Raw genomic sequence first — 72089 nt, forward strand, 5'->3', positions numbered from 1 at the left:
TTATTGCTATAATTTCAAGCACTATATTGGAGAGATATGGAGAGAGTGGACAGCCTTGTCTTCTTCCTGATTTTAGTGGAATCACTTTGAGTTTCTCTCCATTTAATTTGATGTTAGCTGTTGGCTTGCTGTATATTGCTTTTATTATATTTAGATATGATCCTTGTATCCCTAATCTCTTCAATAACTTTATCCTGAAAGGGTGTTGAATTTTGCCAAATGCTTTTTTGGCATCTAATGAGATGATCATATGTTTTATTTCAGTTTATTTATATGATGGATTACATTGATAGATTTTCATATCTTGAATCAGCCCTGCATCTCTGAGATGACGCCTACTTGATCATAATGGATGATATTTTTAAATGTGTTCTTGGATTCGGTTTGCCAGTATTTTATTGAGAATTTTTGCATCGATGAGTTCATGAGTGAGATTGGTCTGTAATTCTCTTTCTTAGTTGAGTCTTTGTGTGGTTTTGGTATCAGGGTAACTGTAGCTCCATAAAAAGAGTTTGGCCATGACCCTTCTCTTTCTATTATGTAGAACACATCGAGGAGTATAGGTATTAGCTCTTCTTGTAAGGTCTGGTAGAATTCTACACTAAAACCCATCTGGCCCTGGGCTTTTTTTGGTTGGGAGGTTTTCAATGAGAGCTTCTATTTCCTCATGAATTATAGGTCTATTTAAATTGCTCACCCAGGCTTGATTTAATTTTGGTATATGGTATCTATTAAAAATTGTCCATTTCTTTTACATTTTCCAATTTTTTGGAGTACATGTTTTTGTAGTAAGACCTATGATTCTCTGAATTTCCTCAGTGTCTGTTTTTATGTCCTGTTGTCTGAGGTACTGTCCTGCCCAGTTCCCGCAGTTGTTAAGTCTCAAAGAAAATCACACAGAGTTCTACATTAGGTATAAACTGATTGACCCATTAGCTCAGACTTCTTATTAACTCTTACAACTTATATTAGCCCATTATTCTTCTCTATGTTAGCCACATGGCTTGGTACCTTATTCAACAAGGCAGTCACATCTTGCTTCTGTGGCTGGGTCACAACTGCAGACCAAGCTTTCCTCTTTCCAGAATTCTCCTGTTTTGTCATCCCTCCTCTACTTCCTGTCTGGTTTTCCCACCTATACTTCTTGCTTGGCTACTGGCCAGCCAGTGTTTTATTAAAATATAATTGACAGGGTACAAACCATGGTCTCACAGCACTTTCCCTCTTTTAAAATAAAAAACCCAAAACTCTGCATCTAATATCCTTTGTTTAGCTTTTCTCCTGACCATTATTCATAACAACTTGTAACTAACATTCTAAACAAAGGAAAATATTCATAGTCCATTTTTTTGGAATTTTTTTGGAATATTTTTCAGGCTACTTCCTGCTTGTTGGGGCACTGATAATCTTATGGGGACCTAAAGAAAATTTATAATTATAATTAAGTCATGACTGGAGTAAGTATCCTGTGAGACTTGATCATCTCAGGCAGCAGTCTTGAATCTGTTATGGATATAGAACTTTGACATCTGGACCATCTTTTCCTACTAGAGATTTCTCAGGTGGTCTTCCTAATCAAACCTGGTTTTTCTTAACTCAGAATAAATCTACAGCCTCTCATTCCTGTGGAAACAAAAGCAAAACCTCTTCTTCAAAGTAACATAGCTTTTGACTTCAATTTTGAAGTCAAGGTATTTTCAAAATAGTTATGTCTTATTAATCCTGCAGAATTTATATTCAAATGTCTTTTAACAGCTGTTGCTCTTCCTCAGTTGTCAAGCAATTCAAAGACAACATAATAATATACAGTATCCAGACTCTGTGTATTTTCCATCTTTACATGGCTTTAAGTTCTATTTGTTTTATTTTTACTTTTATTTTTTGACTTTTTGAGACAGGGTTTCTCTGTGTATCTTTGGCTGCCCTGGAACTTCCTTTGTAGACCAGGCTGTCCTTTAACTCACAGAGGTCTGTCTACCTCTGCCTCCCAAGTATTGGGATTAAAGGTGTGTGCCACCACACCTAAATATTCTCCTTTTTTTTTTTAAAAAAAAGGACTTTAACCTTTGTTTTTTTCTCTCCCAAGCCTGCATATATTTCTAAACACAATGTAAACCATTTAGAGGTTTTCTATTTCTTTGAATCTATCTTTACTGTATATCTCTGTTTTTCTGACCACATGAGTCTTTAATTTGCTAAGCAATATGAAGAGGATTTAAGCCATGGCTTTGACAGCTGAGTCCAGCCCATTATTTAGCTTTCTGAGTTTTCAGCTTCATGGAGGAGGTTCTGGCCAGAGCCATGTTTATTGCCACAACTCTATGGTGTTTCAAGGTCCCTGCCACCACCAAAAAGCATTAGATCAGCTTTTCATCAACACCATTCAAGTATTTCATGGCAGGACCTCTTAAAAGAGCTGCAAAGTTTTTGCAGCTAAAGCTGAGTCAGGAAGCCTCTCTTAAATGAGAGTGCTTGCTTGCCTCAAGCAAGCAAAACAGACCCAAGAAATTGCTGCTACCAAGAAACCATGTGTAATACTGTTATTTTGTGTCTAGAATTACCTCCTAAGCTCTCTCAGGCTTTATGTGGATGCAGTTGCCCCACATTGGGCACCATTCTGTTGTCTGAGGTTTCTGTCCTGCCTGGTTCCTGCAGTCATTAAGTCCCAAAGAAATCATACAGAGCTTTACATTAGTTATAAACTGATTGGCCCATTAGCTCAGACTTCTTATTAACTCTTATAATTTATATTAGTCCATTATTATTGTCTATTTTAGCCATATGGCTTGGTACCTTATTCGACAAGGCAGTCACATCATGCTTCTTCTTGTCACAATTGCAGACCAAGCTTTCCTCTTTCCAGACTTCTCCTGTTCTTATCGCCCTGCCTCTACTTCCTGCCTGGTTGTACTGCCTATACTTCCTGCCTGGCTACTGGCCAATCTGTGTTTTACTAAAATACAATTGACTGGGTACAAAGCATTGTCCCACAGAAATGTCCTCCTTTTCATTTCTGATTTTGTTAATTTGTGTGTTCTCTCTCCACCTTTCGATTAGTTTGGATAAGGGTTTGTTAATCTTGTTGATTTTCTCAAAGAACCAGCTCTTTGTTTCAATGATTCTTTGGATTGTTTTCTGTGTTTCTATTTTGTTGATTTCAACCCTCAGTTTGATTATTTACAGCCTTCTACTCCTCCTGGGTAAGTCTGCTTCTTTTTTTTCTAGAGCTTTCAGGTGTGCTGTTAAGTCACTAATGTGAGCTTTCTCTATTTTCTTTATGTGGGCATTTAGTGCTATAAACATTCCTCTTAGCACTGCTTTCATAGTGTCCCAAAGGTTTAAATATGTTGTGCCTTCATTTTCATTGAATTCAAGGAAAACTTTAATTTCTTTTTTTATTTCTTGCTTGACCCAGGGCCGGTTCAGTAGCTGATTGTTCAGTTTCCATGAGTTTTTAGGCTTTCTGGGGGTAGTACTGTCATTAAATTCTAACTTTACTCCATGGTGATCTAATAAGACAGAGGTGGTTATTCTAATTTTTTTGTATCTGGGGATGTTTGCTTTGTTACCAAGTATGTGATCAGTTTTCAAGAGGGTTCCATGAGGTGCTGAGAAGAAGGTATATTCTTTTCTCTTTGGATGGAATGTTCTATAGATGTCTGTTAAGTCCATTTGATTCATTACATCTGTTAGTTCTCTTATTTCTCTGTCTGGTTGACCTGTCCTCTGGCAAGAGAGGAGTGCTGAAATCTCCTACTGTTAGTGTGTGAGATTTGATGTGCAATTTAAGCTTTAGTAATGTTTCTTTTACATATGTGGGTACTCTTATATTAGGGGCATAGATATTCAGGATTGAGACTTCATCTTGATGAATTGTTCCTGTTATGAGTATAAAGTGTCCTTCTTCATCTCTTCTGATTGATTTTAGATTGAAAGCAATTTTGTTAGATATTAGAATAGCCACACCCGCTTGTATCTTAGGTCCATTTGGTTAGAAAACCTTTTCCCAACCCCTTACTCTGAGGTAGTGTCTGTCTTTGAGGTTGAGGTGTGTTTTTTGTAAACAGCAGAATGTTGGACCATGGTTTTGTATCCACTCTCTTAATCTGTGCCTTTTTATAGGTGAATTGAGTCCATTGATATTAAGTGATATTAATGATCAGTAACCAATAACTCTGGTTATGTTTGGTGGTAGTGTTTTTGTGTTTACCTTTTTTGGGTTGTGTTGGTGGAGGGTTATTAGATGTCTGTGTTATTGTGGGTGTTGTTAGCTTTCTTGGGTTGAGGTTTTCCTTCTAGTACTTTCTGTAAGGCTGGGTTTGTGGATACCTATTGTTTAAATCTGTTTTTGTCATAGAATGGTGTAGGAGGTCCTTCTGTTTATGTGTTGCTTTCATTAGTTGAATAAAGAAACTGCCTTGGCCTTTTGATAGGGCAGAACTTAGGTAGGCAGAGAAGAGAGAACTGAATGCTGAAAAGAAGGGCAGAGTGGCAGACGCCATGGTTCTCCTACCTGAGATGGATGCTTGGTTAGAATCTTGCCATTAAGCCACAGTCACGTGGTGATACACATTAATGGAGATGGGTTAAACTAATATGTAAGAGTTAGTCAATAAGAAGTTAGAGCTAATGGGCCAGGCAGTGTTTAAATGAATATAGTTTTTGTGTGATTATTTCAGGTGTAAGTTAGCTGGGCAGCCAGAAAGAAATAAAGGGACCCTCTCTCCCAACAATGGAATATCTTGTTTTCTCCATCAATGGTGAAAGAAAACTTTGCTGGGTATAGTAGTCTGGGCTTGCATCCATGGTCTCTTAGTGTCTGCAGCAATCTATCCAAGACCTTCTGGCTTTCATGGTTTCCATTGAGAAGTCAGGGATAATTCTGATATGTCTACCTTTATATATTACTTGACTTTTTTCCTTTGCAGCTCTTAATATTCTTTCTTTATTTTGTATGGTTTACATTTTGATTATTATATGCCAAAGGACTTTTTTTGATCCAGTCCATTTGGTGTTCTGTAAGCTTCATGTACCTTCATAGGGATAGCCTTCTTTAGGTTGGGAAAGTTTTCTTTTATAATTTTGTTGAATATATTTTCTTTGCCTTTGAGCTGGAGTTCTTCTCCTTCTTCTACTCCTATTATTCTTAGGTTTGGTCTTTTCATCATGTCCCAGATTTCCTGGATATTTTGTGTTACGAATTTGTTGGATTTAATGTTTACTTTGACCAAAGAGTCTATTTCCTCTATAGTATTTTCAGTGCCTGAGATTCTTTCTTCTATCTCTTTTATTCTGTTGGTTATACTTGTCTCTGTAGTTCCTGTTTGTTTACCTAGATTTTCCATATCCAGCCTTCCCTTGGTTTGTATTATTACCTCTATTTCAGTCTTCAAGTCTTGAACTGTTCCTTCACCCGTTTGATTGCTTTTTTCTTGGTTTTCTCAGGTACCTTTGAATGATTTATTAATTTCTTCTAACTTGTAGTTTGTATTCTCTTCCATTTCTTTGAGGGAGTTCTTTACATTTTCTCTTTAAAAGTCTCCAACATTTTTATTAAGTTATGTTTAAAGTCATTTTCTTCTACTTTTTCTTGATAAGGATGATCAAGTCTTCCTGTTCTGTGTCTGATGGATTCTGGTGTTACCATGCTACTTTTTAGGATGTTGGAGGAATTCTTGCATTGGTGCCTATCCATCTCTTCCTTCAAACGAGGCCAGCAATGTCTCGGCATCTTGGTCCAATCTTTGCTATGGCTGTCTGAGTATTTGGGAGTTTTTCTTGACTTGCCCTCTCTTAGGTCCCCTCAGCACTGGCGCAGGCTATGTTGCAGGATTCCAAGGACCTCACAGGTGAAAAGGCAGGCTTGAGGGCAGGATTGGTTGGGGGAAAGAAAGCCCAGTATCAGGAACACTCCCAGGCTGGCTGGCCAGAAAAGCTTAGGGAGTTGGGGAGGGGCCCCTGGGTTCTGTCTCACTGGGAAGGTCCCAGAGAGTGGTGCTTCCAGTTGTCTGGCTGTGTGGCAGCTGACTCACCTCTCCAGTGCCCTCAGCACTGGAGCAAGCTATGTTGCAGTGTTCCAAGGATCTTTCAGGTGAAAAGGCGAGCTTGGGGGCAGGATGGGCTGGGAGAAAGAAAGCCCAGCTGCAGGAACACTACCTGGTGGCTCTCCAGTCCCCTCAACACTGGAGCAGGCTGTATTGTAGGGTTCCAAGGACCTTGCAGGTGAAAAGGCAAGCTTGGGGGCAGGATAGGTTGGGGTAAAGAAAGCCCAGCAGCAGGAACATACCCCCTGGATGGCCAGAAAAGCTTAGGGAGTTGGGGAGTGAGTCATACCTTTAAAGACAATGGACATTTTCTCTCCCAGAAGCTATCGATTAGCTATCATTAGCTAGAGATTGTATGGTTTAAATGGAGTTACCTTTTTTCTTTTTTTCTTATCTCACGCATTACATCCTGATCACGGTTTGCCCTCTTTCCATTCTTCCCCACCCTTCCCCTTTCTCCTCCCCCAGATCCACTCCTCCTACATTTTCCTTTTTTAAAAAAAGCAGGTCTCTCAGGGAGATCAACCAAACATGGCATAACAAGTTACAATAAGACTAGCCGCAAACCCTCATATCAAGGTTGGATGAGGCAACCAGTAGGAAGAAAAGGGTTCCAAGAGAAGACAAAAGACTCATAGACCCATACTCTCACTCCCATTGTTAGTAGTCCCACAAGAACACCCAACTACACAACCATAATATATGCAAAGTACCTAACTCAGACCTGTACAGCGTCCTTGACTGCTGCTTGAGTTTCTGCGGTACCCTGTTGTAGGTGCAGGCTGTTCATTGGTTTCCTTGCCACCCAGGACCAAAATAATCTCACAGAAACTATATTAATTAAAACACTGCTTGGGTCAAATAGCTTATGCATATTTCTAGCTAACTCTTACATATTAAATTAACCCATTTCTATTAATCTGTGAGTCACCATGAGGCTGTGGCCTACTGGTAAGTTTTTCTGGCAGTTAGCTTCTTTCTTCTTTAGCAGCTACATGGGGTCTCTCTGACTCCACCTTCTTTCTCTTCTATCTCTGCTTGGTACCTGTCTTGCTCTATTCTTGGCTGCCATAGGCCCAAGGTAGTTTCTTTATTAACCAGTGGTAATAAAACATATTCACAGCATACAGAGGGAAATCTCACATCACCTCCCCTTGAATCCCACATTAACCTATGAGCCCTACTTAGTTGCTTCTGTGGATTGTGTCCTCATGGTGTTCTGCAGTCTTCTGCAGGGTTCTCCTGGCTTCAACTAATGTTTGGCTGTGGGTCTCTCCATATGTTCCAATCAGATGCTAAATGATGCCTCTCTGATGATACCCATCTATGTGTATAAAAGAATATCATTAGTAATCATTTCATTGATTTTTTTTCAGTTGTGTTTCCTTCTACCCTGGATATCTGCACTCTTCAATCTCTGATTCCTGGCATTCCAGACAGTGTCAGGTGTGGGCTCCCTCTTATGGCATGGGTGACAAGTTGGGCTAGTTATTGGTTGGCTGCTCTCACAAGTTCTTCACTATTATTCCATCACATCTTGCAGGAAGGACAGATTGTAGGTTGAAGGTTTTGTCTCTAGGTTGGTGTCCTAGACCCACTGTTAGAAGCCTTGCCTGATTATAGAAGATATTCAGTTCAGACTCCATATCTCCCATTACTAGGAGTCTTCACTGGGGTCACCCTCCAAGATTCCACTGCACTAGCTTTCTACACCACACTCTGAATTCACCCTAATTCCAGTTGTCTCTCTCAGTACTCTCTCCTTCTATGCTCCCCCACCTGATTCCCCCCTTTCTTATCCCCACCTGGCCCTAGTACTCTCAAAAAATGTATTCAATTTCCCCTTCCCAGGGAGATCCTTGAGCCCTTCTTGTTACTTAGCTACTCTGGGTCTGTGGATTATATGTTTATCCTTTGCTTCAGAGCTAATGTCCACTTATAAGTGAGTACATTCCATCTTTGTCTTTCTGGGTCTGGGTTATCTCATTCAGGATGATTTTTTATAGTTCTGTCCATTCACCTGCAAATTTCTTGATGTCACTGTCTTTAATAGCTGAATGATAGTTCACTGTGTAAATGTACATTTTTTAAATTCATTGTTTTGGTTAAGGGTTATTTAGGTTGTTTCCAATTTCTGGCTATTTTGAATAATGGTGCTATGAGCATTAATGAGCATATGTCCTTGTGATAGGATGGTGTGTCCTATGGGAATATGCCCAAGAGTAGTATAACTTTATCTTAAGGTAGATCAATTGCTAATGTTCTGAGGAACCATCATAATGATTTCCATAGTAGTTGTACATGTTTGCACTCCCACCAGCAATGGAAGTGTTCTCCCTTGCTCCACATCCTCTCCAGCATGCTGTTACTTGTGTCTTTTATCTTAGTCATTATGACAGGTGTAAGATGGAATTTTAGAGTTGTTTTGATTTGCATTTCCCTGATGGCTAAGGATGTTAAATATTTCCTTAAGTATTTTTTAGCCATTTGAGATTCCTCAGTTGAGAATACTCTGTTTACATTTGTACCCCATTTTTAATTTGATTATTTGGTTTGTTGATGTTTAGTCTCTTGGGGTCTTTATATATTTTGGAGATCAGCCCTCTGTTGGATGTGGGATTGGTGAAGAATTTTCCCATTCTGTAGGTTGCTGTTTTGTTCTATTGATGGTATTCTTTGCCTTCCAGAAGCTTTTCAGTTTCCTGAGGTTCCATTTGTTTATTGTTGTTCTTAGTTCCTGCACTAGTGGTGTTCTGAACAGGAAGTTGTCTCCTGTGTTAATGCATTTAAGTCTATTCCCCACTTTTTCTACTTTTGGGTTTTATGTTTATGCCTTTGAACCACTCGGACTTGAGTTTTGTGCAGAATGATAGATATAATAGATATAGATCTACTTGTGTTTATCTACAGCCAGTTAGACCAGCACCATTTGTTGAAGAAGCATTTTCTCTCTCCCATTGTGTATTTCTGATTTCTTTATCAAAAATCAGGTATCCATAGGTGTGCTGATTTATATCTGTGTCATTGATTCGATTCCATTGATCACCCTGTGTGATTTTATGTCAATATCATGCATTTCGTCATTACTATAGCTCTGTAGTACAGTTTGAAATCAGGGATGATGATTCCTCTTGAAGTTCTTTTATTATAGGATTGTTTAGCCATAAAATATCAGCTATATTATTTGGCTTTCCATATGATGGTGAGTATTGTTATTTCAAGATCTGTTACTAGATGCCTCTGAGTGCCAGCCTCAGTGCCCTCTCAGTCTTCAAACAGTATACTTACAACATGTGGGCCTGGCTAAAGGGTGAATGAATTAGCTCATATGCATCTTCTTCATATGTCTCTTTATCCTTCAAAAGTTTTCTCTCAATCCCACAAGGTTTCCAGTTACAATTAGCAATTCTCTGGCAATAGAAGGATACCAAGCATGCATTTTTCATGGCCAAGAATATAGATAAGACTGAAAAAGTGGGTGCCTGTTATCTTTCTTATGTCTCAGAGGGGGCATGGTTGTGAAGCACCCAGGAATATCTGAAAGAGGTGAACAGAGGAAGAAGCTATGTAGTATAAAGTCCAGAGGTGGCCAATTATAGCCTGGGCAAAGTGGGGCACACATACCCGCTGATGCCTGAGAAAGAAGGAATTCCTTTCTCTGGAATTGGTTAAGCAATCCAAAGCTTTTCTTTGTATCTCTGGGGGTAAAGGCATAAACAGTTACTTTCCTAGACTAAGATCTTGTATCAATGAAACTGAGGTGAAGGTAAGTACAGAATATTAATAGCTTGTTAGGAAGATCAGGGACCAGTGGGTTGCACTCTCTAAGACAACTGTGGGAGAAGTAAGGGTGCCCAGTCCTCCTTCTCAGTGCCTATCTTTTGAGGCTCCGAATTTGTTTTGTTCATAGGCTCCTCTCCTTGTAGGATATCCTGCCATAAAAGATCATTGTGGAGGCCTAGCTTCATGCAGATTTGATTATGAGAACAAAGGTTTCTTTGACTGAATGAACATCTTTACACCAGGACCCCATAAAGTGGGGGAAAGGTCATTCAGTTACCAGTACAGAAGGGAGTTATGCCCAATAATTGATAAATGCACTGCTAAGATTTTGGGGGGAAAAACACTATGGAAAAGGGAATATTATGGCTTTACAAGGGTTTTACAGAAATGACAGCAACTATTCAAAACGCAGATAGCCCCAAAGCTCTGTAAGTTGGGTTTTCTCCACTAGAATGTGATCCCTGTGAGTTGGCCTAGTGATTTCGTCAGCTGCATTCTCACTGTATAATCCTGTGGACCAGAGCAATCTGTGCTGGGATTTTGATGGGGATTGCATTGAATCTATAGATTGCTTATGGTAGAATAACCATTTTTACCATGCTGATCCTACTAATTCCTGAACGTGGGAGATCATTCTTTCTTCTGCTATCTCCTTCATTTTCTTTCTTCAATGACTTTAAGTCTTTATTGTACATGTATTTCACTTGCTTGGTGTGGTGGTTTGAAAAAAATGGCCTCCCAAAATAGAGTGGCACTATTAGAGGGTGTGACCTTATTGGAGCAAGTATGTCATAGTGGGGAGAAGTTTTGAGGTCTCTTTTGTTCAAGCTTACCACAGTGTGACATCAGTTGACTTTCTTCAGCCTTCTGGTTAAGAGGTAGTTGGCACCATGTCTGCTTGCATGCCACCACGCTCCCTGTTCATGATGATAATGGACTGAACCTCTGAAACTTCAAGCTGCCACCTCAATGAAATGTTTATTTCTCTGACTTGCCATGGTCATGGTGTCTCATCACAACAATTAAAAACCCAAACTAAGACACTTGGTTATAGGTACACCTAGATATGTTATATTATTTATGGCTATTATGAAGGGTGTTGTTTCTCTGATTTCTTCCTCGGTATGTTTGTCATTTGTATATAGTAGGGCTACTGCTTTTTTTTCTGACTAAATCTTCTATCTAGCCACTTTGCATAAGGTATGAATAAGCTGTACGAATTCCCTGCTTGAACTTTGGTGTCATACATGTATACTACCATATCATCTACAATAGCAATATTTGACTTTTTCCTTTTCTATTTCTATCCCCTTGATCTCTTTTAGTTGTCTTATTGCTTCTGCTAGAACTTCAAGCACTATGTTGCATAGATAAGGAAAGAGTGGACAGCCTTGCCTTGTTCCTGACTTTAGTGGAATTGCTTTGAGTTTTTCTCCATTTAATTTGATGTTGGCTATAGGGTTGCTGTAAATTGCCTTTATTATGTTTAGGAGAGATCCCTGATCTCTCCAAAACTTTTATCATGAAGGACAAGACCTTTATCGTGTCCCCCCTTTCATTTATTTTTTAATTTGGTTTTGCCAAAAGCTTTTTCAACATCCAATGAGAAGATTATGTGTATTTTTTTCTTTCAGTTTGCTTATATATTGGATTACACTGAAAGATTTTCATATGTTGAACCATCCCTGCATCTCTGGGATGAAGTCTACTTGATAGTGGTGGATGATTTTTTGATGTGTTACTGGATTTTGCTTGTGAGTATTTTTTGAGTATTTTTGCATCTGTGTTTATGAGTGAAATTCATCTATAATTCTTTTTCTTTGTTCAGTCTTTATGTGGTTTGAATTTCATGATGACTGTGGCCTTATAAAATGATTTTGGCTATGTTCCTTTGTTTCTATTTTTGAAATAATTTGAGGAGTATTTGTGTTATCTCTTCTTTGAAATTATGGTAGAATTCTGTGCTAAAACCATCTGGCCCTGACCCTTTTTGGTTGTGAGACTTTTAATGGCTGCTTCTATTTCCTTAGGGATTATAGGTCTTTTAAAATTATGTATTTGATCTTGATAGAACTTTGGTAAGTGTTATGTATGGAGAAAATTATCCATTTCTTTTAGATTTTAAATTATTGTGGAGTACTAGAATGACCAAATAATTTTCTAGATTTCCTCAGTGTCTGTTGTTATGTTCCCTTTTCATTTCTGAGTTTTTAATTTGGATATTCTCTCTGTGTCTCTTAGTTTAGATAAGAGTTTTCTCAATGATCTAACTCTGTTTCACTGATTCTTTAAATTGTTATCTTTGTTTACATTTTATTGATTTCAAGCCTTAGCTTGATTTTTTTTCTTAGCCTGAGTCAGCTATTAGAGGCAAAAGCTCAAAGATCAGAGAAGCAGAGCAGCCAGCCATTGGAGTGCTCTTACTTCTACCCATGCTCAGACCAAACTGGGGAGATCATATCTCTATGAATCCTCAGACTGCATGCTGTCCTTCAAAACCTCAGATTGCATTCCAGACTGAATCCTCAGGCTGCATCTCAGTTACTGTCTCCTTCCTCCTTAAATTTCTCTCTCTGCCTAGCCATATCACTCCTGTCTCCACCTCCTTAGTGCTGAGATTAAAGGCATGGGATTCTAAGTGCTGGGATCACCTTTGTGTGTGTTTTGTTTCTCTTCTAGACAGATTTCAATCTCATGTAGCCCAGGGTAGCTTTGAATTCCCAGAGATCTGTCTGCTCTGTCTTCTAAGTGCTGGGACTAAAGGTGTGTGCCAGCACTGCCTGGGCTCTATAGCTAACAAGTGGCTTAGTGGTGCACTCTGATCTTCAGGTAAACTTTATTTGTTAGATTAAAAACAAGATATCAGTACACACACTTGCAGAGAGCCTAGTTTTGTCCCTTACAGGCTCCCTAGTTGTCGCTCTAGAGTCTGTGAATTCCCACAGCTCAGGTAATTTGTCTCTGTGGATTTCCCCTCCTTGATCTTGACCTCCCCTTGCTCATATAATTCCTCTTCCCTCTCTTTCACTGGACTCCTGGAGCTTGGCCTGGTGTTTGGCTTTGGATCTCTGCATCTGCTTCCATCTGTTACTGGGTAAAAGTTTGATGGTGCCAGTTGGGATAGGAGAAGTTTAGGCACCCTCTCCACTATTGCTAGGATTCTTGGCTGGGGTCATTCTTGTGGATTTCTGGGAATTTCCCTAGCAACAGGTTTCTCCCTAGCCCCATAATGGATCTACCTATAAAGATATCTTTCATTGCTCTCCCACTCAATCCCATCCCCAACACAACCATCCTGTTCCCTCACGTTCTCATCCCCCATCTCATCCCCTTTATCTCTCTCCTGCCACAGATTACCCAGGAGATTTCATTTCCCCTTTCCATCACAATCCACGCATTCCTCTTAAGGTCCTCCTTGTTGCATAGCTTCTCTGGAGCTGTGGATTGTAGTCTGATTATCCTTTGCTTTACATCAAGTATCCACTTATAAGTGAGTACATGCTGTGTTTGTCTTTCTGATGTTACTTCACTCAGGATGATTTTTTTCTACTTCCATCCATTTGCATGCATATTTTATGACATTTTATGATGTCATTATTTTTTTTACTACCAAGTAATACTCCATTGTATAAATGTACCACATTTTCTTTATCCATTTTTTTTTTGATTGAGGGGCACCTAGGTTGTTTCCATGTTCTGGCTGGTATGAATAATGCTGCTATGAACATAGTTGAGCAGATGTCCTTGTGGTGTGATTGAATGACCTTTGAGTATGTGCCCACAAGTAGTAATGCTGGGTCTTGAGGTAGATTGATTCCCAATTTTCTGAGAAACTGGCATAATAATTTCCAAAATGGCTGTACAAGCTTGTACTACCACCAACAGTAGAGGAGTCTTCCCTTTATTCTACATCCTCTCTAACATAATCTATCTTTGAAAAAAGAAATTTAAGAAGATATCAGAAAATGGAAAGATCTCCCATGCTCTTGGATAGGTAAGATCAACAGAATAAAAATGGCAGTATTACAAAAAGCTCTACAGATTCAATGAAATCCCCATCAAAATCCCAATACAGCTTTATATAGAAAAACAAAATACCAGGTTAGCTAAAACAATCCTGAACACTAAAGGAACTTCTGCAGGCATCACTATCTATGACTTAAAGTTCTACTATAGCACTGTAGTAATAAAAAACACCTTGGTATTGGCATAAAAACAGACATGTACATCAAGGGAATTGAATTGAAGACCCTGATACTAATTCACACACCTATGAACACCTGATTTTTGACAACAAAGCCAAAACTGCACAATGGAAAAAAGGAAAGCATCTTCAGTAAATGGTGCTGGCATAAATAGATGTCAACATATAGAAGATTGCAACTAGATCCATATTTATCACCTTGCACAAAACTCAAGTCCAAGTAGATCAAAAACCTCAACATAAATTCAGTCACAATGAACATAACAGAAGAGAAAGTGGCAAGTAGCCTTAAATGCATTGGCACAGGAGACCACTTCCTAAATATAACTCCAGTAGCACAGACACTAAGGATAACAATCAATAAATGGGGCCTCCTGAAAATAATTTCAGTATTTCTCTGTTTTCTTTGTGTCTGGGTGATCTGTCCACTAGTGACAGTGGAATATTGAAGCCTCCCACTATCATTATGTGAAGCTCAATGTGTGATTTAAGCTTTAGAAATGTTTTCTTTAAAGCAGTTGTGGTGCTCCTTGAATTTGGGGCATAGATGCTAAGAATTGAAAGATGATCTTGGTAGATTTTCCCTTTGATGAGTATGAAATGTCATTCACCATCTCTTTTGATTAATTTTGTTTGGAAGTATATTTTGCTAGATACTAGAATGGCTACACCAGCTTGTTTTTTGGCTCCATTTTCTTGGAAAAATCTTTTCCATCCCTTCACTGTGAGGTAATGTCTATCTTTCCTATTAAAGCATGTTAGTGTGTTTCTTCTATTCAACAGAAGGATGGATCCTGTTTTCACATCCACTCTATCAGTCTATGTCTTTTTATTGGGGAATTGAGTTCACTTATAGTGAAAGATATCAATGACCAATGATTCTTAATTACTATTATTTTTGTTGCTGGTAGTCGTAGCGGTGGTGTGTTTGTGTGTGTGTGTGTGTGTGTGTGTGTGTGTGTGTGTGTATGTGTGTTCCTTCTTTTGATTTTGCTGCTGTGAGATTATTTATTTCTTGTGTTTTTGGGTGGTGGTGGCATGCACCTTTAATCCTAGAACTCAGAAGGCAGATGCAGGTGGATCTCTGTGAGTTTGAGTCCAGCCTGATCTACAGAAAGAGTTCCAGGACAGGTTCCAAAGAAACCTTGTCTTGGAAAGGAAAAAAAAACCTCCATATTTCATGGGTGTAGGTAACCTCCTTGGGTGGAGTTTTGATTCTAGTACCTTTTGTAGGGCTGGGTTTGTGCATTGATATTGTTTTAATTTGACTTCATCATGGAATATCTTGTTTTCTCCATCTATAGTAATTGAAAGTTTTCCTGGGTATAGTAGTGTTAGCTGACATCTGTGGTCTCTCAGACTACAGGACATCTGTCCAGGACTTTCTGGCTTTTAGAGACTCTGGTGAGAAGTCAGGGGAAATTCTAAGAGGTCTGCCATTATATGTTACCTGATCTTTTTACCTCACAAATTTTGATATTATTTCTTTGCTTTGCATGTTTAATGTTTTGATTATTATGTGGTGAGGTAACTTTTCTGGTCCAATCTATTTGGTGTTCTGTTGATGTAGGATGACTTTCTGTATATGTGTTGCTTTTATTGACTAATGAATAAAACTGCTTTTACCTATGGTAGGACAGAATATAGCCAAGCTGGAAGAGTTATGTAGAGAGATTAGGTGGAGTGAAAGAGATGCCATGTATATATCAAAAGAGAAAGATGCTGGAAAACCATACTGGTAGGGAATAGCCTCATGGCAATACATAGATTAATAGAAATGGATTAATTTAAGATGAAAGAGCTAGCTAGAAAGATGCCTAAACTAATTGGCCAAACAGTGTTGTAATTAATATAGTTTATGTATGCTTATTCAGGTCTGGGTGGCCGGGAAGTGAAACACAACCTGTGCTTACAAAATGGTGCACCAATGTGGGCCAACTATATCCACATAAAACCTGAGAGAGCTTGAGAAGGAATTATAGACACAAAAGAACAGAGTTAAGAATGGCTTCTTGGTAGCAGCATTTTCTCATATGGGCTCTCTTTGCTAGAGGCAAGAAGAAACATAATTCCTTTAAGAGAAGGCTTCCTAACTCACCATTAGCAGCAAAAACTGTATGGCTTCTTTAAAAGAATGCTTACTGGTTTGTGCTGGCACTAGTGACACAAATAGGTCTGGCTCTTTCAGGAGGTCATGCACTTAAATGGGGTTTGTGAGCAGTGTGCTACTAGTTGCTTAATGGCGACTTAGACTGGCTGTGTCCCTGGAGCTGGGACAGTGAGCATGGATTACAGAGTTGGTAAATATACCTCTGACATGTTGGATGGGGTGGAACCAAGAGTCAGGACCACAGAGTTAGTCATATTCACACTGACTTAGCACCTACAAAAAGAGTGTTCCTTGTCAGAAAAGGATTTCAGATACACAATAGGACAGATTCAGACATAAAGAGGGGTTCCCAGGTTTCCAGGGAGACGCCCCCAGTTAGTTCCTTGGGCAGCTGAGGAGAGGGAGCCTGAAAAGGCCAGTTCCTATAGCCATACTGATGAATTTCTTGCATATCACCATAGAACCTCCACCTGACGATAGATGAAGAAAATGACAGAGCCCCACCTTGGAGCACCGGACTGAGCTCCCAAGGTCCTGATGAGGAGCAGAAGGAGAGAGAACATGAGAAAGAAAGTCAGGACCGTGAGGGAACCTCCAGCTGGCGACAGATGGGGAAGGTGACTGAGCCCCACATTGGAGCACTGGACTGAGCTCCCAAGGTCCCGATGAGGAGCAGAAGGAGCGAGAACATGAGGGAGAAAGTCAGGAACGAGAGGGGTGCGTTCACTCATGGAGACGGTGGGACAGAACTAATGGGAGATCACCAACTCCAGTTGGAATGGGACTGATGGATCATGCGACCAAACCCGTCTCTCTGAGTGTGGCCAACAGCGGGGGCTGACTGAGAAGCAAAGGACAATGGCTCTGGGCTCTGATTGTTCTTCATGGACGGGCTCTGTGGGAGCCTTCTCAGCTTGGTCGATCACCTTCCTGGACCTGGGGGGAGTTGGGAGGACCTTGGTCTTAGCATAGAGTGGGGAACCCTGATGGCTCCTTGGCCTTGAGAGGGAGGGAGGGGAGGTATGGGTGGAGGGGAGGGGAGGGAAGGGGGAGAAGGAGGGGAGAGAAAGGGGAGAAGGAGGGGAGGGAGGGGGGAGGAGGAGGGAAGGAGATGGAAATTTTTAAATATAAAAAAAAATAAACCATGAGGGGAAAAAAAAAAGACTTCTGAATGATATACAGTGTGTTTAAAAATGTATATAGGAGCCTGGCAGTGGTGGAACACACCTTTAATCCCAGTACTCAAGAGGCATAAGAAGGCAGGTCTCAGTGTGTTAGAAGCCAGCCTCATCTACAAGAGAAAGTTTCAGGACAGGCTCCAAAGCTACATAGAACCGCTGTCTTGAAAAAAAAAAAACAAAACAATATGTAGGCTTGGGAGAGAGAGGAAAAAGAGTATAGACAGTTATAGAACAATAAAGGTAGTATAAAACAGTACAGGCACTCATAGATTAAAGGAGTAAAGATAATAAAATAAATATTAAAAAGTAATAGAGAAAAAAGCCACATAAAGATGGGAAGTACACAGAGACTCTAGATTATGTATAGTATTGTGTTTTCTTTGAATTTTTTGACTGTGAATGAGCTAAGCACAGAAAGCCATTTCATTGTACAGACTGCCAAGCTAAATTAAAATATATATTTTAAAGGTAACTTGACATCAAAATTTAAGTCTAAGGATATGTTACTTTGGAAAAAAAGTTCTGCTTTTGCTTCTACAGAGGATGAGAAACTGTGGATTCCTTCCAGGCTAATGTGGTTTGATAGAGGAAGTCCACCTGAAAGGTCTCCATGAACCCTAAAAATATTTTGCCCAACAAATAGCAGGAAGCAGTTTGGAGAAAACAATGGCCATATTCCCTAAATGTTTGTTTTTAAATGTTTGTTTTTATTTAAAAGGGATTGATTATAAATGGTTAAAGTAAATTTCTAAAAAAAAAACAATAATGGGGATATGATACCTATATGAATACTTTACATTTGTATGGACTTTAATCTATTGATGCAAATTTAAGGTCAATTTTGTTACACTGTGTATATGTATTTCTACTCTTCTTTAAGGTATTATGTTTGTGTAGCTCATTAAAAATGTAATATATAATCAAAAATTACAGATTACTAGATAGTCATTTATAATAATCAAACTTATAGCCATGTTAGGTTTTCTAGATATACAGAGATATATTTCAGTTAGATAATCTTCAACACTTCAATATCTACAGAATATGGCAATGAAAATATTTTAAGAACTTAGACTTTTCTAAACAGTGAGACTTGTCTGCTTCTGGAAGCACCATTTACTTCAGAGAGGTTGATGGGCATTGAAGAAACGTGTTATGGAATTTTCCTTCAATGTGTCAAGGCTAGCCATTTAGGCAAGAAACTACTCTTGCTTGGACTGCTTTGTGGTGTACTATATGAACTTGACATGGAGGACTCACAGAAAAGTGACTGCTGAACTTTCCAAAGACAAGATGGTCCTTTAGGATTTCTGCTACCCAGAAGAAACTGCCAGACATTCTGCAGGACACAGAAAAAAAAAAAAACCAACTGATGAACTTTGCCATTACAATGCAGAACAGATCTTCAAATTTCTTGCTTCATGGAAAAGTCTGCTGGATATTATGAGTCTGTAGGCTGAAGATAGATGCCCCAATGTTACAGAAGAATTTTGGGAGACTGTTGAGGCAGCAAAATGTCTCTGTCTATTCTAAAACTTTGGAAGTTGATTACAATGCACTTCCTGTTTACTTAGGTAATTTTATGTACTTCTGTGATCTTTGAAGAGTTGAAGACAAATAGTTATAGTTCTCTTTAGTTATGATATAAGATAAATTAAATATACAATTTGAGATTCACAAAGATATGATAGATAACAGAGTATTTTCCTTAATTTGCCCAAATGTAAATAAACTAAATATTGTAACTCTAATTCTTGCTTGATAAATATTTTGTATATATAATTTTACTATGTTAAGTTAAAGCCTTCCTGTTTAATTAGACAGAAAAGGGGAGATGATGTAGGGTGCCCTTCTGTATATGTGTTGTTTTTTACTCATTAATGAATAAAACTGTTTTGGCCTATAGCAGGGCAGAATATAGCCTGGCTGGAAGATATATATTTCTCTTCTATGAGGATAAGTGTGGCTGGATTTATGTTGAGGTCTTTGATCCACTTGGACTTGAGTTTTGTGCATGGGGAAAGATATGGATCTATTTGCATTCTTTTACATGTTGATAACCAGTTATGCCAGCATAATTTGTTGAAAATGCTTTCTTTTTCCTCTTGTATTAATTTAGCTTCTTTGCCAAAAATCAGATGTTCATAGGTATGTAGATCAATATGAGGATCTTCAATTCAATTCCATTGGTCCACCTGTCTGTTTTTCTACCAATACCAAGCTGTTTTCATTACTGTTGCTCTATAGCAGAACTTGATGTCAGGGATGGCGATGCCTCCAGAAGTTCCTTTGTTGTACAGGACTGTTTTGGTTATTCTGATTTTTTTCATATGAAGCTATTTATTGTTCTTTCAAGGTCTGTGAAGAATTGTGCTGGGATTTTTTTTTTTTTTTTTTTTTTTTTTGGTTTTTCGAGACAGGGTTTCTCAGTGGCTTTTTTGGAACCTGTCCTGGAACTAGCTCTTGTAGACCAGGCTGGTCTCGAACTCACAGAGATCCGCCTGCCTCTGCCTCCTGAGTGCTGGGATTAAAGGCGTGCGCCACCACCGCCCGGCTTGTGCTGGGATTTTGATGGAAATTACATCCTATCTGTAGATTGCTTTTGGTAAGATTGCCATTTTTTTTTCTATGTTGATCCTACCTGTCCAAGAGCATGGGAGATACTTCCATTTTCTGATTTCTCCTGCAATTTCTTTCTTGAAAGACTTAAAGTCTTATTGTACAGGTCTTTCACTTCTTTGGCTAGTGTTACCTCAAGATATTTTATGTTATTTGTGGCTATTGAAAATGGTGCTGTTTCTCTGATTTCTTTTTCAGCCCCTTTATCATTTGTGTATAGAAGGGTTACTGATTTTTTTGAGGTATTTTGTATCTTGCCACATTACTGAAGGCATTTATCAGTTGTAGGAGTTACTTGGGAGAATTTTTATGGTCACTTACATATACTATAATATCATCTACAAATACAAAAAGTTTGACTTCTTTCACTTCTTCCTTTTCAATTTGTATTCCTTTGATCTTCTTTGTTGTCTTATTGCTGTGACTAGAACTTCAAGTACTATGTTGACTAGGTATGAAGGGGTATGAAGGCCTTGCCTTGTTCCTGATTTTAGTGGAATCACTTTGAGTTTCTCTCCTTTTAATTTGATGTTGGCTGTCAGCTTGTTGTATATAGCTTTTATTATATATAGATACATTCCCTGTATCCCTGATGTCGCTAAGACCTTTATCATGAAGGAATGTTGGATTTTATTGAATGCTTTTTCTGCATCTAATGAGATAGTTATATGTTTTTTCTTTTAGTTTATTTATATGGTGGAGTACATTGATAGATTTTTATATGTTGAGCCATTCCTGCATCTCTAGGATGAGACCGTTTTGACTATGGTGGATGATTTTTTTTGTTGCATTCTTGGATTCAGTTTGTCCGTATTTTATTAAGTGTTTTGCATCAATGTTCATGGGGGAAATTGTTTGTGTGGTTTGGGTACCAGGGTAACTGTCACCTTGTAAAAAGAATTTTGCAATGTTCCTCCTCTTTCTACTCTTTCTATTGTGTGGAATACTTTGAGAGTATTGGTATTAGCTCTTCTTTGAAATTCTGGTAGAATTCTCTGCTGAAACAATCTGACCCTGGGCTTTTTTTTGGTTGGGATACTTTTGATGACTACTTCTATTTATTCATGGGTTACATGTCTATTTAAATTGTTTACCTGTTCTTGATTTTATTTTGGTATGTAGTATCTTTCCAGAAAATTGTTCACTTCCTTTAAATTTTCCAATTTTGTGCAGTACAGGTTTTTTTGAAGTATGACCTGATGATTCTCTGGTTTTCCTCTGTGTCTGTTTTTATGCCCCCCTTTTCATTTCTGATTTTATCTATTTGCATATTCCCTCTTTGCCTTTTGGTTAGTATGGATAAAGGTTTGTATATCTTGTTGACTTTCTCAATGAACCAGCTCATTGTCTCATTGATTCTTTGTTTTGCTTTCTTTCCTTCTAGTCTATTGATTTTAGCTCTCAATTTGATTATTTTCTGGCATCTGTTCCTCCTGGGTAAGTTTGCTTCTTTTTGTTCTAGAGCTTTCAGATGTGCTGTGAAGTCATTTGTGTGAGATTCCTCCAGGTTCTTTATGTAAGCCCTTAGTGCTATGAACTTTCCTTAGCACTGCTTTCAAAGTGTCACATAAGTTTGGGTATGTAGTGTATTCATTTTCACTGAATTCTTGGAAGTCGTTTATTTATTTCTTTATTTCTTCCTTGACCCAGGGGTGCTTTAGTTGAGCACTGTTCAATTTCTATGAGTTTGTAGGCTTTCTGAGATTAGTGTTGTTGTTGAATTCTAACATTAAGCCATGGTGATATGATAAGATACAAGGAGTTATTCCGTATTTTTTGTATCTGTTGAGATTTGCTGTGTGACAAAGTATATGGTCAGTTTTAGAGAAGGTTCCATGAGGTACTGAGAAGAAAGTATATTCTTTTGTGTTTGAGTGAAACATTCTGTATATGTCTATTTGTATCATGACATCCATTAGTTCTCTTATTTCTCTGTTAAGTTTCTGTCTGGTTGACCTGTCCATTGGTGAGAGTGTGGTACTGAAGTCTCCTACTATTTGTGTGATTTAAGCTTTAGTAATGTTTCTTTTACATATGTGGGTGCTCTTATGGAGCATAGATGTTTAGAACTGAGACTTCATGCTGATGGATTTTTTTGTGGTGAGTATGAAATGTCCTTATCCATCTCATTTGATTGGCTTTAGCTTGAAGTCTATTTTGTTAAATATTAGAATAACTACACCTGCTTGTTTCTTAGGTCCATCTGATTGGAATATGTTTTCCCAACCCTTTATTACAAGGTAATGCTTTGAGGTTGAGGTGCATTTCTTGTATGCAGTAGAAGGATGTATTCTATTTTCATATCCATTCTTTTAACCTATGTCTTTTTAAAGGTGAATTGAGCACACTGATATTAAAAGATATTTGTGATTAGTGATTGTTTATTCCTGCTATTTTTGGTGGTAGTGTGTGTGTTTTCCTTCTATGGGGTTTGGTAGTGTGAGGTGTGAGGTGGTTTGTTGCCTGTATTACCATGGGTGAAGCTAACTTCTTTGGATTGGAGTTTTCCTTCTAGTACTTTCTGTAATGCTGGATTTGTGGATAGATAATGTTTAAATTTGGTTTTGTCATGGAATATCTTCTTTTCTCTGTCTACAGTGATGAAGGCTGCTAGGGGTCTCTAGTGCTTGGTTGGTGGGGTTGGGGAATGAAATGTTCCTCCTTGGGCAAAAGCCTACCTAGAGAGTTGAGCCCTCTAAATGGGAACCCAAATACTTACCTCTCTAGGGCATCTGGGCCAAAGCAATGTATTTATTTATTCATTTATTTATTTGTATTTTGTGTATTTAGTTATAATTAGAAAAAATCCTGGATAAATTATATAGCCCAGGATGGTCTTTTAAAAAAAAAGCAAACAAGCTATCTATTTCCAAAGATGATCCTCCAGAGTCCAATGATATGCTTATCATCATCAGAGATGAGCTACCCAGTTTCCCATTGACAATCAGGATCAACCAATCACAACAGCCACCAGAACCCTCCTCCCCTACCATTCTCCTCTTTCTTCTCTTTCCATCCCTTTCTTCTCCCTTCCCTTTTCCTGTAACAGGACTTCAGTTGGACTGACAGCTCCCAAAAATAATACAGAGACTTCATATACATATATTTAAAAATTTTCACCTCCTTCCCTCCTCCTACTTCCCTCCCCTTCTCTCACGCCCCTCCCCCTCCCTCTCCAGGAAAAAGAGCAGTCAGGGTTCCCTACTCTATGGGAAGTCCAAGGTCCTCCCCACCCCCCCTCCAGGTCTAGGAAGGTGAGCATCCAAACAGACAAGGCTCCCACAGAGCCCGTCCATGCAGTAGAATCAAAACCCAGTGCCATTGTCCTTGGCTTTTCAGTAAGCCTCCACCATCAGCCACATTCAGAGAGTCTGGTTTGATCACATGTTCCATCAGTCCCATTCCAACTGGCTTTGGTGATCTCCCATTAGATCAGTCCCACCGTCTCAGTGGGTGGACGCATCCCTCGCCGTCCTGACTTCTTTGCTCATGTTCTCCCTCCTTCTGCTCCTCATTTGGACCTTGGGAGTTCAGTCCAGTGCTCCAATGGGGGTCTCTGTCTCTATCTTTATCCATTGCCAGTTGAAGGTTCTATGGTAATATGCAAGATATTCATCAGTGTGGCTATAGGACAAGGACAGTTCAGGCACCCTCTCCAACATAGAGACTTCTAATTAAGTATGAAAGCTTGGCTTTAGCTTAGGCTTGTTCCAAACTAATTTTTTATATCTTAAATTAAGCTGTTTATATTAATATATGCTCTTCCATATGGCTCATTACATCTCCTCAGCACAGTATGTCCAACTTCCTCTGCATTTCATTGGTGAATACCCTGTCTCTCAAATTCTTTCCAGAGTTCCTATCTTTTTCCAGAGGATAGCCTTTCCTGCCCAGCTATTATCCAATCAGCTCTTTATTAAACCAATCAGAAGATGCTTTAGGCAAGTGAAGTAAAAACAGAGACACATCATTATGCCATCTGATCAAATATCCCATGATATTTCATCCTTTTGGTTTAAATAAAAATAAAAGGTTTTAACTTTAACACAGTAAAACTATAAGAACAATTTACAGGTAAAATTACATTTAAAATGTACAGTCCATTTATATTTGGCAAATTTGGAGTAAGTACTCTATTATCTATCATATCTTGGTGAGTTCAATGTTTTATACCTAAACCATTTTCTATCATTACTTTCATTACCAACTTAAAAATATATTTTTAGATCTTAAAACTTTTTCTTAAACAACTTAAGCTTTTATGGCTCTCAACCTTTATAAACTTTATGTCTCTTTTGTGAGTTTCTTTTTTGAATTTGGTAACAAATAAAACTATAAGACTATAACTATCTAGTCCTCAACCCCATTAGAGACTTGAGAAAGATAAAATATTACAAGAGAAAACAAGAAGTGTTGAACAAGCAACTCCCAAGACTGTAGAAATGACAGAGACAGCTAGCTGCCTGGACAGTCAGTAATCCAAGGTTTCTATGAAATGCTGAAACATGCATATTTGGCCTACAGGTCTAGAATATCCAACAGACTTTTCCTTTTTAAATTTATTTTATCTTATTTTTATAAAAAGAAAACAGACTATTTTTTCATTTTACATACTAATCCAAGTTCCCACTCCCTTCCCTCTTCCCATTCTCTCTTCCCTCATCCACTCCTCAGAATGGGTAAGACACATTGCTTTGGAGAAGGTCCAAGGCCCTCCCTACTATATATAGGCTGAGCAAGGTATCCATCCAAAGAGAATAGATTCCAAAAAGGCCAGTACAAGCAGTAGGAATAAATCCTGGTGTCACAGCCAGTGGCCCCTCAGTCTGCCTCAGTCATGACACTGTCAGTCACATTCAGAGGGACTAGTTCGGTCCTATGTTTGTTCCTTCCCAGTTTGGCTGGTGTTGGTGAGCTCGCATTAGCTCAGGTAAACTGTTTCAGTGGGTGAACCCATCATGGTCTTGACCTCTTTACTCATATTCTCATTCCACCCACTTTTCAACAAGCCTCTGGGAGGTCAGTCCAGTGTTCCAGTACTGGCCTCTGTCTCTGTTTCCATCATTTGCTGGATTAAGGTTCTATGGTGATATTTAAGATAATCATCAGTCTGACTACAGGGCAAGTCCAGTTTGGGTACTTTCTCCTCTATTGCTTAGGGTCTTAGCTAGGGTCATCCTTGTGGATTCCTGGGAATTTCTCTAGAGCCAGGTTTCTGCTAACCCTATAATGGCTCCCTCAATCAAGATATCTCTTTCCTTGCTCTTATCTCTGTCCTTCTTCCATCTCAACTATCCAATTCCCTCAAGTTCTCCTCAACCCTCCCCTTCTCCCCTCCTCTTCCCTTTCCTTCCTCCCTTCTTTCCCACCCCCATGCTCCCAATTTTGTCAGGTGATCTTGTCTGTTTCAATTTCCATGTGGATCTATATATGTTTTTCTTAGGGTTCACCATATTACTTAGCTTCTCTAGGATCATGCACTACAGGCTTAATATCCTTTGTTTATAGCTAGTATCCACTTATGAGTGAGTGCCATATTTGGGGGGTTGGGTACCTCACTTAGGATGGATTTTTTCAGTTCCATCCATTTGCACGCAAAATTCAAGATGCCATTTTTTGTTAAACCACCAAGTAGTACTGTAACATGTAAATTTGCCACATTTTCTTTATCCATTCTTTGGTTGAGGGGCATCTAGGGCAACAAAATTCTGGCTATTACAAATAATGCTGCTATGAACATACTTGAATATATGTCATTATAGTATGATTTGGTATCTTTTGGGTATATGCCCAAGAGTTGTGTTGCTGGATCCTTAGGTAGGTTGATTCCCAATTTTCTGAGAAACCACCATACTGATTTTGAAAGTGGTTATACAAGTTTGCATTCCCACCAACAGTGAAAGAGTGTTCCCCTTATTCCATATCCTCTCCAGCATAAGCTATCATTGGTGTTTTTTATCTTAGCCATTCTGACAGGTGTAAGATGGTTGGTATCTCAGAGTTGTTTTGATTTGCATTTCCCTGATGGCTAAGGATGCTAAAGATATCCTTAAGTGTCTTTCGGCCATTTGGAATTCTTTTGTTGAGAATTCTCTGTTTAGTTCTGTACCCCATTTTTTAAATTGGGTTATTTAGAATTTTGATGTCTAATTTCTTGAGTTCTTTATATATTTTAAAGATCAGTCTTTTGTCTGATGTTGGGTTGGTGAAGATTTTCTCCCATTCTGTAGGTTGCCTTTTTGTCTTATTGACAGTGTCCTTTGCTTTACAAAGCTTTTCAGTTTCAGGAGGTCCCATTTATTTATTGATGCTCTTATTGTCTGTGCTACTGGGGTTATACTTAGGAAGTGGTCTCCTGTGCCCATGCTTGAAGGTTACTTCCCACTTTCTCTTTTCTATCAGGTTTAGTGTACTTGAATTTATATTGAGGTCTTTAATCCAATTTGGACTTGAGTTTTGTGCATGGAAACAGATATGGATTTACATTATTTTACATGTTGAAATCCAGCTATGGCAAGCATCATTTGCGAAGATGCTTTCCTTTTTTCCATTGTATAATTTTAGCTTTGTCAAAAATCTGGAGTTCATAGGTGTGTGGATTAATATCTGGGTCTTTAATTTGATTCCATTGGTCAACCTCTCTGTTTTTATGCCAATACCAAGCTGTTTTCATTACTGTAGCTCTGTAAAAGAGCTTGGTGTCAGGGATGATGATGCCTCCAGAAGTTTATTTATTGTACAGGATTATTTTGGCTATTCTGTTTTTGTTCCATATGAAGTTCAGTATTGTTCTTTCAAGTTCTGTGAAGAATGTGCTGGGATTTTTAATGTGAACTGCACTGAATCTCTAGATTGCTTTTGGTAGGATTGCCATTTTTATTATGTTGATTCTACCTATCCTAGCTCATGGGAGATCTTTCCATTTTCTGGTATCTTCTTCAATTTCTTTCTTCAAAGACTTAAAGTTTTTTGTCAAATAGGTCTTTCACTTTTTTGGTTAGTGTCAGCCAAAGATATTTTATGTTATTTGTGGCCATCGTGAAAGGTGATATTTCTCTGATTTCTTTCTCATGTTCTTTATCATTTGTATATAAAAGGGCTACGGTTTTTTTTTGAGCCGATCTTGTATCCTGCCAAATTACTGAAGGTATTTATCAGCTTTAGGAGTTCACTGGTAGAATGCTTGGGGTCACTTATATATACTATCATATTATCTGCAAATAGCAAAAGTTCAACTTCTACCTTTTCAAGTTTTATCTTCTTGATCTCTGTTTGTTGCCTTATTTCTATAACCAGAACTTCAAGAACTATGTTGAAGAGATATGGAGAGAGTGGACCACCTTGTCTTTGTCCTGAATTTAGTGGAATCGCTTTGAGTTTCCTCTCCTTTAATTTGATGTTGGCTGTCGGCTTATTCTATATATCTTTTATTATGTATAGATTTTTTTTTTGTATTTCTGATCTCTCCAAGACCTTTAACAGGAAAAGGTGTTGAATTTTGAAGAATGTTTTTTCAGCATCTAATGAGATGATCAGATGTTTTTTCTTTCAGTTTATTTACATGATGTATTACATTGATAGATTTTCATATGTTTAACCACCCCTGCATCTCTGGGATGAAGACACTTGATCATGGTGGATGTTTTTTTGATGTGTTCTTGGATTCAGTTTGCCAGTATTTTATTGAGTATATTTGCATGTATGCTCATGAGTACAATTGGTCTGTAATTCTCTTTTTTGGTTGAGTATTTGTGTGGTCTTGTTATCAGGGTAACTATAGCCTCATAAAAGAGTTTTGCAATGTTTCTTCCATTTCTATTATGTAGAACACTTTGTGAAGTATAGCTATTAGCTCTTCTTGGAAGTTCTAGTAGATTTTTGCACTTAAACCATCTATCCCTGGGCTTATTTCTTTGTTTGGGAGGCTTTTGTTGACAGCTTCTCTTTCCTTACAGTTTATAGATCTATTTAAATTGTTCACCTGGTCTTTATTTAAATTGTTGTATGGTATCTATCCAGAAAATTGTCCAATTTCTTTTACATTTTTCAATTTGTGGAGTATAGGTTTTTGTAGTATGGCATAATGATTCTCTTAATTTCCTCAGTGTCTGTTGTCATATTCTCTTTTCCTTTCTGATTTTGTTAATTTGGATGTTCTCTCTCTGCCTTTTGATTAATTTGAATAATGGTTTTTATATCTTGTTGTTTTTCTCAAAGAACCTGCTCTTTGTCTCATTGATTCTTTGCTTTGTTTTCTTTGTTTCTATTTTTATTGATTTCAGCCCTCAATTTGATTATTTCCTGTCTTCTACTCCTCCTTGGTGAGTCTGCTTCTTTTTATTCTAGAGCTTTCAGGTGTGCTGTTAAGTCACTAGTGTGAACTTTCTCCACTTTCTTTATGTGGGCACTTAGTGCTATGAACTTCTCTCTTAGCATTGCTTTCATAGTGTCTCACTGTGCCTTCATTTTCATTGAATTCTAGGAAGTTTTTAATTTCTTTCTTTATTTTTTCCTTGACCCAGGAGTGATTCAATTGAGCACTGTTAAATTTCCATGAGTTTGTACACTTTCTGATAGTAGTGTTGTTAAATTCTAACTTTAAACCATGGCAATCTGATAAGATACAGGAGGTTACTCATTTTTTTTGTATCTGTTGAGGTTTGCTTTGTTACTGAGTTTGTGGTCAATTTTAGAGTTGGTTCCAAGAGGTGGTGAGAAGAAGGTATATTTTCTTGTGTTTGGGTTAAATCTTCTATAGATATCTGTTAATTCCATTTGAGTCATGACATCTGCTATTTCTCTTATTTCTCTGTTAAATTTCTGTCTGGTTGACCTGTCCTCTGGGAAGAGTGGAATGTTCAAGTCCCCTACTATTACTGTGTGGGGTTTGATGTATGATTTAAGCTTTAGTAATGTTTCTTTTACATATGTGGATGCTCTTGTGTTAGGGGCAGTGATGTTCAGGATTGAGACTTCATCTTGATGGATTGTTCCTGTTATGAGTGTCCTTCTTCATCACTTCTGATAGATTTTAGTTTGAAGTCTATTTTGTTAGATATTAGGATAGTTACACATGCTTGTTTCTTTGATTCATTTGATTGGAAAACCTTTCCCCCCTTTACTCTGAGGTAATGTCTGTTTTTGAGGTTGAGGTGTGGTTTTTGTATACAGCAGAAGCCTGGATCCTGTTTTCATATCCATTCTCCTAACCTGTGCCTTCTTATAGATGAATTGAGTCCATTGATATAAAGAGATATTAATTACCAGTGGTTTTTAATAATTATACCAGTGGAATAATTTCTGTTATTTTTGGTGGGAGTTGTGTTTTTCTCTTCTTTGGGTTTTGCTGGTGGGAGGATATCTGTTGCCTGTGCTTTTGTGGGTGCAGTTAGCTTCCTTGGGTTGGGATTTTCCTTCTAGTGCCTTCTATAAGGCTGGGTTTATGGACACATCTTGTTTAAATCTGGTTTTGTCATGGAATACCTTGTTTTCTCCATAGATGGTAATTGAAAGCTTTGCTGGGTATAGTAGTGTGGGTTTGCATTGTGGTCTCTTAGTGTCTGCAGCACATCTTCTCAGGACCTTCTGGCTTTCATGGTTTCCACTGAGAATTTGGTTGTAATTCTGATATGTCTACCTATGTTACTTGACCTTTTTCTTTTGCAGCTCTTAATATTCTTTCTTTATTTTGTATGTTTTGCATTTTGATTTTTATATGGCAAAGGGGCTGGGTTTTTTTTTGGTCCAGTCTATTTGGTGTTCTGTAAGCTTATTGTACCTTCATAGGGATATCCTTCTTTAAGTTGGGAAAGTTTTCTTCTATGATTTTATTGAATACATTTTCTGTACCTTTGAGCTGGAGTTCTTCTCCTTCTTCTATCCCTATTATTCTTAGGTTTGTTCTTTTTGTGGTGTCTCAGAGTTCCTGGATGGTTTGTGTTAAGAATTTGTTGAATTTAATGTTTTCTTTGACCAATGAATCGATTTCTTCTATAGTATCTTCAACACCTGAGATTCTCTCTTCCATCTCTTGTATTCTGCTGGTCATACTTGCCTCTGTAGTTCCTTTTCTTTTACCCATTTTCCATATCCAGAATTCCATCAATTTCTGTTTTCTTTATTGCCTCTATTTCAGTCTTCAAGTCTTGAACTGCTTGCTTTACCTGTTTGATTGTGTTTTCTTGGGTTTCTTTGTGGGATTTATTAATTTCTTCCAATTTTTTGTGTCCTTTCCTCCATTTCTTTAAGGGAGTTTTTTGTTTCCTCTTTAAAAGTCTCCATCATCTTCATAAAGTCATATTTAAAACAGTTTTCTTATGCTTCTTCTGAGTTAGGATGATCAAGTCTGTTGTATAACCACTGGGTTCTGGTGTTATCATGTTGTGGATGAATTCTTGCTTGGCGCCTATCCATCTCTTCCTTCAATTGATGCAGGCAGTGTCTTTGCATATTGGTCCAATTCTTGCAGTGACTGTCTGAGTCTTTGGGAATTGTTCTTTGCTACTCTGTACTGTCAATGTCTGTGTCTCAGGGAGCCACTTAAGTCTTTCTTTGCCTGCCTTCTTGGTCTTCTCTTCTGGCTCACTCTTTTGATCCACTCTGTGCAGTCACAGCTTGTGCGTCAGTGTTCCTGTCTTGTTCCTCTCTCTTGGTCTTCTCAGCAGGAAACTCTACTGACTAAATGAGCTGAGGCAAGTGGGTGAGAAGCCCAGAATTTTGCCTCTCTATGGACGGCATAAAGAGTGTTGTGTGTGCAGGGTGGCTGGTCACTTACCTCTTGGTCCTCTCAGTATTGTAGCAAGCTGTGTTTCAGAATTCCACTGAGGATAGGAGAGTTTGGAGATGGGATGGGGCTAGTAGCTTGCAGGGTTCAATGGATGAGGGTGGGTATTCCATATGTCTATTTCTTATATCATATCTTCAATGCTTGATATTCTATATTTCATCTCTTCTATTTTATTGTTGTTACTTGAATCTGTAGTTTCTGTTTGCTTACCTAGATTTTCCATTTCCAGAATTTGCTCAGATTGTGGTTTCTTTATTGCTTCTATTTGCCTTTCAGGCTTTGAACAGTTTCTTTTGTTTCCGTCAACTGTCCCTCCCCATGGCTTTCTTTTAGGAAATTATTTATTCCCTTCAATTGTTTGTTTGTTTTTTCTTCAATTTCTTGGAGAGATTTATTCATTTCCCTTTTAAGGACCCCTATCATATTCATAAAGTTGGTTTTAAGGTTATTTGCTTGTGCTTCAGCTGTGTTAATTAAGGGAGCCATTTTAGGGTTGGCAAGAGACTTGACTCTAGAGGGGTTCCCAGGTGTCCAAGGAGATGTCCCCAGCTTGTTCCTTGAGCAGCAGAGGAGAGGGTGCCTGAACTGGCCTTATTCCATAGCCACACTGATGAATATATTGCATATCACCATAGAACCTTCATCTGGCGATGGATGGAGATAGATACAGAGACCCACATAGGAGCACTGGACTGAGCTCCCAAGGTCCATTGAAGAGCAGAAGGAGGGAGAACATGACCAAGGAAGTCAGGAACGAAAGGGGTGTGTCCACCCATGGAGACGGTGGGAATGATCTAAGGGGAGCTCACCAAGGCCAGCTGGACTGGGTCTGATGGAGCATGTGATCAAACTGGACTCTCTTAATGTGGCTGACAATGAGGGCTGACTGAGAAGTCAAGGACAATGGCACTGGGTTTTGATTCTACTGCATGAACTGGCTTTGTGGGAGCCTAGTCTGTTTGGATGCTCACCTTCCTAGACCTGGATGGAGGGGGGAGGACCTTGGACTTCCCACAGAGCCAGGAACCCTGACTGCTCTTAGGACTAGAGAGGGAGGGGGAGGGGGAGGGGGAGGCGGGAGGAAAATGGGAGGAGGGGAGGAAGTGAAAATTTTTAATAAATAAATAAATAAATAAATAAAGTTGTAACAGATTGAAAAAATATTCAGGGTTTGCTGCTGTAGGATAATGGGGTTCTGGTAGTGACATTTTGACTTGGCTGCTATTGGTCGTATTATTACACTGGCATCTAGGCATCTGGGTTTGGGTAATTATAGGTCTATGTGCCAACATCTGAGTTTGTTTTTGTTGTATGGGTGCTCTGATCCCTATGTTTCTGTTTCCTCGCTGGTCTTCTGAACTGGATGGCCTATGGTTGAGTAGAAGGAACCTCTACCTAAGTTGGGGGCTGGACTTCTGATGGTCATGTGGCCTCTGCTTCACCAGGGGATTCTCTGCCAGAGCATGGGCTCTGTCAGGAGACATGGCCTCTGGTGGAACAGGAGCCTCCTGCAGGAGTTATGGATAGCTTTATGATGACAAAGGGAGGAGGGGTAGTTAGGCGTCAGCTGGGTGGGCCCTGAGAGAATCGATGCAGTCCATAGTCAGGGATGTTTAGCTGGGTTTCTTATTCCTCATGTGGCCTCTGGTGGAGCAAGAACAGAGCTACCCTTCAATGCAGCAAAAAAAATTCCTCTAATAGACCCAGAGGATAACAAATAAGTAGCCTAGTGCTAGAAATGGGTTATCATTTTCAGAGTTGTTGGACAATGAGTTCCCATAGATCTTCAAACCTTTATGGGCTACTGCCAGTACTCTTGGATACTTTCCAAAGCTTGACAATAAGATCCTGTTCCTGAGACATTACATAATTCAGTCATTGACCATGGGGAACGAAGCTGGGAGTCACATGGAAACTTTATCACTACTGGCTATCTTTCATGGTGCTGGAAGGTGCTATGCCTGCTCCTGGAGGAGAAAAGTAATCACCAATCTTACCCCACTGGGAACTCTGCAAGCTACAATGACTAGCCTGTCGCCACATACCCGCTGATGCGATAATGACATGAATGGCACGGGAGTAGCCAACCACTTCTGATTGAATGAGGCCTGCTCCACAAGGTGAAGCTTATATCTGGCACTGATATCAGCCCAGAGCCTGTGACTAGGTAACTAATAGGCCCTAGGGGACAGCCTATTACTATTACTCTGTTAAAGGGGTATAGCATTAAACCAATTCCTAATGACTTATCATTATAGCCATGGATCAATACATCTCTCAATCCTAATTAGAGAAGCTTCTCTTTTGCTGTCACAGAGACCAACAACTGGTAAATGTGCAGAGAATAAGAGACTGTAGGATGTTCATCCTTAAATGGATATATATCCTCCCCACTCCAGGCATCATTGCAGAAAAGGGGGCAAGAAGAGTATAAGGATCATGATGGAAGGTGACTACAAGGAAACAGTGTTTTCTGATCCAAGAGAGCAGCTGTGTATTTAAACTCACAGCAGGTGGAATAGTATGCATGTGACCTGTGCCAGACAGACAGAATTTTAACATGGATGGCAGGTGGTCACTTATTCCCACTCCTCACTGAGGAACTATTAAGTAAGTCCATTTGATTTTTGGTGTCAAATAATTTCGATATCTCTACTCATTTTTTCATTGGGATCACCTGTCAGTTGGTGAGAGTGGGGTCCTAATGCCTTTCACAACTATCATGCTGGGGTTAATATGTTAATTTGTTTGCCTTTATTTGGCTTGCTTTATGCAAAAGGATGAATCTGTGCTTGGGGCATATATGTCTAAGTATTAACGTCCTCTTGGAGGATTGTTCTCTTAATCAATATGAGATGAGCATATTTTTCTTTTCTCATTAGTTTTGTTTAAAGTCTGTCTGTCTTGTCAGATATCAGAACAGTGACACCTATTGTTTCCCAATCCATTTCTTTGAGAGACCTTTCCCATCCTTTCCCCATAAGATACCATCTGTAATTTGCTATGAAATATATATTTTTGGTGGCAGCAGAGAGATTATTCCTGCTTTTTCACACACTCTACTAGTGTATTTTGTTTGGGGGATTCAGTCCATCAGTCCTCAGAGGTTTTTTGAAAGTTCTGTATAGAGTCTTGACATTTTGTTGAATTTGTAGTGTTTGGTTATTTCTGTGTCCCTTAGTATTATTCCAGCATGGTTTATTCTTTCCTGTGGTCTTGTGGATGGATTTGTTTCTTTCTTCAGAGTGAAGTATTCCTTTAAGTATCTTCTGTAGAGCTGGCTTAGTGCTCATCAATCCCTCCAGTCTATTTTTACCATGGAAAGTCTTTATTTTTCCTTCAATTGTGGCAGACAGCATTGCTGGGTATAGTAGCCTGGGTTGACAGAATCCTTTGAGAAATACATCATTCTAAGCCCTTGTGCCTTTTAAACTTTCAGTTGAAGGATCTGGTAGCGTGGGCCTGCCTTTATATTGGACTAAGTGTTCTCTCTTGCTGCTTTCGATATGTTTGTTTTGTTATGTCTATTTGCTGTTCTAATGTCACAGGGAAGTTTTCCTTTAGTCTCGTCTGTTTGGTAGCCTAAATGTCCCTGTATCTGCATTGGTGTCTTTTTCCACAACTCTGGTAAAAATTTCTGTTACAATTCCTTTTAAAATATTTTCTATGCCTTTGCAACTAGATTCTTCTTCTATGCCTACAACCTGTAAATTTGGTCTTTTCAGGATGCTTCATATATCTTGGAATGTTTACTGGGATCATCTTACTATTTTTCTTTGCTCCCATTGGCTTGTTTCAGCACCTCTGTCTTATCTTCAAGCTCCAGACAGTCTAACCTCTCCCTGATCCAAATTTTTGAGACATGGTCTGTCTATGCAGCCCTGGCTGGCCTGAAACGCCAGGTTGGCCTCAAACTCACAGATATTCACCTGCCTCTGCCTCCTGAGTGCTGAAATTAAAGGCAACCTTGCTCCATTTTATTGCTGAGACTATCCAGAATTATTTTATTTGGTTTTCTATGTATTTTATTCTAACATATCAGATTCAGTTTTTCCTCAGAATTATTACCTCTGTTGAATTCCTTTCATATTATCCTTCACCTTCCTTATTTTGCTCAGCTCTCTGTGACTTTGAAGATACTTAAAATCATTATTCTGTGCTCTCTGAGATTTCCTATAACTCACTCTCACTAGATGACATAGCTATAGAGTTAATAAATTCTGTTGTTAATAATTTCCATAGAGTTAATAAGTTATGTTGCCTTGGCTTTTCATGTTTCTTGTTTTACTGTACTGGGATTTGATTTATTTTTATCAGTTGTATTCCTTCGGTTGAAGTGTTTGCTATGTTCACTTGAGACTTGGATGTAGTAGCATTGAGAGGCTAGATCAGAAAATAATTCCTCAGGCCAGGAGCTCTGTGGGTCTGGTAAGTGCTATATTATTCCTCAAATGAAATATTAACTGCCAGAGCACCCACAGCTTTTTGCTATCACCAGTGTATCACGTGGGTGCTAGCTGATTGGTAACAACGGACCTTTGAATTCAGTAGCTATTATTGGAGAATAAACAATTAAAGAGAGAGTAAGGATTATACTCAAATTTTAGTTAATAAGATTAGGTGTGGGAGGAAGTGGGTCAAAGATGGATAAAGATTAAACATTATATTGATTGTGTAAAGAAAACTCAGGTGGGTAAAGTAACTAGAAAGATATAGTTAAAAACTGTTGGGGTGCATTGATCTGAAAGCTATTTAGGGCTTTGGGAGATTATAATCAAAAGGCAAAAGAGGAGAGGATAAGATAATGTGAGAAAAAAGACAGGAATGAAAAGGAAAGTATTATATGAGGCATGCCTGACAGGTACAGTGAAGAATGCCTGGGGCTGGGAGGTTAGCCCAGTGGTAGAGCGTTTCTAGCAAGTGCAAAGCTCTGGGGTAAGTCCTCAGCTCCAGAAAAAAAAAGATAATAAGAGTGTATTATGGGGTGGAGATGTGGCTTAGCATTTAAAATTACTGACTGCTTTTCCAGATATGGGTCTGATTCCCAGCATATGCATAACAGATCATAGCTGCAACTCCAGTTCCAGGAAATAAAATAACTTCTGGCTTCCATGGGCATTGGATGCACAGGGCACACAGACATATAGCAGATGAAATACTCATATACACAAGATAAAAATAAATAAATCTTAAAAAGAAGAATGCCTTAGAGTAGTGGTTCTCAACCTTCCTAATGTTGCAATCCTTTAATACAGTTCCTCATGCTGTGGTGACCCTCAACCATAAAATTATTGCTACTTCATAACTATAGTATTGTTACTCTTATGAATCCTAATGTAAATATATGATATGCAGTATATATGATATGTAATCCCTAAAGGGGTTGTGACCCTCATGTTGAGAACCATTGCCTTAGAGTAAACTGGCTGCAGAAGCATTATACTACTAAGGTTTAACTGAGAAATATACAAACAACAGAACAGCAAAATCATTAGGACAGATATGCAAGGGTACAAATTAAATAATAAAAGATAAGAGATTAAAAAATAATACCTAAAAAAAATAATAATACCTATGGAGTGACTTGCTGGTACAGCTTCCCTGAGTTGAAAGGCGAAGTTCTCAGGTCAGTCTGGTCCAGCAGGCTTTCCATGGTGCTTTATGGAAAAGGGGAGAGTGGAGGATATTGACCTTTGCAGGACCCACAGTTCTTGGGGTTCTGGCGTGTGGGGGAGGGGAAGCCGGAAGTCCTTTCTCCACCATTCCATTGGTTCCCACCCTGCAGTGACCCTCTCTGGCCCTACAGGTTAGGGAAGCGCTGGATCACCACTTCTCAGGCTGATTCCAATGCTCTTCTCTGGCAGCTCTGTTTGGCAGGCAGCAGGCCCACATGGCAGCATCTGGAAAGGGCTTCTGACTGCACTCTGATCTCCAGGTCCCCTGCTGTAGCCTCTCCATTGGAAGGAGCTTCAGTGGCATACACTGAGAGCTTGCAGTGTTTGTCTTCTGAGCCTGACTTGTTTCACTTACTCTAACAACCACCAGTTCCCCCCTTGCTACTGCACAGGAGTGAATTTTGTTCTTTTTATGGATGAGTAACATCCCCTTATGTAGTTGAATTTTAAGTCACCATTTATCTGTTCATGAACACCTAGGTTGACTATCATGAATGCTGCTGCAATAATCATGTAATTTCAAAACCTTTCACGCTCTGATGTCAGTGCCTCTGCAGATACACCCAGCAGTGGAATTGCTGAATCAAAAGTTGGCTTTAATGAGGGGTTTTAGAGGAGCCTCCACAACTCTCCCGCAATTGCTGCTACAGTCCTACTAACACTAAATAAGAAGTTCTCTCCACATTTGTTTATCACTATTATGCTTAGTGCTGGGTTTCAAAAAGGCAATTTCTTTCAAGTATATCATGTCCTTTGACCATGCTCACCTCTCATACCCTCTTTTCCCTCTCCATCCTTTTCCCCACCCCTTCCTGCTGGTTACTAGTTGTCTTCCTTTTTCCAATCTTCCTTTTGCTTTCATACACACACACACACATACACACATACACACACACACACACACATTGGCTTAATGTATGTACATACAATCTAGTATCTACCAATAAAGGGAAAGATGACATTTATGTGACTTGTTCTGTTTGTTTGAAAATAGACTTTTCCATATAATATATTCCAATTATGGTTTACCCTCTCGCAACTCCTCCCAGGTCCTCCTCACCTCCCTACATACCCAAATGCATACCTTTTCCTTCTATTATTAGATAGCAAACATGTATCTAAAATAAGCACACCAGAAACAAACAAACAAAAAACTGAACAGGAATAAAATTAGTCGAAGAAAAAGCAAAAGAAACACAATGACAGAGTATGGTAGTTTGAATGAAATTGGCCCATGTAGATTCATAGAGGGTAGCACTATTGGGAGGTATGGCTTTGTTGGATATATATGGCCTTGTGGGAGAAAGTGTGTCACAGTTGGGAGGGGGAAGCTTTGAGATCTCTTATGCTCAAGCTATGGCAATGTGACAGACTACTTCTTATTTGCCTGTGGGTCAAGATGTAGGACTCTCAGCTCCTTCTCCAGCACCATGTCTACCTGCATGTCACCATGTTGCACCATGATGATAATGGACTAAATTTGTAAACTGTAAGTCACCCCCAATGTTTTCCTTCATAAGACTTTCTGTAATCATGGTGACTCTTCCCAGCAATAGATACACTAAAAAAGACAGAAGTTGGTACCAGGTACTAGAGTATTGCTGTGCTAGGCCATGCTTCTGTTTAAGAGAATTTGGACTTTGTAAGTTTGGGTAAGGAAAGCAGTGGAATGCTTTAAATGCTGCTTAATGGGCCATCCTAGTAGGAAGACAATGGTGCTGAGTGTGATTTGAACTGTGGGGGCCTTGGTCAAGAGGTTTCAGAGGAGAAGAATGTTTGTATGTGGCCTAGAGACTGGTTTTGTAATATTTTGGTGAAGAATGTAGCAATGTGTGTCCTTGTCTGAAGAGGCTGCCTCAGGCTAAAGTAGATTTTTGGATTAATTCTATTGGCAGAGGAAATCTCAAAACAGCTTAGTACTGACTCTGTTGTGCGGTTATTAGTATTAACTCTAATGAAGTTATATAATGAAAAGGAGCAAGCTGAGCAAGTATAAATGTACACATTGAGGAGAAAGGGGACACCAGAAAGTGGAAAGAAGCCAAATTCTGTGTTCAAAGAGATAAACAGATTAAGAAATGGAATAAAGGGAGTGGTGACCTCAGGGCAAGATCTCACCCACTTAAGCTTCCAACTTGTGAAAAGGATTAAGGAAAAGCTCAAACTCTGGTGTTGTGGCGTGTGCCTTTAATCCCAACACTCCAGAGACAGACTGGGGGATCTCTAAATTCAACACCAGCATGGTCTACAGAGGGAGTTCCAGGACAGCAAAGTTTAGGCAGTGAAGGAAATCATCAAAAACAGAAAGTTGGTAAAGATATAATTAAATTAGAGGGTGGGGGGCATGTTCCAGCCCCAGCTAGCCGCAGAACTTGTCACCTTCAGTCACATGGTTCTGGAGTTAAGGATAGAAAAAATGGATTTGGAATATGTCTTTATGCCTAAGGAAAGCAGCTGAGATCAGGCACGTGTCAGGGATGTCCCTGAATGGAGGCCTAGAGAGGCCATTGCATGAAGTTGTGAAATTGAATCTTGGTTTGTCTTGGAGGTCCCAAGACGTTAGAGATACCAGACACACGGGATACCTGCCAACTAGAGCCTCTAACAGGGAGTGGAATCAGCCCATTAGAAAGAAGTGTGTTGCAGTAAACAAAGATAAAAGGAGTTAGAGAAAGGAAGAATGCATTGACATCAGATATGGAGATGCAGAGTTTGGAGCTTGTCTACCTAAGTTCTCAGTTTTGCTTTGATTCAGTATTTCCTCACTATGCTCCCTTCCCTACATTTTTGAATGGTAATAAGTATCCTGTGCCATTATATGTTGGAAGTATGTAATCTATTATTTTAATTTGATTTGATAGGGGATTACAGTTAAGACATTACAGTCAGACAGTGGTGGTACATGCCTTTAGTCCCAGCACTCTGGAGCCAGAGGCAGGCAGGTATCTGAGTTCTTTGTAGATCACCTTGGTCTACAAAGCGAGTTCCAAGACAGTTAGGATTGTTTCAGAGAGAAACCCTGTCTCCCAAAAGAAAAAGAAAACAAAAGCAGTTAAGAGAGTTCATGAATCTCAGAAGAGACTTTGAACTTTAAAATATTGTTGAGGCTCTAACAAACTATGTGGACTTTTGAAGTTGGACTAAGTGCATTTCACATTATGATATTGTTATAGGCTTATGGGGGTCAGAGTGGGATGTGGCAGTTTGAATGTAATTGGCCCTTGTAAGCTCATTAAGAGTGGTGCTATTAGGAGGTGTGACCCTGTTGGAGGATGTGTGTCACAGTGGGGGTGGGCTTTGTGGTCTCCCATGCTCAAGCTATGCCCAGTGCGGCAGACCCCTTCCTGTTTGCCTGTGGCTCAAGATGTAGAACTCTCCACTATTCTCTAGCACCATGGCAGCCTGCATGCCATCATGTTGCACCATGATGATAATGAACTAAACATATGAAAATGCCACCCCCCCAACTAAATGCCTTTCCTTTATAAGAGTTGGCATGGTCATGGTGTCTCTTCACAGCAATAGAAACCCTAACTAAGGCACAGATACACACACATTCACATGCAGAAATTACATAAAAACACAAAATCAGAAACCATACTATACAATAAGCAAAAAGCATCACGGAGCAAAAATACCACTGAATATATTTTGTGTTTCGCAACTACTTCTAGGCACAAAGCCTGCCACCAGTAAATGTGGTTTGTATACCCATTGAGACTCTGCTGGAGAAAACTACTTTTTGTGAGCAGTTATGAATGGAGATAGCTTATGAGTTAAGGATAGGCGCTGTATCCACTTTCCCCTCAGTGCTGGGACCCTGTCTAGTTTGGACCTGTGCAGGCCCTGTGCATGCTGCCTCAGTCTCTGTGAGTTTATCTGTGTGTCATTGTCGTTGTATCTGGAAGTCTCTGTTTCCATGGTGTCCTTAATTCCCACTGACTCTTACACTCTTTCTGCTTCCTCTCCCACATGGTTTCTTGAGCCACGAGGAGAGGGACTTGCTGGAGACATCCCATTTAGAAACAAATATTCTTCTCTCTGCATACTGTCCAGCTGTGGGTCTCTGCATTGTCTCCTATTTCCTGAAGGAGGAAACTTCACTGATTAATAGCAAAGCAGAACACTTATCTATGGGTATAGAAGAATGACATTAGGAGTCATTTTACTGCTTTGTTCCTTTAGTACAAAAAAAGTTATTTTTTCCTAGGTCTCTGGCCTATCTAGTCTCAAGTTCTTTGCAAACCAGAGCAGTGTAGGGTATGGCTTCTTTCTCATAGATTGGGCCTAAATTTAATCAGAAAGTGATTGGTTACTCCCACAAATTTTGTGCCACATGTGCACTAGGACATCTTGCAGGCATATCACAATTGTAAATCAAAGGGGTTATAGATGGCTTGGTATTTACTTTTCTCCTGTGGTAGTGAGCAGACTACCTTCCAGTACTGTGAACACTAGTCAGTAGGAGTGAAGGTTCTATGTAGGCACCAGCTCAACTTCTCCATGATCAATGGGTTATGTCTGTGTTGTCTTCAGCAATAGGACTTTGCTATCACTTGGTAAAGTTATTGATTGCTTTGTAATCAGTAACTTTTGTTGCATCCTGGGTTGTTTGAGGATTTCCATATGGCCCCTTTGGCCAACAACTTAATTATTATATGTAGTCCATTCCTGGCACTGGGCGTTTCATTTGGTGATGAGAGATATCTAGTTGATGCTTTGTTTCAAGTATTTGGTGACTCCATTTAGATTCTTTCATATATGTGGCTGTTCCTCCACACCTCTGTTTAATCCTCCTGTTATAGGTCCCCACCTCATATCTATCTGTATCTATATATTCTACTTCCCCCTCTTAGGGAGATCCTTCCCTCCATGTAGTTCCTTACTCTATACCTAACCTCTGTGATTGTAAAGATGGAGGTATGACTATAAAAGGCTTGAAGGCTGACATCCTCATTTCAGAGAATACTTACCATATTTGCCTTCTGGGGTCTGAGTTACCTCCCTCAGGGTGATATTTTCTGATTTCATCAGTTTACCTGACTGTAGTGAGAAGCGGCGGGCTGCGTCCCGCCACCCGGCCTCCGGCTAGCTTTACACCCGAAATAATTACACGGAAACTGTATTCTTTTAAAACACTGCCTGGCCCATAGTTTCAGCCTCTTATTGGCTAATTCTCACATCTTCCTTTAACCCATATTTAGTAATCTGGGTAGCACCACGAGGTGTGGCTTACCAGGAGAGATCTTAACCTGCGTCCATCTCGGAGAGGAGCAGCATGGAGACTCACTATGGCGAATGCCTGAAGCGTCTCCCCCACTCTACTTCCTTGTTCCCACAATTCTGTTCTGTCTACTCCACCTCTCTTAAAGGGCCAAGGCAGTTTTCTTTATTAATTAACCAATGAAAGAAACATAGACAGATAACTCTCCTCCATCACCTGACATAGATGGATATTTTTTATTTTTCATTTTTAGACAACTGAATGATATTCCATTGTGCAAATATACCACATTTTCATGACCCAGTTATCTGCTGGTGGATACCTAATCTGTTTCCAATTTCTGGCTGTTATGAGTGGAGTGGCAATGAGTATGGATTCGCAATGCGTTTCACTGTAGTGCAATGTAGATTCCCTTGGCTACATACCCAAGGTATAGGAAATCATGGTGCAGATCTACTCCCGGCTGCCTGAGGAACTACTACATTGATTTCCATAGTGGCTGCACAAGTTTTACCCTGTCAACAGTGGATGAGTGTTTCCATTACCCCATACCCTAGCCAACATAACCTGGCATTGTTTGATTGATCCTGGCCATCTTGACTGGTATAGGTAGGCGGAAGTTTCCTGTCTTGGAGGAGCTTGGTCCCAAATACCTGGCAGTTGCTTTCCAAATTACAAGACAGAAGCTCACTATTGTTTATAAATGCTCAACCAATAATAGATCAGGCTTATTATTAACTATCTCTTATGTTTTAAACTAACTGGGCTAGAGAGATGGCTCAGTGGTTAAGAGCACTGTCTGCTCTTCTAAAGGACCAGGGTTCAATTCCCAGCACCCACATAGCAGCTCACAACTGTCTGTAACTACAATTCTGGGGGATCCAACACCCTTACACAGACATGAATGTGGACAAAATATCAATGCACATTTTAAACTAACTCATATTTTTTATTTATGCTTTGCCATGTGGCAGTACCTTTTCTCAGTATGAAATGCCCATCTTGCTTTCTCCACATCAGCCAGCATCTCCTCTCTCCACCCTTCCTCTTCCCTTCATCCTTAGTTTGGTTGCCCCACCTAAACTTCCTGCCTGGCTACTGCCAGTCAGTATTTTATTACACCAATTTGAATGGCAAATCTTTTTATAAAAAAACCAAAAAACTATTTTTTTCTCATTTAACATACCAATCCCAGTTCCTACTCTCTCCCCTCCTCCCATTCTCTCCACTTTTACCCTACTCCATCCCCTACCCCCCATCCTCTCCTCAGAAAGGGGAAGGCTTCCCATAGGGAGTCAACAAAGTCTACCACATTGCTTTGAGGCAGGACCAAGGTCCTTTCCACTATATATAGGCTGAGCAAGATATCCCTCCAAAGAGAATGGGTTCCAAAAAGCCAGTACAAGCAATAGGGATAAATCCTGGTGCCACTGTCAGTGGCTGCACAGTCTGCCCCAGCCATACAACTGTTACCCACATTCAGAGGGCCTAGTTTGGTCCTGTGCTAGTTCCCTCAATGTCAGGCCAGAGTTGGTGGGCTCCCAGTAGCTCAGGTAAGCTGTTTCAGTGGGTGTCCCCACATGGTCTTGACCTCTTTGCTCATATCCTCACTCCTCCCTCTCTTTAACTAGACTTTGGGAGCTCAGTCCAGTGCTCCACTGTGGATCTCTGCCTCTGTTCCCATCAGTTACTGGATAAGGGTCCTATGGTGACATTTAAGACAGTCATCAATCTGACTACAGGGCAAGCCCAGTTCAGACACCATCTTCAGTATTATTGCTTAGGGTCTTAGCTGGGGTCATCCTTGTGGATCTTGGGAATTTCTCTATTGCCAGGTTTCTTGCTATCCCCATAATAGCTCTCTTAATCAAGATATCTCTTTCCTTGCTCTCCATCACCCATCTCGACTACCCCATTTTCTCAAGTTCTCCTCCCTCCACCCTTTTCCCCTTTCACCCAACCTTCTCCCTCCACTTCCATGTTTCCAACTTTTTCGGGAGAACTTATCTATTTACCATTCCTTGGGGGAAATCTATAAATGTTTTCCTCAGGGTTCTCCTTGTTACTTAGCTTCTTTGAGGTCATAGAATATAGCCTTGTTTTCCTTTGCTTTACAGCTAGCATCCACTTATGAGTACAACTATGCTCATTTTTATAGGTCTGGGTTACCTCACTCAAGATGTTTTTTTCTAGTTCTGTCCATTTGCATGCAAATTTCAAGATGTCATTTTTTTTTTGTCAGTACTATCATTGTCAATACCACTGGGTAGTACTCCATTGTGTGAATGTACTACATCTTCTTTCTCCATTCTTCAGTTGAGGAACATCTGGGTTGTTTCCAGGTTCTGACTATTATAAATAATGCTGCTATGAACATAGTTGAGCAAATATCCTTGTAGTATAATTGAGAATCCTTTGGGTATGTGCCCAAGAATGGTATTTCTGGATCTTGAGGTAGGTTGATTCCAAGTTTTCTGAGAAACCATTATACTGATTTCCAGAGTGTGTGTACAAGTTTGCATTCTCACCAGCAATAGATGAGTGTTCTCTTTACTCCACATCCTCTCCAGCATATGTTATCATTGGTGTTTTTTTTTTTTACCTTAGCCATTCTACAGGTGCAAGATGACAAGATTACAGAGTTATTTTGATTTGCATTTCCATGGTGGCAAAGGATGTTAAACATTTCCTTAAGTGTCTTTTGGTCATTTTTAGATTCTTCTGTTGGGAATTCTGTTTAGGTCTACACCCCATTTTTAATCAGATTATTTGGAATTTTGATGTCTAATTTCTTGAGTTCTTTATATATTTTGGAGATCAGTCCTCTCTCTGATGTGAGATTGGTGAAGATTTTTTTCCCATTCAGTAGATTGCCTTTTTTGTCTTATTGACTGTGTCCTTTGCTTTACAGAAGCTTCTCAGTTTCAGGAGGTCCCATTTATTTATTGTTGTTCTCAGTGTCTGTGCAGCTGGGGTTATATTTAGGAAGTGGTCTCCTGTTCCCATGCATTCAAGGCTACTTCCCACGTTCTCTTCTATGAGGTTCAGTGTGGCTGGATTTATGTTGAGGTCATTGATCCACATGTACTTGAGTTTTGTGCATGGTGATAAATATGTAACTATCTGCATTCTTCTACATGTTGACCTCCAGTTATGCCAGCACTATTCATTGAAGATGCTTTCTCTTTTTTTCCATTGTATAATTTTAGCTTTTTTGTCAAAAATCAGGCATTTATAGGTGTGTGGATTAATATCCAGGTCTTCAATTCAATTCCATTGGTCAACCTGTCAGTTTTTATGCCAATACCAAGTTGTTTTCATTACTGTAGCTCTGTAATAGAGCTTGATGTCAGAGATGGTGATAACTCTGGATTGTTGTGGGTGTCCTTAATTTTTTGTTTTCCATATGAAGTTGAGTATTGTTCTTTCAAGTTCTGTAAAGAATTGTGTTGGGATTTTGATGGGGATTACATTGAATCTCTAGGTTGCTTTTGGTAGGATTACCATTTTTATTATGTTGATCCTACCTATACGTGAGCATGGGAGAACTTGTCATTTTCTGGTATCTTCAATTTCTATCTTCAAAGACTTAAAGTTCTTGTCATACAAGTTTTTCACTTCTTTGGTTAGTGTTATCCTAAGATATTTTATGTTATTTGGGGGTATTGTGAAGGGTGATGTTTCTCTGATTTCTTTCTCAGCTTCTTTATCATTTGTATATAAGAGGGCTACTGATTTTTTAATTATCTTATATCCTGCCACATTACTGAAGGCATTTATCAGCTTTTGGAATTACTTGGGACAGTTTTTGGAGTAACATATATACTCTCATATCATCTGCAAAAACAAAAATTTGACTTCTTCCTTTCCAAACTGTATCTCCTTTATCCCCTTTTGTTTTCTTATTGCTTTGGCTAGAGCTTCAAGAACTATGTTGAATAGTTATGGAGAGAGTGAACACCCTTGTCTTGCTCCTGATTTGAGTGGAATCACTTTGAGTTTCTCTCCCTTTAGTTTAATGTTGGCTGTCAGCTTGCTGTATATCAATTTTGTTATGTATAGATACATTCCTGTATTTCTGATCTCTCCAGGACCTTTATTATGAGGGTCAAATGCTTTTTCAGCATCTAATGAGATGATTATGATTTTTCCTTTCAGTTTATTTATATGGTGGAATACATTGATAGATTTTCATATGTTGAACCATCCCTGAATCTTTGGAATGAAGTCACCTTAACCATGGTAGATGAATTTTTTGATATGTTCTTACATTTGTTTGCCAATATTGAACATTTTTTGCATCAATGTTCATGAGGGAAATTGGTCTGTAATTCTCTTTCTTGGTTGAGTCTTTGTGTGGTTTCAGTATCAGAGTAAGTGTAGCCTCATAAAAGAGTTTGGCAATGTTCCTTCTGTTTCTATTAAGTGGAACACTTTGATGAGTACAGGTGTTATCTCTTTTTTGAAGTTCTGGTACAATTTTGCACTGAAATCATCCAGCCCTGGACTTTTATGGGTTGAGAGCCTTTTGATGACTACTTCAAGTTCCTAGCAGGTTATAGGTCTATTTAAGTTGTTCACCTGGTCTTGATTTAATTTTGGTATGTGGTACCTATCCAGAAAATTGTCCATTTCTTTTACATTTTCCAATTTTTGTGGAGTACAGGTTTTTGTAGCATGACATAATGATTTTTTTTTTATTTCTTTAGTCTTTTGTCTTGTCCCCTTCTCATTTCTGTTTTGTTAATTTGGAAGCTCTTTCTCTTCCTTTTAATTAGTTTGTATAAGGGTTTGGATATCATGTTGATTTTCTCAGAGACAGCTGTTTGTTTCATTGATTTTTCATTTCTATTTTTATTTCAGCTCTCAGTTTGATTATTTCCTGTCACCTACTCCTCCTGGGTGAGTCTGCTTCTTTTTGTTCTAGAACTTCCAGGTATGCTGTTAAGTCACTAGTGTGAGCTTTCTCCACTTTCTTTATGTAGGTACTTAGTATTAGCCTCTTAGCACTGCTTTCATAGTGTCCCATAGGTTTGGGTACATTATGCCTTTATTTTCATTGAATTATAGGATGTTTTTTATTTATTTCTTTATTTCATCCTTGGTTCAATAAAGCACTGTTTACTTTCCATGTGTTTGTGGGTTTTCTGAAATTAGTGTTGCTGCTGAATTCTAATTTTAAACCATGGTGATCCAATAAGATACAGAAGGTTACTTCAGTTTTTTTATATCCGCTGAGCTTTGCTTTGTTTCTTTTCCATTTTTATTACTTTATAAATAATACCAATCAAAATTTCCACTTTCTCCCTTCCTCCCACCTCTCTCTTGCTCCCCCCCACACACCCTACCCCTTCCTCCTCCAGTCCTAAAAGAGGGCAAAGTACCCTGCCCTGTGGGAAGTCCAAGGCTCTCCCCCTACATCCAAATAGATATAGGAAGGTAGCTTCCAAATAGAATAGGATCCCAAAAACCCAGTACATGCAGTAGAGGCAAATCCCAGAGCCATTATCATTGGCTTCTTAGTCTGCCCCAATTGTCAGCTACTTTCAGAGGGTCCAGTTTGATCCCATGCTCCTAAAGTCCCAGTCCAGCTGGATTGGTGAGCTCCCATTAGCTAGGCACACTGTCTCAGTGGGTGGACCAACCCCTCGTGGTCCTTACTTCCTTGTTCATATTCTCCCTCCTTCGGCACTTCAACTGGACCTTGGGAGTTCAGTCCAGTGCTCCAATGTGGGTCTCTGTCTCTATCTCCATCTGTCACCAGACAAAGGTTCATAAATATGTTTAGGTGTCTAGGTGATCTCACTCAGTAAAGTGTTCTTTATTTCCATCCATTTGCATGCAAAATTCAAGATGTCACTGTTTTTTACCGCTGTATAGTACTCTAATGTGTAGATGTGCCACAATTTTTTTATCCATTCTTCCATTGAGGGGCACCAAGTTGCTTTGAGATTCTGGCTATTACAAATAATGCTGCTATGAACATAGTTAAACAAATGCTTTTGTAGTATGATTGGGCATCTCTTGGGTATATTCCCAAGAGTGGTATTGCTGGATCCTGAGGTAGGTTGACTCCCAATTTTCTGAGAAACTGCCACACTGATTTCCAAAATGGTTGCACAAGTTTGCATTCCCACCAGCAATGGATGAGTGTACCCCTTACTCCACATCCTCTCCTGAATAAGCTATCATTGGTGTTTTTGATTTTAGCCATTCTGACAGGTGTAAGATGGTATCTCAAAGTTGTTTTGATTTGCATTTCCCTGATGGCTAGGGAAGTTGAACATGTCCTTAAGTGTCTTTCAGTCATTTAAAATTCTTCTGTTAAGAATTCTCTGTTCAGTTCAGTAGCCCATTTTTAAATTGGGTTATTTAGAATTTTAATGTCTAGTTTCTTGAGTTCTTTATATATTTTGGAGATCAGACCTTTGTCTGATGTGGAGTTGGTGAAGATCTTTTCCCATGCAGTAGGTTGCCTTTTTGACTTAGTGACTGTGTCCTTTGTTTTACAGAAGCTTCTCATTTTCAGGAGGTCCCGTTTATTCATTGTTGCTCTTATTGTCTGTGCTACTGGGGTTATACTTAGGAAGTGGTCTCCTATGCCCATGCATTGAAGGCTACTTCCCACTTTCTCCTCTATTAGGTTTAGTGTAGTTGAATTTATATTGAGGCCTTTAATACATTTGGACTTGAGTTTTGTGCATGGTGACAGATATGGATCTATTTTCATTCTTCTACAGTTTGACATCCAATTATGCCAGTGCCATTTGTTAAAGATGCTTTCTTTCTTCCATTGTATAATTTTAGCTTCTTTGTCAAAGATCAGGTGTTCATAGGTTTGTGGATTAATATCTGTGTCTTTGATTTGATTCCATTGGTCAGAGTCACTGTTTTATGCCAAATCCAAGCTGTTTTCATTACTTTAGCTCTGAAATAGAGTTTGATGTCAGGGATAGTAATGCCTCTGGAAGTTCCTTTATTGTTATGGTTATCCTGGGTTTTTGTTTTTCCATATAAAGTTGATTATTGTTCTCTCAAGGTCTGTGAAGAATTTTGTTGGGATTTTGATGGGGATTGCATTGAATCTATTCATTACTTTTGGTGGGATTGCCATTTTTACTATGTTGATCCTACCAATCCAAGAGCAAGGAAGATCTTTCCATTTTCTGGTATTTTCTTCAATTTCTTTCTTCAAAGACTTAAAGTTTTTGTCAAATAGATCTTTCACTTCCTTGGTTACTGTTACCCCAAGATACTTTATGCTATTCGTAGCTATCATGAAAGGTGATGTTTCTCTGATTTCCCTTTCAGATTCTTTATCATTTGTGTATAGGAGGGTTACTAATTTTTTTTTTTAGTTGATCTTGTATCCTGCCACATCACTGAAGGTATTTATCAGCTGTAGGAGTTCTCTGGTAGAGTTTTTGGGGTCACTTTTGCACACTATCATATCACCTGCAAATAACAAAAGTTTGATTACTTCCTTTCCTATTTAAATTCCCTTGATCCCCTTATGTCGTCTTATTGCTATTGTTAGAACTTTAAGCACTATGTTGGAGAGATATGGAGAGAGTGGACAGCCTTGTCTTGTTCCTGATTTTAGTGGAATCACTTTGAGTTTCTCTCCATTTAATTTGATGTTAGCTGTCGGCTTGCTGTATATTGCTTTTATTATATTTAAATATGGTTCTTGTATCCCTAATCTCTCCAAGACCTTTGTCACGAAGGGGTGCTGACTTTTTCAACTGCTGTTTTGGCATCTAATGAAATGATCATATGTTTTTTTCCTTCAGTTTATTTATAAGATGGATTACATTGATAGATTTTTGTATGTTGAATCAGTCCTGCATCTCTGTAATGAGGCCTACTTGATCATAATGGATAATTTTTTGATGTGTTCTTGGATTCGGTTTGCCAGTATTTTAATGAGCATTTTTGCATTGATGTTCATGAGTGAGATTAGTCTATAATTGTTACAAGGAGAGAGGGCCTGCTTTTGGTCCTGGCTGCTCTGCTAGCTTATACCCGAAATAATCATACAGAAACTTTATTAATTAAATTAGTTCCTGGCCTGTTATCTCTAGCCTCTTATTGGCTAAGTCTCACATCTTGATTTAACCCACCCCCATTAATCTGTGTATCACCACGAGGTCGTGGCTTACCGAGAAAGATTCTAACCAGTGGCAGTCTCAGGCAGTAGCTTCATGGCATCTGCCACTCTGCCCTTCTTCCCAGCATTCAGTTCTATCTTTCCACCTATCTAAGTTCTGCCCTATCAAAAGGCCAAGGCAGTTTCTTTATTCAATCAATGAAAGCAACACATAGAGAGAAGGACATCCTATACTATGTAATTCTCTTTCTTGATTGAGTCTTTGTGTGGTTTTGATATCAGGGTAACTGTAACTTCATAAAGAGTTTGGCAATGACTCTTCTGTTGCTATTATGTGAAACACATTAAGGAGTATAGGTATTAACTCTTCTTGGAAGTTCTGGTAGAATTCTGGACTAAAACCATCTGGCCCTATTATTCTTAGTTTTTTTTTTTTTTTCATGGTGCCCCAGATTTCCTGGATGTTTTGTGTTAAGGATTTGTTGCATTTAATGTTTTCTTTGACTGATGAATCTATGTCCTCTATAATATCTCTAACACCTGAGATTCTCTCTTCCATCTCTTATATTCTGTTGCATCTTTCATCCCATTCACTTACCCAGATTTCCCATTTCCAGAATTTTTTCAGTTTGTGTTTTCTTTATTGTTTTCATATCAGCTTTCAAGTCTTGAACTGTTTGCTTTACCTGTTTGATTGTTTTTTCTTGGGTTTCTTTAAGAGATTTATTGATTTCTTCCCATTTTTATTTGTTTTTACCTCTGTTTCTTTAAGGGAATTTTTCATTTACACTTAAAAGTCTCCATTATCCTCATAAAGGTATATTTAATATCACTTTCTTCTGCTTCCTCTGGGTTAGGATGATCAAGTCTTCCTGTTGTGTGACCATTGGATTCTGGTGTTAGCATGTTGCTTTTAGATTGTTGAATGATTTCTTGCATTGGTGCCTACCCATCTCTTCCTCCAAATGGTGCTGGCAGTGTCTTTGCCTCTTGCTCCAATCCTTGCAGTTTCTGTCTGTGTTTTCAAGAGCTACTCTTGGTCTGCTCTATATTGTTGTTGTCTGTGTCTCAAGGAGCTGCTAAGGTCTCTCTTGCTACACTCTCTTGGTTTTCTCTTTTGGTCTGCTCTGTACAGTCACAGTCTGTGCTTCAGAGTTCCTCTGAGGTCTCAGAGGATAGGTGGGTTTGGGGCAAAGTGTGACTTGTATCTTTTAGGGTCTGATTGATGAGGTGGGAGTGTTGGGACAGGCTAACTGAAGGACAATTGCCTGCTGGCTGGCTAGAGAAGCTGAAGCAGGTGGGGGAGGGGCCCAGGATTTTTCCCTGGTACTGATGGTCTAGAGAATGGGGTGCCCAGCTGGAAGGGTGATCACTATTCTCTTGGTCTGCTCTTTACAGTTGCAGCCTGTCCTTCAGTGTTCCTCTGAGGTCATGGGGGATCGAAGAGTTTGGGGCAGAGTTTGAATGTCACATCTTTACTGTGTGCAAAGGGATTATACCACAGTATTTTCCCCTTTGGTCTAACTAAAAGGAAGGTTTTAACTTTAACATAGTAAGATTATATACAACAAAATTAGTTATCATGTAAGAATTATAGTTACAATATCCAGTCCATTTGTATTTGGCAAAATTAAAGAAAATATTTTCTCATCTATCTTATCTTTGTGAGTCCAAAGTTTTGCACCTAATTTACCTTTTATTATAATTAAGGAAATCCATAACTATCTAGTCTTCAACTCCATCAAAGACCTCAGAAGGGAAAATGTTACCTAGTAACAGGAACGTCAAGCTGCCTAAACAGTCACCCAAAGTTCCTCTACAATTTTGGTGCATCCAACTCTGGACAACAGGCCTAGCATATCTGTCAGACTTTCCTGTGAAGCAGGGAATTTTGAAGGAGTGTCCTACGTTGTCTTGTCAAAGTTCAGCAGTCACCTTTTTTGCATCCCGTTGGTCCACTTTGAACAGTATCTGTCAGCAGTTGAAGCAAGGGCAGTTTCTTTGCCCACATGGCTAACTTTTGCCATAAAGAAAACAAACTCCATATGGAGTTTCTTTGATGCCCACCATCTTCTTTGAAGCAGTTGGTGCCACCAAGAGCAAATGTGTCTCACTGTTGAGAAAAGTCTAAGTTCTTAAAACATTTTTTTTTTTGGTTTTTTTGAGACAAGGTTTTCCTGTAGTTTCTAGAGCCTGTCCTGGAACTAGCTCTTGTAGACCAGGCTGGCCTTGAATTCAGAGATCCGCCTGCCTCTGCCTTTAAAACATTTTAAATACCATATTCTGAAGGTTTTTGAGGTATTTGAAAACTGCTATCTATCTGATATATATCTTTGTATAACCTTGAAAACATACCTAAAATGATTAAGTTTGCTATTATAGATAACTATTAATTTATAGTTCTTAATTATATATTATATTTTAAATGAGCTACATAAACATATTACCCTAAATAAAAGTATAAATATACATACAATATAGCAAAATTAACTTTAAATTTGTATCAATAAACTAAAACCCATACCAATATAAAGTATTATAAAATTAATGGTTGGTTTTTTGGATGAAAGTAGATTCAATAATCTTTCCTTTTATCCTATCATTTCTATATCTTAGGCCACTTTTTTCCTTTAGAAATAAATCTTTGAATTTAACTCTTTTGTTTAGATTTTTTTTACTATGGCCAATAACAATTTGTAACCAAACCCCCTAAACAATGACAAACATACATAATTAATTTGGGGGGAATGTGGGCATAGTTTTCTTAGCTACTTCCTGCTGATTGAGGGCACTGGTAATCCTTGGGGAAACCTGAGAAAATTTAGGATTATGGTCAAGTCCTGACTGGAATATTCTGTGAGGCTAGATCACCTCAACCAGTCGTCTTGAAACTGTTCTGGATGTAAAACTCAAAAAGAAAAACCTGCAACAGAAGTGCTCTGAGACATTGGATCATCTGGGCCATCCATTCCTATCAGAGATTTTTCAGGGAGTCTTCCTTGATCAAACATGATTTTTCTTAATCCCAAATGAATCCACCGCTTCTCATTCCCTGTGGAAATAAAAGCAGACCCTCTTTCCAAAAGTAGCATATCTTTTGATGTAAATTTAGAAGTCAAGACATTTTTAAAATACATAGGTTGGTTTAATCCACCTGCTTTCATAATCAAATGTCTCTCAACAGTTATTATTTGCTCTTTAACAGTCGAAAACTCTAAAGACAACACAATAATATGCATGACCCAGCCACTATGTATTTTCCATCTTTATGTAGCTTATTATATTTTTTATTATTCTATTCCTTTCTAAGGACTTTTTCTACCCTTATTCTTTTCTCTCCTAAGCGTTCATATATTTTTAACACAAGAAACCATTTAGGGTTTTTTTTTTCCCTGTCTGAATCTGTTTTTACTGAATATCTCTATAATTTTCTGACCCTTTAAACTCTAAGCAGGTGTGGCTATGAACAAAGCACCAGCTTTGGTGGCTGGTTCCACCCCATTTCTTAGCTTTCTGGGAGTCTAGCTTTATGTTGGAGGTACTGTCTGGATCCATGTTCACCACTCCAGCTCTGAGAAGTTTCTGATTCACACTGCTAATGAGTAGTGTGCCACCTGCTGCTCATAAACCCCAGAAGTGTTAGGTGGCAAGGCCTCTTAAAGAGCTTTGTGGTTTTGCTGCTAATGCACAGAGCTACCTCCCACTACCAAACAGAGCCTATCCAAAACAAACAAACAAACAAACAAAGAAAAAACAGTTATCAAGAAGCTGGGTTTGACTCCATTTTATGTGTTTAAAATTCTTTTTAAAGATTTGTAAGGTTTTATGTGGAAATTCTTGTTGAACATTTGTAGACCATGAATAGTTTCCTATCTTGGAGCAGCTCAGTCCCAAGTACCCTGTAGTCACTTTCCAAATTGCCACACTGAGGCTTGATATTATTTATAAATGATCAAACAATAGCTCAATCCTTTTATTAACTAGCTCTTACATTTTAAGTTAACCCATATTCCCTATTTATGCTCTGCCATTTTTTCTCAGTTTGGTGTGCCCATATTGCTCTCTCGGTATCAGGCTGGTATCTCCTCTTTCCACCTTTCTCCTCCCTTAGTTTTGTTGTCCTCCCCATACTTTCTGCCTGGCTCTTGGCCAGTCAGCATGGCGTTAAACCAATTTGAGTGACAAATATTTACACTGTACAAGAGGATTATTCCACAGCAGGAGTAAGATGAAATCTCAAAATAGATTTTATTTTCATTTAATTAATGACTAAAGATGCTGAAAATTTTTCAGTCTTTTGTGTTTTATCTTCTGAGAACTCTGTTTAAATCTTGTTACTGGATGGTTTTGTGTGTCAACCTGATACAAGTTAGAGTCATCAGAGATGAAAGCTATCAGCTGAGGAAATGCCTCCATGATATCCAGCTGTAAGGCATTGTTTTTTTTTTCTTTCTTCAGTTAATGATCAATGAGGGAGGGCCCAGCCCAATGTGAGCAGTACCACCCCTGGACTGGTAATCCTGAGTTCTATAAGAAAGCAGGCTGAACAAGCCAGTAGAAGCAAACAAGTAAGCAGCACCCCTCAATGGCTTATGCATTAGCTCCTGCCTCCAGGATCCTGCCCTGTTTGCCTTCTTGTCCTAACTTCCTTCAATAATGAGCAGCAATATGGGAGTGTAAGCCAAACAAACCATTTTCTCCCCAATTTGCTCTTTGGTCATTGTGTTTAGTATTAGAAACCCTAGCTAAGACAAGTTTGTACCAGAAGTGGGTATTGCTGTGACAGGCCTGATCATTTCTTGGTAGAACTGTGGAAGGACTTTGGAACTTAGAGCTAGAAAAGCCACCGAGTGTTGAGAGCTCATTGGGATGATTTGTGGGAGCCTGGAAGATACTGTTGAGAGCAGTGCAGGAAATGGGGAAATTCAGAGGGAAGTTTAAAGATTCTATCAGGGAAATTTGCTATTTTGAATTAAGATTCTGTGGTTCCGGTTATCTGAGGCTGAAGAATCAGATGTGATTAACAAGTAACCGGAACTACTAGAGTGAAACCTTTGCTTTACTAGAATACTCAATGCTGGTCAGCTAGAGCTGAGAATTTAGTGGTGTTTAAGAAGTGATCAGTGTCAGACCACACTAGCCAGAATGGGTAACAGCAGAACCTCACCCCTCCCTGGATTTGGTCCTCCAGGACTTTTCTCTAGTACCATGGCAATCCAGGTCATCCCTGGTCTTGATCCTAGACTCTCACCCCAGCTCCAGAGGAATACCACTGATCTGATGCAGCACTCACCAGCTCGTGAGTGGGTTAGTATTCTGCCTACCAGCTGGACATCCACCATTCCCTGGATTCTGATCCCCCAAGAACCATACCACCACCCAACCCCTACCACCTCATCATCCTGCCTACAACCAGCTCTTCCCCACAACTCCAGCCATTCCATAGACACATGTACACTCCACACCAGTCCAAAGAATAGATGACTGACCTCCCGCCCAGCTGAGCTGCCCCAATCTCCAGACATCCTGTGACCCACCCATTCCTGACTCAACACCAGCACCACTGCTGGGTCTTGCCCCCAACTCCAATAGAATCCTATTGCTTTGGTGTAGTCCTAAGCAGTCAATGGGTGGGTGGTTGCCTGCCTGCCAGCTAGACTGCTCCCACACCTTGGATTTTGCTCCCCACAGGACCACACCACTGCCCAATCCCTCCCACCTCATCATGCTTCCCATGATCAGTCCTTGGTGGGATTACATGGCTTCTCATTGACTCCACCTACTCTCTCTCTTCAACTTGGCTATATTCTGTAAGCCACTGGCCAAAAGCAGCTTATTTATTAACGAATAAAGGCAATGTATATACAGAAGGACTTCCCATACAATTTCCCCTTTTCTGTTTAAATAAAAAGGAAAATTTTAACTTTAACATAGTAAAATTACATATAACAAAACAGGTATCAAGCAAGAATTACAGTAACCACGATTATATCTACTTTATCTTTTATCATAACTAAGGAAAACTATAACTATCTATTCTTCAACTCCATCAAAGACCCCAAAAGGATCCAAAGAATGTAGATGGATACCTATAGGAATGAATGACCTAAAAGAAATTAAGCAAGTACTATTATATTATGGCTTGCATTCAGAATTTGTTAGGGAGATGATAAAGACATGGGCTTCTAGCAATGAGGATACACCACACAATTGGCTTCAGTTAGTTCCAGTGGTCCTAGAAGATGGGTCACAGCTACTGTGGAAATGTTATTGGTGAGAAGAGGCTCCTTATGCATTGGTTAGCCATTTCAGCAAGAAACTGCTCTTATCTGCACTGCTTGATGTTATGCTGTATGAACTAGGCATGCAAGGCCCACAGAGAAATGACTGCTGAACTTGTCTAGGTGAGATGGTCCTTTAGGGTTACTGATTCATAAAAGAGTCTGCCAGACATTCTGCAGGACACAGAAGAAAGTGGCTGACAAACTGCCAATATAGGCAGAACTGTCTTTGAAATTTTCTGCTTCGTGGAAAAGTCTGCCAGACACTATGGGCCTGTAGGCTGAAGATGGATGTCCCAATGGTACAGAAGAACTTTAGGTGATTGTCCAGGCAATGAGATCTCTCTCTCTCTCTCTCTCTCTCTCTCTCTCTCTCTCTCTCTCTCTCTTCCAGCCTGACTATATTCTGTTAAGCCATTGGCCAAAAGTAGCTTCTTTATTAACCAATAAAAGCAACACATATATAGAAGGACTTCCCCACTATTTCCCCTTTTCTGTTTAAATTAAAAGGAATGTTTTAACATAGTAAAATTACATATAAAAGAACAAGTATCAAGCAAGAATTACAACTCTGGCAGACTCCATAAGTACAGGTACAGTCTACACACAGTCAACATGCTTACGAGAGACCAGGCTGATCTTAGGTACCTGAGATGAAGATTCAAAACTGTACTGAAACCCTGGCTTGATCTAGAGACCGAAGAAGACTTTGGTTTTACCAAAGATCAGACCCGATGAAGGCCCCCCAAACTCCCTTGGAGATTCCTTTCTGGAACAGAAGATATTCTAGTCACCAAAACCCTTGACTACTTAGGCCAGAAGATCAGAAAGGAAATAGAAACAAAGGAACAGAACACCCACCCAAAATATACAAACACAGGATTCAATACTTAGATTTATCTTCATCCCAAATTCAGATGCCTAAACACTAGTATAAGAACACAATCAATAACAGAAAGGGTAATATGTCACCATTAGAATTAAACTGTTCTATGACTGCAAGATCTGAACATTCCAATATAGCTGAGACACAATAAAATAATCTTAAAAAATAACTTTATGGTTTGGTCCCCTGTTCCATCAGTCCCATTCCAACTGGACTTGGTGGTCTCCCGTTAGATCTGTCCCACCTTCTCAATGGGTAAACGCACTCCTCACGGTCCTGACTTCCTTGCTCATGATCTCCCTCCTTTTGCTCCTCATCGGGACCTTGGGATCTCAGTCCGGTGCTCCTATGTGGGGCTCTGTCATTTTCTCCATCCAATGCCAGGTGAAGGTTCTATGGTGACGGTGGAGGAGGACTGAGAAACCAAGGACAACGGCAATGAACATGAACTCTACAACATGGACGGGCTCACTGTGAGCCTTGTCAGTTTGGTTGCTCACCTTCCTGGACTTAGGGGGAGCTGGGAGGACCTTGGACTTAACATAGTGAAGGGAACCCTGATGGCTCTTTGTCTTGGAGAGGGGTGGAGTGGGGGTATGGGTGGAAGGGAGGGGAGGGAAGGGGGAGGAGATGGAAATCTTTAATAAAAAAATGAGAAAAAAAAACTTTATGGAAATGGTAGAGGTCCTTAAAGAGGAAATAATAAAACGTAAAGAAATTAAGAAAAAACAAACAACAAATTGGAGGAAATGAATAAATCCCTTAAAGAATGCCAAGAAAACAAATAAAAAAATAAATAGGTGAAGGAAATGGTTCATTACCAGAAAATGGAAATAGAAGCAATAAATGAAACAAACTGAGGAAATTTTGAAAATGGAATGATGTGGGAAGTTCTGTATATGTGTTGCTTATATTGGTTTATAAATGAAGAAGCTACTTTGGCCTGTGATAGGGAAGAATAGAGCTAAGCAGAAAAACTAAGCTGAATGCTGGGAGAAAGTAGAAGGAGTCAGTGAGAAGCCATGTAGAAGACAGATACCTCTGCTGGAGCCCACTGAAATTTTGCCAGTAGGCCACAACCTTGTGGTGATGCACAGATTGATGGAGACGGATTAGTTTAGGATATAGAAGCTAGCTAGCAATATGCCAAAGTGACTGTCCAAGCAGTGTTTTAATTAATGCAGTTTCTGTGGAATTATTTCAGATCTGGGCTGCTGGGAACAAATGAGCACCCTCTGTTAACAGAATGTCACTAACATGGGTAACTACATCCACATAAAAACCAGAGAGAGCTTGAAAAGAAATTCTAGACACAAAAGAACAGAGTTTAGCATAGTTTCTTGGTAGTCACAAGTTATTTTTTTTTCTGGATGGGCTTATGGTGAGCAGGGCCATCGTGGCTTCTTTAAGAGAGGTGCAGTAAAAATTTCTCAGTTTCTTTAAAAACAATGGCTACCTGGTTCAACAGCACAAACTGTTCTCACTCTTTTGGGAAGTCCAACTATGGGGCATTTAAATGGGGTCTGTGAACAGTGTGTTACAAAATGTGTAATGGTGACACAGACCTGCTGCAACCCTGTATCTGGGTCAGAGAGAATGGTTCTCAGAGGCAGTGAACCTGCCTCCACCATGTTGGACTGGGCAGATCCAACAGGCAGGTGGACAGTTGGGGAAAAAAGGGGCATTCCTGGTCAGAAAATAATTACAGATATGCACGCAATAAAGACAAATTCAGATAAAAAAGACCTCTAAATGGGTCACAGTGTTGGATAAATGTATGTAGGCTTGAGAGAGAGTGGAAAAAGAGTATAGATAGTTAGAAAATATTACAGACAGTCATAGATTAAAGGATTAAAGATAATAAAACAAATATTAAACTTGTAGAAAAAGAAATAAAGTAAGGAAATAAGCCTCATAAATATGTAATATACACAGAGAGTTTGGATTATATTCATTACTGTGTTTTCTTTAAATTTTTTTTTCTTTAAATTTTTTGACTGTGAATGAGCTAAGTACAGAGAGACATTTTATTGTATGGGCTGTTAAACTAAATCAACACACACACACACACACACACACACACACATATATATATGTACATATATATATATACACATATATATATATATATATATATATTCAAAGGTATCTTGACTTCAAAAATTTGGGTCTAAGAATATGTTGGTTTGGAAAAGAGGTGCTGCTTTTGTTTCCACAGAGGATGAGAATCTGTCAATTCCTTCCAGACTAATGTGGCTTGATGGACCAAAACCTCCAGAAAGGTCTTGGTGAACTCTTCCCAAAAATACTTTGCCCAACAAAAAGCAGGAAGCAGTTTGGAGAGAACAATGCCCAAATTCCCCAAATGAGTGTTTATAAATGTTGATTTATATTTAAAGGGGAATATGCTATAGATATGAATACTTTGCATTGGTATGGATCTTTGTCTATTGATACAAATTTTAGGTCTTTCTATATATGTATATATGTATGTATGTATGTATATTCTCTTGATTAAGGTATTGTGTTTGTGCAGCTCATTTAGAAATATAATGTATAATTAAGAAATAAAGGTTAATAGATAGTCATCTATTATATTCAAGCTTGTAGTCATGTTAGTTAGGTTTTCTAGATGTACAAAGATATATTTTGGTTAGATAATCTTCAAACCTTTCAAAGACTTAACAGAATATGGCATTTGAAATGTGTTAAGAACTTAAGACTTTTCAGATAATGAGACACATCTGCTTCTGGCAGCACTAATATACTTCAAGAGGATGATGGGCATTGAAGAGGCTCCTTATGGAGCTTGTTAGTCATTTGGGCATGAAATAGCTCTTGCCTGGAGTTTTTTGATGGTATGCTTTATGAACTGAACATGTAAGACCCACAGAAAAATGACTACTGAACTTGCCTAAATATAAGATGGTCCTTTAGAGTTTCTGATTCATGAAAGAGTCTGCCAGACATTCTGCAGGACACAGGAAAAAAAGTTTCTGACAAACTGCAAATATGGGCAGAATAATCTTTGATATTTCCTGTTTTGTGGAGAATTCTATTGGATACAATGGGCCTCTAGGCTGAAGATGGATGCCCCAATATTACAGAAGAACTTTGGGTGACTGCCCAGCCATTGAGATGTCTCTGAAAATTCTAGAGTTTTGGAAGTTGCTTACAATCCACTTCCTGTTAACTTAGGTAATATTATATATTTCTGTAAGCCTTCTGGGGTCTTTGATGGAGTTGAAGAATAAATAGTTATACTTATAGTTTTTATTAGTTATGATAAAGGTAAGTAGGCATAAATATTGTAACTGTAATTCTTGATTGATACCTGTTTTGTTATATGTAATTTTACTATGTTAAAGTTAAAACCCTCCTTTTTATTTAGATAGAAAAGGGGAAATGATATGAGAAGTCCTTCTGTATATGTGTTTCTTTAAATTGGTTAATAAACAAAGAAGCTGCTTTGGCCTGTGATCAGGAAGAAGAGGAGTAGGTAGGAAAACTAAGCTGAATGCTAGGATAAAGTAGGTGGAGTCACTGAAGGGCCATGTAGCTGCCACAGGAGACAGATGCCTTCACCAGAGCCTGCCAAAACTTTGCCAGTAGGCCACGACCTCATGGTAATGCACAGATTAATGGAGTTGGGTTAGGTTAGGATATAAGAGATAGCTAGAAATATGCTTAAGCAATTGGCCAAACAGTATTGCAAATAATACAGTTTGTAGGTGATTATTTTGGGTCTGAGTAGCAGGGAACGAGTGAGTGGCCTCTGACAACAATGGAAAATCTGGGTAAGTGAACAGGAACAACAGAGAGGAGCATCACCAAAAAAATACAGGCAGTGGAAGAGTGAATCTCAGGCATTGAAGATACGATAGAGGAAACAGGTTCACCAGTCAATTAAAATAATTAATCTAAAAAATTTCTAATCCAAAACATCAAGAAAATATGGGACATTATGAGAAGAGAAAACCTAAGAATAATAGGAATAGAAGGAGAAGAATCCTGGCTTAAAGGCACAGAGAATATATTCAACAAAATCATAGAAAAACAAATTCTCAACCCAAAGAAAGATAAGCCTATAAAGGTACAAGAAGCTTATAGAATACTGACTAGACTGGGCTATAAGAGAAGGTCCCCTCAGCACATAATAATCAAAACACTAAATGCACAGATCAAAGAAAGAATATTAAATGTTGCAAAGGAAAAAGGCTAAGTAATGTATAAAGGCAGACCTATCAGAATTATACCAACTTTTTGGAAACTCTAAAAGCCAGAAGGACCTGAACATGTCTTGCAGACTATAAGAGACCATGGATGACAACACAGACTATTATACTCAGGAAAACTTTCAATCACCAAAGATGGAGAAAACAAGATATTTCATGACATACTCAAATTTAAATTATATCTATGCAGAAACCCATTTATACAGAAGATACTAGGAGGAAAACTCCAATCCAAGGAAACTAGCTATACCTATGAAACACAGGCAACAGATAATTTTATACCAGCAAAACCCAAAGAAGGGAAACACATATACACACACCACCACCAATATCACCACCACTACCACCACCACAAACAGCAACAACAAAAAATATAACAGGCCCACGTCAGCAATATCCACAAGAGCAGGTATGAGGGACCTCTGAGGGAGCAGGCCTGAGCTAGTGAACTCTGTGGTACCAGGCCCCAGCCATTGACCTCCATGGGAGCAGGCCTCCACAGGAGCAGTGAGCAACCTCCGCAGAAGCAGGCCTGAGACAGGTACATCCACTGGAGCAGGCCTGAGCCAGTGCCCTATGCAAAAGCAGGCCTGAACAAGCAATCTCCATGATAGTAGGCCCAAGCTAGTGACACCCATGGTACCAGGCCCGAACCAATGTCCTCTGTCAGAGAAGACCTGAGCCAGTGACCTCTGCAGGAGCAGGCCATAGAAAACAACCTCTGCAGGACCAGGCCTGAGTGAGCAACCTCTGCTGAAGCAGACATGAGCCAGAGAACTCCATGGGAGAAGGCCTGATCCAACCACCTTCACAGGACCAGGTCCAAGCCAGCGAACACTGCAGGAACAGGTCTGAGTCAGTGAACACTGCAGGACCAGGCCCAAGCAAGAAACTTCCATGGGAGCAGGCCTGAGTGAGTGACCTCTAAAGGACCAGGCCTTAGTGAGTGATCTCTGCTGGAGCAGGCCTGAGCCAGTGATCTCTACTGTAGCAGACCAGAACCAACCACCTCCGAGGGAACAAGCCTGAGCCAGCAACTTCTACAGGAGCAGGCCTGAGACAGCAACTTCCACAGGAGTGGGGCTGAGCCAGAAACCACCACCAGAGCAGGCCCAAGTAAATGGCCTCCATTGAAGCAGGCCCAAACAAGTGAACTCCATGAGAGCAGGCCCAATGGCTTCCAGGATTGCAAAGTGACCTCTGGGAGAGCTGAGTGACCTCTGGAATGACTGGAAACATGGCCCCAGAAATACCATAAGAACCAACAATTTGAGCTTTGGATCCACTGGCAGCTGGAAAAATATTCACCAGAGACATGACCCCAACTACACTAATCAGAGGAAAAGTTGGATAGATAAGGTAAGAACACACTCAGAACTACAAAGAGCAACATAACACCAACAAAATCTAGTGTCTCTAAAACATCAAGACTTGAACACCACAATACAGATGAAGCAGAGGAAAATGAACTAAAAATAACTTTAGGAGAATGTTTGAGACCCTTAAAGAGAACATGAAACTTTTTCTCAAAGAAAAGGAGGAAAATACAAAAAAAATAGAATACAACAAATCCCTTAAAGAAAACAAAAAAAAGAGATCAAACAAGTGAAAAAAAAATGATTCAAGACTTGAAAACCAAAATAGAGACAATAAAGAAAAAACAAATCAAGGGAATTATAAAAAATGATCATGAACCACAAATGCAAGAATAAACAGCAGAATACAAGAGATGGAAGAGAGAATCTCAAGTGTTGAAGATATGATAGAGGAAATAGACTCATCAGTCAAAGAAAATGTTAAATCCAACAAAAGCTTCACACAAAATATCCAGGAAATATGGGATACCATGAAAAGATCAAACCTAAGAATAATAGAAATAGAAGAAGGAAGGAGAATAACTTCAGCTCAAAAACACAGAAAATATATTCAACAGAGTCATAGAAGAACACATTCCCAATCTAAAGAAAGCTTACAGAACACCAAATAGACTGGACCAAAAAAAAGTACCCTCACCAAATAATAATCAAAACACTAAACATACAGAATAAAGAAAGAATATTAAGAGCTGCAAAGAAAAAAGGCCAAGTAACATATAAAGGCAGACCTATCAGAATTACACCTGACTTCTCAAGAGAAACAATGAAAGTCAGAAAGTCCTTGTCAAATGTTATGCATATGGATGTCAGCCCAGACTACTATACTCAGCAAAAACCCAACTGCCATATATGGATGAAATAAGATATTCCACAACAAAACCAGATTTAACCAACACCTAGCCACAAACTCAACCCTACACAAAGTACTAGAAGAAAAACTTCAACCCAAGGAATTTGGCTACATCCACAAAAACACAGACAATAGATGATCTCAAAACAGCAAATCACAAAGAAGGGAAAAACATACACAATAGCATCACCACCAACAAAAACTAAAATAACAGGAACTAGTAATTACTGGTAATTAATATTCCTTTAATATAAATGGACTCAACTCACCTATAAAAAGGCACAGGCTAATGGATTGGATATAAAAACAGAATCTATCCTTCTGATGCATACAAGAAATGCACCTCCACCTCAAAAACAGATACCACCTTAGAGTTAAGGGCTGGGGGGGGGGAGTTTTCCAATCAAATGAGCCTAAGAAACAAGTTGGTGTAGCTATCCTAATATCTAAGAAATAAACTTTAAGCTAAAATAAATCAGAAGAGACAAATAAGGACATTTCATATTTGTTACAGGAAAAAATATGCATCAGGAGGAACTCTCAATACTAAACATCTATGCCCCAAATACAAGAGCACTCTCATATGTAAGAGAAACACTACTAAAGCTTAAATCACACATTAAATCCCACACATTAATAGTAAGAGACTTTAGCACCCCACTCTTATCACTGGACAGGTCTATCAGACAGAAAAATTAACAAAGAAATAAGGGAACTAACTAATGTTATGGTTCAAATACACTTAACAAACATCTATAAACCATTTATTCAATCATAAAAGAATATACATTCTTCTCAGTACCTCATGGAACCTTGTCAAAAATTGACCACATACACAGTAACAAAGCAAACCTCAACATATAGAAAAAAATTGGAATAACCCCATATATCTTATCAGCTCACCATGGCTTAAAATTAGAATTCAACAGCAAACCTAATTTCAGAAAGCCCACAAACACATGGAAATTAAACAATGCTCAACTGAATCATCAATGGGTCAAGGAATAAATAAAGGAAGAAATTACAGACTTCCTAAAATTCAATGAAAATGACCATACAGCAAATTTGTGGGACACAATAAAGGTAGTGTTAAGAGGAAAGTCTGTTGCAAGGAGGACTGCTTGTTGGTTCCTGGACATTTAGCCCTGGAGTAATCAAACAAACCATATTAATTAAATCACTGCTTGGCCCATTAGCTCTAACTTCTTATTGGCTAACTCTTACATATTAATTTAATCAATTTCTATTATCTGTGTATCAGCACATAGCTGTGGCTTACCGGCTAAAGTTCCAGTATCCGTCTCTGGGTGGGACTACATGGCTCCTGCTGACTCTGCCTTTCTTTCTCCCAGCATTCAGTCCAGTCTCCCCACCTAGCTCTGCTCTACCCTGCCCTGCTCTGCTATAGGCTCAAAACAGTTCTTTATTCAATAATGGTAATCACAGCATAGAAAGGGAAATCCCACATCAAAAGTTCATAGTACTGAGTACCTACATAAAGAAGCTGAAAAAAATTCCACACTAGTGAGTTAACAGAATACCTGAAAACTCTAGAACAAAAAGAAGCAAACTCATCCAGGAAAACTGGACAGCATGAAATAATCAAATTGAGAGTGAAAATTAACAAAATAGAAACAAAGAAAACAATACAAAGAATGAATGAGACAAAGAACCTGAAAACAACTTAATGCTCCTCGACCAAAGAATGGATAAAGAATATGTGGTATATTTGCACAGCAGAGTAGTACACAGTGAATAAAATAATGACATTCTGAAATTTGCAGGCAAATAGATGGATCTAGAAAACAACATATTGAATGAAGTAACCCAGAAGGACAAATATCATATGTACTCACTCATAAGTGGCTTTTAGATATAAAGTGAAGAAATACCAGCCTACAAGTCACAATCTCAGAGAACCAGATAACAAAGAGACCCTAAGAGAGACATACATGGATCCAATCTACATGGGGAGTAGAAAAAGATAAGATCTGAGAAAATAGGGAGTGTGGGGATTATAGAGAAGGTAGAAGAGGAGGGGGGACTTAAAGAGGAGAGTGGAAAAAATATATACCTCAATAAAAATAATTAAAAGAAATAAAACTTTAAAATATACTAGGGAAACTATTTCTATTTTGGATAGCTAAAAACTTGGAACAATCTTTAAAGAGTGATAAGACGGCAAGGTAAAACGATGCCGACATATGAATTCTGCAACTGGCAGAGTACAGCCAGTTACAGAAGGCTATGGCCAAGTGTGAAATGCACTTTGATTTACCCCAGCTATTGAGATTTTGAGATTATTTATTTTGGTATAATGTAGCCTGACCCTGGCCAAAACAGTCTTTGAGAAAAAGGTCCATGATGATTTTTAATGTAAATTTTCATCCTACTATGTGGGGGCCACTTCTCAAAATGTAATACATGACCCTATGAATAGCAAGCTTAAAAGAAATAGATTTAAATTAATATTGAAAAAATAAAGTTTTTAAGACTTGTAGTAAGATCAACTGCTTTGGATCAGACATTCAAAATGTGAACTTAGAGGAGATTTCTTCTCCAAACCATTACAATCCAATAAAAATTATTTCAATATCAAAAGAAGAAGAATGTTGAACAGGAATTAGCAATCATGGGTCATTAATATGTCTCAATATCAATCTACCATATCCATCAGTATAAAGACACAGACTCACACTACCAATGAAAAATAACAGAAATTAACAGTCACTGGTCATTAATATCTCTTAATATCAATGGACTCTATTCACCTATAAAAAGACACAGGCTAAGATAATGGATATGAAAGCAGGATCTAGCTTTCTGCTGTATAGAAGAAACACATCTCAACCTCAAAGACAGACATTACCTCAAAGTAAAAAGATAGGAATAGATTTTCCAGTCAAACAGATCTAAGAGACAAGCATGTGTACCTATCCTAATATCTAACAAAATAGACTTCAAACTAAAAATCAACTAAAAATCAATCAAAAATATGGAAAATGACATTTTATACTCATAACAGGAACAATACATCAAGATGAAGTCTCAATCTTAAACATCTATGCCCCTAATTCAAGAGTACCCACATATGTAAAAGAAACATTACTAAAACATAAATCACACATCAAACCCCACATACTATTAGCAGAATACTTCAACACCCCACTCACCGCAATGGACAAGTCAACCAGACAGAAACCTAACAGAGAAATAAGAGAACTAACAGATATCATGACACAGAAGGACTTAACAGACATCTACAGAACATTTCACCCAAACATAAAAGAATATACCTTCTCAGCACCTCATGGAACCTTCTCAAAAATTGACCACATACTTGGTAACAAAGCAAACCTCAGCAGATATAAAAGAATTTGGAGTAACCCCCTGTTTCTTATTGAATCACCATGGTTTAAAATTAGAATTCAACAGCAACATTAATTTCAGAAAGCCCACAAGCACATGGAAATTAAACAGTGTTCTATTTAACCAAGGAAGAAATAAAGAAATAAATAAAAGACTTCCTAGAATTCAATGCAAATGAAGGCAAAATGTACCCAAACCTGTGGGACACCATGAAAGCAGTACCAAGAGGAAAGCTCATAGCACTAAGGGCCTACACAATGAAAGTGGCAAAGACTCACACTGTGACTTAACAGCACACCTGGAAGCTCTAGAACAAAAAGAAGCAGACTCACGCAGGAGGAGTAGATTATGGGAAATAATCAAATTGAAGGCTGAAATCAATAAAATAGAAACAAAGAAAACAACACAAAAAATTAGTGGAAAAAAGCTGGTTCTTTGAGAAAATCAACAAGATAGACAAACCCTTATCCAAACTAATCAAAAGGCAGAGAGAGAACATCCAAATTAACAAATTCAAAAATGAAAAGGGGGACATAACAACAGACACTGAGGACATCCAGAGAATCATTATGTCATACTACAAAAACCTATACTCCACAAAATTGGAAAATGTAAAAGAAATGGACAATTTTCTGGCTAGGTACCACATACCAAAATTAAATCAAGAACAGATGGACAATTTAAATAGACTTATAACCTGCATGGAAACACAAATAGTCATCAAAAGCCTCCCAACCAAAAAAAGCCCAAGGCTGGATGGTTTCAGTGCAGAATTCTATCAGAACTTCCAAGCAGAGCTAATACCTATACTCCTCAAAATATTCCACATAATGGAAACAGAAGGAACATAGCCAAACTCTTTAATGAGGCTACAGTTATCCTTATACCAAGACCACACAAACACTCAAACAAAAAGAGAATTACATATCAATCTCATTCATGAACATAGATGCAAAAAATACTCAGTAAAATACTGGCAAACTGAATCTAAGAACACATCCCAAAAATCATTCACCATTATCAAGTCAGCTTCATTCCAGAGATGCAGGGATGGTTCAACATACAAAAATATATCAACGTTCTCCACCACATAAACAAACTGAAAGAAAAAACATATAATCATCTCATTAGATGCAGAAAAAGCATTTGACAAAATCCAACGTCACCCCGTGATAAAGGTCTTGGAGAGATGAGAAACACAAGGAACATACCTAAACATAATAAAAGCAATATAAAGCAAACTGATAGCCAACAAAAAATTAAATGGAGAGAAACTCAAAGTGATTACATTAAAATCAGGAACAAGACAAGGCTACTCACTCTCTCTGTATCTCTTCAACATAGTTCTTGAACTTCTGGCTAGAGCAATAAGACAACAAAAGAAGATCAAGGGGATTCAAATTGGAAAGGAAGAAGTCAAACTTTCATTATTCGCAAATGATATGATCGTATACATAAGTGACCCTAAAAACCCTACTAGGGAATTTCTACAGCTGAAAAAATGCCATCTGTAATGCAGCAGGATACAAGATAACTTAAAAAAATCAGTAGCCCTTCTATATAAAATGATAAAGAAGATGAGAAAGAAATCAGAGAAACATCACCGTTCACAGTAGCCACAAATAACATAAAATATCTTGGGGTAACACTAACCAGAGAAGTGAAAGACCTGTTCAACAAGAACTTTAAGTCTTTGAAGAAAGAAACTGAAGAAGATATCAGAAAATGGAAAGATCTCCCATGCTCTTGGATAGGTAGGATCAACATAATAAAAATGGCAATTTTACCAAAAGCAATCTATAGATTCAAAGCTATCCCCATCAGAATCCCAACACATTTTTTCACAGAGTTTGAAAGAACAATACTCAACTTCATATGGAAAAACAAAAAATTCCAGAATAGCCAAAACTATCCTTTACAATAAAGGAATTTATGGAGGAATCACCATCCCTGACATCAAGCTCTATTAAAGCGATACAGTAATGAAAGCAGCTTAGTACTTACATAAAAACAGAGAGGCTGATGAATGGAATTGAATCAAAGATCAAGATATGAATCCATACACCTATGAACACATGATTTTTGACAAAGAAGCTAAAAATATACAGTGGAAAAAGCAAACATCTTCCTCCAATGGTGCTGACATATCTGGATGTCAACATATAGAAGAAAAATAGTCCCCTATCTATCCCCATGCACAGAACTCAAGTACAAATAGATTAAAGACCTCAACATAAATCTGACCATACTGAACCTGATAGAAAAGAATGTGTGGAAACAGGAGACCACTTTCTAGCACAGACACTAAGAGCCACAATAAATAAATAGGACCTCCTGAAACTGAGAAGCTTCTGTACAGCAAAGGACACAGTCAATAAGACAAGAAGGCAGCCTACTGAATGGGAAAAGATCTTCACCAATCTCATATCAGAAAGGGGACTGATCTCCAATATATATATATATATATATATATATATATATATATATATATATATATATATATATATATATATATATATTGGTTTTTCAAGACAGGGTTTCTCTGCAGCTTTGTTAGAGCCTGTCCTGGACCTAGCTCTTGTAGACCAGGCTGGCCTCGAACTCACAGAGATCCGCCTGCCTCTGCCTCCCGAGTGCTGGGATTAAAAGCGTGAGCCACCACCGCCCGGCTCCAAAATATATTTTTAAAAAACTCAAGAAATTAGACATCAAAATTCTAAATAACCCAATTTTTAAAATGGGGTACAGAACTAAACAGAATTCTGGACAGAAGAATCCCAAATGGCCGAAAGACACTTAAGGAAATGTTGAACATTCTTAGTAATCAGGGAAATGCTAATCAAAACAACTCTGAAATACCATCTTCCTCCAGTCAGAATGGCTAAGATCCAAAACACCAATGATAGCTTATTCCAGATAGGATGTGAAGGAACGGGAACACTCCTGCATTGCTGGTGAGAATACACACTTTTACAACCACTTTGGAAATCAGTATGGCAGTTTTTCAGAAAATTGGGAAGCAACCTACCTCAGGACCCAGCAATACTAATCTTGGAAATATACCCAAAAGATATTCAATCATACTACAAGGATATTTGTTCAACTATGTTCATAGCAGAATTATTTTTAATAACCTAAACCTGGAAACAACCTAGATGCCCCTCAACCAAAGAATGGATAAAGAAAATGTGGCACATTTACACATTAGTATACTACTCAGTGATTAAAAAAAAAAACCAAAACACTGACAATTTGAAATTTGCATGAAAATGGATGGAACTAGAAAAAAAAACATCCTGAGTAAGGTAACCCAGACCCAGAAAGATGAACATGGGATGTACTCATTCATAAGTAGGTACTAGCTGTAAAGCAAAGGATAAGGAGCCTATAGTTCATTATCCTAGAGAAGCTAAGTAACAAGGTGAACCCTAAGAAAAACATACATAGATTCACCTGGAAAGGGGAAATAGACAAGATTGCCTGACCAAATTGGGAGCATGGGGTTGGGACGTAGGGAGGTCAAAAGGGTAAGATGAGGGGAGAAGGGAAGCAGGAGGAGAACTTAGGGAATTATATAGTCAAGATAGAGGAAGGACAGAGATGGAGAGCAAGGAAAGAGATATTCAGATTGATGGAGCCGATATGGGGCTAGCAAGAAACTTGACACTAGAGAAATTCCCAGGAATCCACAAAGATGACCACAGCTAAGACCCTAAGCAACAGAGGAGAGGGTGCCCGAACAGGCCTTGCCCTGTAGTCAGACTGATGAATATCTTAAATATTATCACAGAATCTTCATCAAGCAATTGATGGAAACAGAGGCAGAGGCCTGCCCCGGCACAGTGGACTGAGCTCCCAAGTCCAGTTGAAGAGTGTAGGGAGTGAGAATATGAGATCAAAACCATGATGGGGACACCCACTAAAACATCTAACTTGAGCTAATGGGAGCTCACCAACTCTAGCTGGACAGGGAAGGAATCAGTATATGTCCAAACTAGTCCCTCTGAATCTGGGTGACAGTTTTATGGCTGTGCGGACTGCAGGGCCACCAGCAGTGGCACCGGGATTTATCCTTACTGCTTATACTAGCTTTTTGGAACCTATTTTCTTTGGATGGATATCTTGTTCAGCTTGGATATAGTAGGGAGAACCTTAGAGCTTCCCCCAAATCAATATGCCTTACCCTCTCTGAGGAGTGGATGGGGAGGATGTGGGGGATAGGTGGAAGAAATGGGAGGAGGAGAGGAAGTGATAGTTTGTTTTCTTTTTAAAATAATAAAAAATAAAAAAGACACAGATTAACAGAATGAATGTAAAAAACAGTTTCCATCCTCCTGACACATACAAGAAACACACCTCAACATCAATGACAGATATTACCTCAGAAAAAATGGTTAGAAAAAGATTTTCCAATCAGTCCTAAGAAGGAAGCTGGTGTAGCCATTCTAATAGCTAACAAATATAGACTTCAAAACAAAAATTAATCAAAAGATATGGAGACGGACATTTCATAATCATGAAAGGTCAAATCCACCAAGATGATGCCTCAATTCTGAACATCTATGCCACAAATACATGGACACATACATTTGTAAAAGAAACATTACTAAAGCTTAAATCACATATCAAACCCCACAAATTAATAGTGAAAGACTTCAACACTCTTCATTCACAGATCATCCAAACAAGAACAACTAAACAGAAAAATATCAGAACTAACAGCTATTATGACTCAAATGGAGCTAATAGATATGTAAGGAATATTTCACCCAATATCCAAAGAATATGCCTTCTTTTCAGCACCTCATGGAACCTTCTCCAAAACTGAACACATACTCAGTGACTAAAGAAGTCTCAATAGACAGAAAAAACTGGAATAACCCCCTGTATCTTATCAATTCACCATGGATTAAAGTCAGAGTTTAACAACACAAACTAGAGAAAGCCAACAAACTCATGGAAACCAAACAACTCTCATCTGAATTACCACTGGGTCAAGGAGAAATAAAGGAAGAAATTAAAGACTTCCTATGATTCAATTAAAATGAATGCACAACATACCCAAACTTATGGGACACAATGAAAGAAGTGCTAAAAGTTCATAGCACTGGGTGCCTATATAAAGAATTTGGAGAAATCTCATACTATCTACTTAACAGCACACCTGAAAGCTCTAGAACAAAAAAAAAGCAAGCATACCCAAAGGAGTAGATGGCAGGAAATAATCAAACTGAGGCCTGAAATCAATGAAATAGAAACAAAGAGAACAATACACAGAATCAATGAGACAAAGAGTTGGTTTTCAAGAAAATCAACAAGATAGACAAATCTTTATCCATACTTACTAAATGGCAGA

Source organism: Arvicola amphibius, chromosome 7 (genome assembly GCF_903992535.2).
Source record: "Arvicola amphibius chromosome 7, mArvAmp1.2, whole genome shotgun sequence".
Taxonomy (NCBI): domain Eukaryota; kingdom Metazoa; phylum Chordata; class Mammalia; order Rodentia; family Cricetidae; genus Arvicola; species Arvicola amphibius.